Source organism: Sturnus vulgaris, chromosome 2, assembly GCF_052056855.1.
Source record: "Sturnus vulgaris isolate bStuVul1 chromosome 2, bStuVul1.hap1, whole genome shotgun sequence".
Lineage (NCBI taxonomy): Eukaryota > Metazoa > Chordata > Aves > Passeriformes > Sturnidae > Sturnus > Sturnus vulgaris.
The window spans coordinates 4,088,480-4,152,717 of record NC_142244.1 but is presented as its reverse complement, the minus strand read 5'-3'; the positions used below and the strand labels follow the sequence as shown (position 1 = coordinate 4,152,717).

Below are 64,238 nucleotides of genomic sequence, written 5' to 3'. Positions count from 1 at the left end.
GTACACAATATGACAAAAACCAGATGTAGTACAGTAATTCTTTAATTTTTAAAAGCTCAGTAGATTATTATTCCTGTCATATATTGTCCAATTAAAAGGACAGTTGTTTAGGTAATAATTCCAGTGTGGCAATGTGGACACTATCCACCAAGGAGATGCTGCTGCATGAAAAATCTCCATGTGGTGGATAGTACAATGACATTCCCACCTCCTGAGGACATCAGACCCAAACCGAGTGCCAGAAAGAGAGAAGGTGTTAATGGAAAACTTACTTTAGATGTTGAGGCATATGTCTTTGCTGAAGGAGCCATGACGGAACACATTGAAAATGCATCTGTAATTAGAGTCATCCTCAAGTGTGAGATTTTGGAGGGTGATTGCTGATGCCTTTGGGGTTGCTCTAGTGAAATGCACCTTCTTCTGAAATGACCCTATCAGCCTCTGCCCATATGCTGGGCTGTAGGTGGCCATGTTCTGGAAGGAAGTCCCCTTTCTCTTCTGCCAGGTGACTTGCAAAACATCCATCGAGAGCGAGAAGTTGCAATAGATATTTGCCTCTCCCCCAAGGGCTGCTACGATGATGGTATCAGATTGGATGGATTCCTTCAAAGCTAGGAACAAAGCAAACCCCCAGATCAGGACAGGAGGAAAAGCAATTGACTCAGGGAAGGCCATAGAGTCTTGAAACATCCAGTCACATTGTTCCCATCTTTCAGTGCACTGGAGTAAGGAATTCCACCACTAGGCCACAGGGCACACCAGGAGACCTCAGACATGCTGTTGTCACAGGTAGCCATCACATCATTATCCTCTGCTCTACAATTCCATGGAGAGGAAGAAGGCAACATGGGAACGGAGAGCAGGCAGGCTCTTTAGCAAGCACAGCAACCACCCAGCAAAACCAGCTCTCGCTCCCAAGGGTGTCCCTGCTCCCCTCCTGCCAGCACCTGCAGGGCTGTGGGAAGCAGGGCAGCCCAGGGCACCCTGCAGGGGGCAGTGAGAAGGGCTGCAGAGGATATTCCCTGCTCCAGCCTCTCCCCAGAGAAGTGTGCACCACCCAGACATGCACACTGGAAATGCAAACCTGCTCCTTCCCCTGTGTTGAGGGGGTCAGCAATGCCAATAAAGAAAGGGAATATACAGGCAGAGCATACAGCTTGTGAGCAAAGTGCCCTGTGCTTTCTGTGATCAAGCCTTACCCAATTTGGCTGCTGCTCACTCATGCCCAGCTTACCAGCTACTGTCCCAGTCACCAAGTTGTATATTTCAGTCGGCATGGTATCTGTCTCTCTGCTTGCTAGGACAGGTGGTGGTGCTGCAGAGTTAAGCTGGTGTGGGGAAAGGGATGCTCTACTGACCCATCGCTGGTTCCACTCGCTGGCAGCCTCCACAGAGCAGCAGGTGGCAGATTTCAGCCCAGAAGAGCAGCGGGAAAATCACTGTGGGACAACGTGATTGCCCAGGAAGGCTCATCCCTTTCCCCACTTCCCTCAGAGGGCACCCTGGATGCCTAAGAGGACTGTCTTGTTTTAGAGTGCTCTTCGGTGGCCAATCGGCAGCACCATTCCCAATCTTTAACTAGGTACTGCTGTAACAAAGGAAACAAAACAGGAACTTCTTTGTTCTTTCTTTGGTTTTCTTTCTCTCCATCAGCAAAGCATGGTGATGTCCCTTGTTCACCCCATCCTGCCTAGCTTTGCTACAAGCTATCAAAATTATTTACACCTCTCACAGTGTAAATTTGGGATCTTCCTGGTATGTATGGGAGGTGTCTGATGGAGAGGGAAGAAACCAGGGGCCACAGGCCCTGACAGATCCTGCTCCCTTTCTCTCTTGCAGGAAAGCGATGGTGGACAGGGAGGTGCTGCCTGTGGATCATTGCCTTTGAGGCTCGCCAGACATCACCCTGGGTGCCAACACTGGAGTCCTCAGGGAAACCACTTTCCTTCCTGTTATAGTTCAGGTTTGCTAATATAAATATGCTAATTTTCTGTTGTGAGATAGAATTAGGACTAAAATCAAGGCAGGCCTAAAATTTAAAAGGGTAAAAAAGAAAAACTTTATTAACAACACAGAGAAAGAAAAAAAAAAAACAAATTCAGAATAAGATCTTCAGACCACTCCTCCTCTCCTCTCCCAGCCTTCTTAACAACAAAACAAACATACAAAAAAAAATCCACTTCAATCAGTTCCCAGCTTAAATAGTCCTTTTCAGTTCACTTCAGAGAGAGAAGTTTCCTCTTGGCAGGCCATAGGGACTTCACCACAAGAAGGGAAAAAACCAGTTCTCTCGTGGCTTCACTTTTACGATTCACATCCCCCTGGGAAAATTTGCAAAATCGTGAAACTCCTCCCATCTTCACAGCTTTCCCAAAGCTGTGCTTATGGGCCATGGTAAACCCATTTACTTTGAAGAGTGAACTGTTCCAAACAAAAATTCTCTTAATCTCTCTTTCTCTCTGTTCATGCTTCATCTTGAGAAACAGAGATCCCCTTTTCTCCTCCAGACAAAGGATTCTCAACACAGGTGCTTTTGGTCAATAATCTATCAAATGGAACACTCCGACCCCACCCATGTCTTTCTCCATGGTTTATAGGAATTTTCAGTGTGATATCAGTTTATCCCTACAATCTTACAAAAGGATTTTCAACCAACCTTCATAGCATCTCCTCATTCTCCTTCCATCTAAAGAAACTTAGCTCTGGCTTTACTGACCTTAGTGTCTTCTATTCGTTTTCCCCTCTCACTCAGGGGAGGATTGAAGGTTTGCAAGTCTTATCTGAGCATTAAAAGAGTTAAGATCACACACGGGGAATGCTGAAGCTGCAGCCAGGCCATACTGGAGCTGTGCCAGGATCTCAGGAGACTCAGGCCGTGCTGGGAGGGTGGGGATGGGGAATGGCTGGGAACTCAGTCAGCCTCCCTGGGGTTCAGCTGCAGCACCCACTGCCCATGGCCACCCCTCCTTCCTGCCGGGACATGCCAGCTTTCCAGACAGGGGGCCCGGCTGCCTCCCCCCAGGCCGTGTGGGAGGCTGGACAGGCTCAGCCACCCCTCTGGCTCTTCGAGGTGGTGGGGTAAGGCCCCGCCGAGCCGCGGGCCTGTGGGGAAGAAGGGAGGGCCAAGATTTTAGAAATGGGGCTCTTCCCTTCCTGCCCATCAAGGCCCCTGGTTGAAAATGGGGCCCAGCGGCCTCCTGGGCCCACCTCAGCCTGGGCCAGGCAAAGGGGCCAGGCCAGGTTAGTTACCTTGAACGAAGCAGAAATGAAAGAGCTTATTTCCGGGTTACCTCCTTCAAAATGTGTTTTCACAGAGCGAACTAATTTTCTTCAATTGGTTTCTCAGGCTGTCAATAACCAAACCAGCCTCCAGCACCAACTCACAGAGAAAGTTCTCATGGAGAAAAACCTCTGTGAGTCTGCCCTCCCCCAGGGGTAACCAGCACACTTCTTTGGATCTGGCACAGAGGAGTCACAGACAAGAGCAGGAGATGATTCCCCATCAGGAGGGCAGTGTGGAGACACCTGCAGGTGCCAGTGCTTTGCCACAACCCGCAAGTGAACCAGACCCTCCAACTGGATTGTGGAAGGAGTCACTGCAGGGGGCAGGTTTGGCTGAAATCTCCTCACCCCAGATGTGTGATATAATTCCAGCAGGAGAAAGTCAGGGGTGTGACAGTGCTCCCGGGCTCAGAGGTGATGCCTTGTGCCCAAGGGGTTCACGGTAAAACTGCACAGTGCAGCTCCCCCATGGCAAGCCAGGGTCAAGCACCACGGGAGGTTCCAAGTTGTACTTACAGCAGGACACCCATTGCACTCCATACAGGCTTTCTGCAAGAAAGGGAGAAAACTATTTTACAGGAAAATATGAGAAGCAAATACCAATCTGTGTTCATCTCTGCTGTTTATGAATTTGACTCTCCCCTCCATCAGGGGCAGCAGCATCAAATCCTCTAGTTCTCATAAGCTCTATGATTTCTTACAGTTCTATTCCATCTCTTCTCCCCATTTTGTAGATGAAGTCCATAAAAGGTGAGTTGGTCTGCAGAACATCCCTCCTGGCACCTCTGTTAGGGGAAGGGGCTCCATACAGTCTCTCATTCCTAGCTACAGCACCAGCTTGCACTGCAGGAGAAGAGCAGGGCAGTGAAACCAGTGTACACCACTATGTCAGAGCCTTTCCATAGGGTCCCTCAGGGGTTTCCACCTTCTCTCCCCTGATGCCTGGTCCCATCCCAGCCTCCTCTGTCCCAGACTTCTGCTTTGGGCAGAAGGGGTGTCCCTACTGCCAGCAAGGCAGAAGCATTTTGGGTTAGTAGAGGGCACCAGGGGCTGGCTGAGAGATAGTTCCAGAGCAAACTCTACGACATGGAGCAGAAAAAGTAATAACAACTCACTTATGTCTCTTTTGCCAGGGTCAGAATTGCCAACAAAATCCAGCTTTTTAGTAATAAACTCAGAAATCTCAACAAATATCGGAGATTTTGGCAGAAGGAGCTCAAGATGAGAAAGGACAGGAATGGACAAGAGAAGATGCAGCTAATGCTGCTGAGCTCGCACAGAGAGTTTTTCTGGCTTAGAAAGGCCAAAGAGCTTATGGAGGGGAAAATGTTCAATGCACACAGGCAGCTGCATGAGGGCAGCACATCACTGCTCCAAGCAAACAGTGTAGCAAACATTATTCAACCAGCACAAATACCAGCCACTACAATGTGTATCTTGCACCCAAGATACAACAGACTTAGCAGAATGGATCTGCTCTTTTCCATCAATCCCTAGAGCCTGGTTGGAGATGGGAAAGCAGACCCAGATGCACGCATCAGTGGAAGGTTACACATGTAAAGAGTTTTGTGGAGGTACATCTTTAATTTCTTTCCTCTATAAGAGGGGAGATTGGTGCAGTCATCCTAAATAATGACCAGTTCTTCCCTTCTAGATGTTCTTCATTGTCCAGGCAACAAAATGGGCTCAGATATTTTGATTACAGCAAGAACCTTTATCCTCTGAACCTCACTGCATTTTTTACCTGGGCAAGGATCTTACTGGCCAGCTGCATATTGTGGGGCAAAACTTACATACAGACAGAATACCAACATACAAAAATGGCACTAGCATCTCTAGAAGGTCCTGGCAACAGGTCAGATTACAGAAACAGAATCTGTCCGACTTGTTTCCTACATGTCCTTTCCCCAGCTTTTGCTTTTTCTTCTGTGTAGTTCCTGAACTTTGCTCACCAAAAGAAGCTAGCTGGTTTTCTCTTTTCAGTCATTTATCAAAGTTGTTGGACAATGCAGTTTTTGTTTAAGCAGAGCAGTCGAAGGGAACTGTTTGTTCAAGCCAGACCTTAATGCTTTTAAATTTTCAGATAAAACATGTTTGGACTGTGAGTACTGGAGAGGATCACCTTAATTACTTAATTTTTACTTTCTGAAGGGAAAAAAAAGTTACAAATTCTGCCTAATTGCCCTATGTTTAAATTAAAGAGGCAGGTTTATGGGGACTTCTCTCTTTTGGTCTTTAATTTTCTGCTGATACCACAGAGGAGAATTACTAATGAAGAGAAAGACAGTTCAGCAGCAGCTTTACAGCACTTCTGGTGGTTCATGTTTGTTGTTTTCAGTTTTGCCAGAGATCAAGAGGCATCCTACTCTACAGTCACGGCCTGTAGATAAAGGGGTGAGGAGACTTCAAGAGGGGCAGACATCCAACTAGAAAATGCCATGAGAGCAGGGTTTCACCAGAAAGGTTCATTCCCCTCATTTTCTCTTGGTAGCATATGTACTATGGAAGTTCTGGGAATTTTATCAGAAATCAGTTGAGGAGCAAAGTATATCCAGTGCCAGATCCCTCCTGCAGCATCAGCTCCCTGCTGTGCTCAGTCTTTATATTTTCTGGCTGCTTTACCCATAGCCAGCCTCATGTCATATGCTGGCCATCAAGGGATAAAAAGGAGTGCAAACTGCTCCCATTCATTGCTAATTAACTCTGCAGACTTCACAAAACAGAACATTTGCTCATAGTCTTAAGGAGTTCTCTTTCTAAGCACTCCTCAAATTAGTTTTACCGAGTATCTCTGTGGCTTGGTTGTCCAGCTGGCCAAACTCCTCGAATTAATTAGTTGCTGATGACTGCAGAAGTGACAGGCCACAGAGAGGTACGTGCAGATTGCAGGTAACATTCATGTTCCAAAGCTAATTTTGGGACAAGTTTTACTCCTGGAAGCAGCCAAAGCCTAAGCTTGTCTTTTCTAATAAATTGCCAACTTGGGAGTTTTCATGGGACTATTATTTCCCCATATGGCTCCACTTTGAGATCCTTCCTTTGCCTTTCGTCTCTTTGTGTACCTTTTGCTCTGTTCTCTCCTTCCCTCCTTCCTCCCTAGCTCCCACTTCCCAGCTCAGCCCTATGACAGCCCTGGATGGAGAAGAACAAAAGGTGCCCAGCAGATGAGAGGTGATCCAGGTAGGTGCACAGCACCTTCAAAGGTGTGGTAAGACAGAGCAATGTCAGGGAGACAAAACAACCAGGAGAGGCAAAATAGGTGGCTGAGTCAAGTCACAGGAATACAAAGGACAAACTTGTTGTTTGAGGCAGAGATATTGCACTGCATAATATTTCAGCATCAGGTCTGGATCCCATGGACCAGGAAAAGAGCAAAGAAAGAATAAATAAGCTAAGGGGATGAAGTAAGAGAATCAAGTAAGGGTCCTCCAAGCCTTCTTGCTCACCTTTCAGGGAAAACATCTGTCTCACTATTGATGACTGATGTTGTTTCTTGGCAGTTTCTGGCTTCAGTTTTTCCAAGCCTCCCAACCCATGTCTGCCAGATCCACAGCAGAGTGATACAGAATCACAAACTAGAGGAATTAAACCTGCACGATGACCACAAAATCCTTCTGCTGGGCCAGAGCTCACTGGAGCCTTGTACATCACATCCTTTTAGTGTGGGATGTTATTACCTGTGGCCCAGGATGTGACCCCCTTTTGTTTTGCATCCCAGTGAGAAGGTTTCTATCCCAGTAGAGCCTGCAGGGGGCTCAGCACTTTCTCTTAGTGATGCAGCAAAGGTCTTGGTTTCCCTGTGCAGCCTGAGCTGGACTCCAAAGAATGTCTTCCAATTGTCTTGATGTGATTGGAAATTGTTACAATACAGACTTTTTCTGAAAGAAATGTTGAAGTTATATACATAAATATTGAAGTATTGAGTAGAAAACTAACACCTTATTTCTGTTAATAAATCCTAGAAAATAGGCAGCCTACACTTAATATGCTTAAAATCAAACCATTCTAAAGTAGGTATGCAAAGCTTCTCAGAAAACTACACTAGGATATTTCCTTTTTTCCCCTCTTTTTGTATAGGTTCTGGTATTTAGAGAGAAACCTGCAGCAAACAATTATATTTCTTGTTACTCAGATGACGGGCAGCTAAAATCCACCACAATCTCATTTATGAAAATAGCTACATACCTGTAAACAAGGAAAGCTCAAGGCAAATTGATTTATCTAAACTGAAGTGTAAGCATGGATCTTTGTGATGAGACCTGGGCTTTCTGTAATTTACCTAAAGGATAATATAAAATAAAACATTCTGATTTTTTTTTTTTTTACTAAGAAGCATAGGGTTTTTTTTCTGCAAGGTTTTCATTCCATCTTAGCCTTTCATGTACAATTTCAAGTGCTCTTTTACTAGACAAAGCTGCCTTTTCCTTAGGGTGGTTAAGGACCACAGCTTCTGACATGTTAGGGAATTTAAAACTCTGTATTGTGTAGGGGTCTGAGACTGAGAATTCTCTCAGGCTTCCCAGAAATTTCAGGTAGCTTTTCTCAAAGTTGAGCAGACTAGAACAGAGTCCATCCACAACGAACTGGATAAGTATTCAGTGCTCCTTTCACACATAGCTTTAAATGTCCAAAGATGAAAGCAGCAGAGATATGAGAAGGCCCTTTGTATGGCTTCCAAAAACATGAGCAATTTCTGGTGTACTGAGGAAAAAAAAAAATACACTTGATTTGTTATCTGCCTGGCTTGATAGTCTCATTTATAAAGGAGAAAAATGCAATCAATTAGTGCAATTCTCTTGTTTCCAGGGGCTCAGTGCTGAAAACAGAATGAAAAACAATATTTTCTCTCATGTCTGATTTCATAAGAAGATTTACTGCAGTGGTATTTTAGATGAATCATTCCCCCAGGGTCACGCAACAATGAATTGATGAATGATGCTTTCAAAGGTATATCACCAAAACAAAGTTTCTTTTCACTGTACAAATTTAGTTCCATGCCGCTGCCAGCACTGGTTTCAGAAGAAGAATATCTTTCCTGTTCCAGCCAGTGCCTGTAAAATATCTAAGACAAATATTTCAGCTACATTTCAAAGTCATATCTTCAGCCAGAGCTATTGGGGCCAATTTGCTGGCATCTTACTGCTCTCTTAGAACCAGGAACCCAGTATCTAGGCAGAAAAAAATACCAGCACAATACACCTCTGAAATAGCCTGGCATGCCAAAACAGAAGCATGGACCTTTTATACAGCCTGAAGAACCTTCATTTTATCTATCTATGTATCTATCTCAACTATTTAATAGGACACTTCCTACATGAGTTAAAATCTTAACCCAAAACAGCTAAGGTCAGGGTCAAAGGATCCCAAAGCTGAGAGGTGCAGGCTACATTTATAAATGTATAGTCTTTATAGAGAGAAACACATTACCCAGAACCAGTTTTACCTAAGTGAGAGGCGAGCAGGAAGGTGGCATTCCCACTTGCCCTTTTCCCATCAGTTAGGAGAAATGATACCCTACATCAACACCACTTATCTCTAGGCTGGACAAAACGTGTGACACAAAATGGCCAAAGGCAGAGTTGGGTAAGACTGACAATTGTCCAGCCTCAAAACAGGCAAAAACCCTAGGCTTTTCTTTTCTTTTTTTTCTTTTTTTGTTTTTTTTTTGTTGTGGCAGCAGTAGCTCAGAACACTCCTGTAGAATGTATTTTGAAGATATTGTCTGCTTTCATTTACTCACAAAGTTAATCTGCTTCATACCACTTGTATTGGAGCACAAAAATAGAGCAGTCTATTTCACTTAAATATCTACCAGTTTTATTTCTATTTCTCATTTCAAGCTCCACACCAACCTCACCTACCACTTTCACCTACAGCCATGCAGGGCCACAGCAGAAAAAAGGTTCAAAGGGTTCAAACCCACCCATTTATTAAAACAAATACTAGGTATCTGTATAAATCCATTTGAAATATAACCTCCATGGAATTCTTACAAATTATTGACAGAAGTAACTGGACAGACAAGCACGAAGTTATCTCAAAGAAATCTCATAACAGCAGTTAGGATGTTCATCATTCATTGTCAAAACTTCTGATTCCCTCAGTTATGCTTTTGTTTATTCCACAAAAGATGGTTTGTATCTATTTCATATTCTTTTTTCTCCTCATAGCTCTCAGCCAGTTAATTATCCGTAGTCTGTATTCTTGCATTCATTTCATTGCTACATGAAGCCAAACACCACAGCAGTAGTACACAACATTTCATGGCACTGCGTCTTAGATGGCTTTGTATAGCATGAAAGTAAGTACATGTATTGGTTTTAGGTGCTCTGTGACCGGATGTCATGGTCTCATTTAGATATCATGAATGAAAAAAATAAATCTTGTATAGAATTTTACCTGTAAGCCATTGCATCCCTCACCCAGCTGCTGGACCTATTATGGTTGTAATCAGAAACCTCTAAAAGCTTTAAAAATTTCTACATTCAGCTAAAAAGTAAAAGAAGCTACAAACCCGCAGATAAACAGATACTTTAGTGGCTCCAAGCCCTGCTTTCCCACACTCCAGGTGATCAGCTTGTAGAAAACAATAATAGATAATCACTGCCGTTTTCCTGGGTTTGAATAGATTTCTCACTGGCATTGTGCCTTTCTCTTTTCCCTCAGGAGATCCTTCTCTTTACCCATGACCAAACTCCCTGTTTATGCAAGAGATATTTTTTTAATTAAAAAAACCCAAAAAACCAAACAACAAAATCTTAATCTAAACACTATCAAAAACCTCATGTTAGAACTCAAACTGCTCTAAATAGCAAGTGCAGAGCCTTCAGGATGGCAAGGGCTGAGGCCACACAGCCTGCTCAAGAAGGGTGCTAGGGGCTCTCTACCCCATTCCTGCCCTCCACAAACCCAGAGCAAAACCTTCTTCTCCTGTGGCCTTTTCCCTCATCCAGGAAGAAATGACAAAAAGAGGCAATGGTGGAAAAGTTTGGACAAACCATTACCATTACTTCCTCCTTTGACAATTAGGGGGCTACGAGAAAAAACCCCAATTGTAACAGCTGCACCCAATTCCTCTTTCCTCTCACTCACCAGCTGGGCTATTTCTAGGTGCTAGGGGAGCCTAAAAGAAGTATTTTATAGCAAAGACTAGGTTTACTCATTCTCAACTCACTTGCTTTCATTTTGGTTAGCTTGGCTTTTTGACTACAACTTAGTGATTCAGGTGGGATGCCCTTTTGAAATACGTGGACGAGGAAAAACCAGATTATATGTATTTGCTGTGGGAAGCCAGGAGAGGAAGCAGCCTGCACTGGTTGCTTCCCACAAGACCAGCATGAGCCAGGTGGACTCATTTCTCTTTCCCTAAATCTACAAGATTTCATGAGCATATGGTGCAATTCAGGGAGTTACAGGAGATTACAGCTCAGATCTGACCCACTGCTTACAGAACTGTCAGAATAGGGAATACTGAACTGGTGCTTTATTTCCCATATAGAAATAAATAAAGCACCCACTTCCTTAGGCCAGCCAGCCTCCTGCTTCCCACTGCACTCACCTACTGCCACTGCACCAGGACACAAACAAAATGCACTGGACAACCTAACTACCTCTGCAACTGCCCTTTTATTGCCCTGCTTCCTCCTGCGGGTGGGTGGGATGCCAGGAAACACAAGGCAGTTGTGATAGATCAGGAACATTAAGAAAGGGGCTGTGGAAACCCCTGAGAAAGAGGGAAGAAGGAAACACCTCTGTGCTTTTTACATTGCTTTCCAGGAGAGGGTGCTGGAAACTGGACTTGGCACTTCTTCATGGCTCCTGGTTTGAAGTCTGCTGCTCCTGGCACCTGGGTTATAAATCCAGGCTGGCTGCAGTCTTGGCCTGATCTCTTGTCCCCTTTAGGGAATAAGTTCACCACCTGAAGTTCAGAGCAATGTGCTGGGCTGTTCCACAGGTTTTCTGCAGCCCAGCTCCTGGTGGAGGGCTCCTTTGGTCCATCAGCAACATTTTCCAAGCCAGCAGCCCTACAAAATGCTGCTTTGTTTCAGACAATCCCCATCCACTTTTGAGTTTTCAATGTTAAAATATCAAAAAGTAAGAAACAATGTTAAACCCCCTAAAATACAAAGCATGAGTTCCAATAAATGGATCCACACAGCCAGCCTGAGTTTCAAATAAATACTTTACATTTTTTTCTTACAAAACTGAATATTATGGAATATATAAAATAAATAAATAAATATGTATTATAAATTGTCCCTTTTTATATCTATCTTGGAAAAAGTCACAGGAGGTTTCCTCAGAAGCTTGAGGTGCCATTTTAAGAGTTTCTCTCTTGCATATGTGGGTTGGGCAGCTTCTCAGGTGTTCAGTGGTGCATCAAGGCTAGGGGATGCTGCAGGAGCCCACCTGCCTGTAGCTCCGTACTGCCTGCACTTCTTGGCCTTGGTGCAGGCAGGAAGTACCTGGTGGAAGAGAAGTTGTTGTGTTTATTTCTTCAGAATATATCGATGTTTTAAGTGTGAGGGTAAAGATCCTGGATATTTGTATTGCCAAGTGAGACCTTGCATCTCTCTGTGAGGGGAGATTAAAGTTTTCCCCTTGCAATCCCACCAGCAGTCTTCAGCTTGGACCTAGAGGTATAGCACCCATGGAAGTGTATAACACACTTATAGCACACAGCTTGGACCTCTGTTGCATTTCCTCCACTGCTTCTTTTTTTCCAAAATTTTCGCCAAAATCCAGGGTGCACATGCTAGGTTATACTGCAAGGAGGATGAGGAGCCTCCACAAAATTGGGCTGTGATTTTCTGAAACGGCACCATGTCACTCAGTTTGCCCCCACCTCAAGCTTATATCCTGCACTACGATAGCCTTGGTGGACAACCAGCAGTGCCTCAGCCTTGGCACCTGTGGCAAGTGCCTGTGGCACCTTGGGCTTCCATCACAGAAGCATGGTTTTCCTCTAAGACCACATTTTGTTTGAGACCCATCCTCAGAGCTGCTGCCTTCATGAGTTGCACTGGGTGTGCTGAGGTTATTTTAGGAGCTGCAGAAGACTGGTGCAAGGGTCTGGCCACAGCTTACACAACTCTTTTGTGCATAAATAAAGTAGTAGAGTGATGCTTCCACTGCAACATGCCTTGTCATTGGCATAGCGAGTGTTTTCTAGCTGCCAGCGCTCTTGGGCACCTGTAGGTTGGCTGTGCAGAATCAGGTTTCCCCTTCCCAGCTCTCTAGCTGGGGGCTCATTCCTGTGTCCCTCTCCATTCCAGGTTCAGCCTGGCTTGGGCAGTGTGCAGGGAGCTCTGGTGTGGCTGGGAAGAGCCAGGTCAGGGTACTGAGCCCCAACACCTGTGGGGGTGTTTGTTGCAGCATCCTGAGGAAGGGCAGACCTACCCAGCATGGCCAGGTTGTGTTCCTGTCTGGGTCACATAAGTGCCTGAGGCAACGGTGCAGGAGGCAGGTGAGAAGGAGAAGGGAGGTCAGGGGGACCAGGACCCTCACTGCAATGGCAATGGTCAGTGCCATGCTGCTCTCTGGACCTGTGGGGAAAGCAGCAGGAACTCAGTTTGTGCATGAAGTAAAAAAACAACCCGAAACCCACTTCAAGCATCCCTTGGCCATTCCCTGGGGTGAAATGGGGTGGATAGGAGCACTGGGAGTACATTCCAGCATAATGCACACAAGTGGCACTGCCAGCAGACCTGTGCTTGGGGTCTGATGTTAAGGTCAGGCATGCAGAACACAGCCCCTCTGAGCTACCCAATGCTTGGTTTGTCACATTGTGTGACAAGGAACCCTGTCACAAACAGTCCTTCACAGAAACAGGGGCACACCATGGTGGGTAGGGGACCTGAGGAGCAGTAAGACATTACGTGCCATTGGCCAGGACATCTGGATGTTCCACGGCACCTTCTCCATCCCTCCCAAGTCCAGCCCCAGCTGCTCTTTCAGGTGCCTTCTCCACCTACTCCCAACCCTTTGAGGAGTTTTCTGATCTACCCCAGGAAGTGCTTCCCAATTTCTGCCCCGCTCCAGAGCAGGAGCAGAGTTATATACTGACCCTGCTCCAGGCTGTCTGTGGGCAGGACCAGGGTCACATTTAGAGAAGGGTGTTGGATCATGCAGGTGATGGGGTACTCCTGAAGGACTTTGGAGTGTGTGTGGGTAAAATTGCTGATGACAGTCACGGTCTGGTTGCTGAACTTTATGTGGTACTCCCTTGGTTTCTGCTGCAGGATGCTGGGAAGGTGCCAGGTTATTTTTGGAGCTGGTTTCCCTGTTGCTGAGCAGCTCATCCCCACCATTTTCTCAGAGTTCTCAGCTTTGTCTGGACTGGGTATAAGTTTAGTTTCCACTTTGGGGTCCGAGATGGCTGTAAACAACAAAGTGACAAAGTCCATTGGTTTCTGCCTATGTTTGAGCAATGATCATCTGTATTTACAGTTATCTTGAAGGAAAAGCTTGCTATCTAAACTTAACTCCCCCTTCCCAAAGCCTCAGCAGTGACAAATAAACATGAAAATGATCAGACTGCAGTATGGAAGTGAAGAGCCAGAAAAAAAGAAGGACAAGAGGGTAGAAGCATCTGTTTCAGTTCTGTTACTAGCAGCAGCATCCCAACTGAGAAGTCGTGATTATGGCTGAGTTAAAAGCAGAAGGTAGTGAAACTGTGAAGCCATATGCCCTTTTCTCTCGGAAAGAGCTGAACTGCTTAAATGAGTTAGAATTACTTTCCTTTAAAATTACCTGCAGGATTTGCTTTAGTGCTGTTTGAGCTATGTAGAGCTGCAAATCAAAGGACTAAATGCATCTATTTATGCAAGACAATAACAATGAATTTGTATGTGGTTACACGGTGGGATTTCACCTGTGGAGGGTTTGTGCTTGTATAACTTTGTTTCCTGTTGTGAATGGGTTTTGGGTGCAGCATAGCATCCCTCAAAACTATAATGAAAGATCACTTCTGAACACTCTCACTCCAGATTTGCAGACGCTGTCGCATTTAATTTTAGTCTGGAAGAAGGATGATCTACAAGCATCATTCATGCTTACTCACTCACTCACATTAAGCCTACTTGTTGATTCCTATTTATACAAAATGTATTTGTATAGATGAAGGGGAGAAGTTCAGGAAGTTGGTTTCAACCTGGATAGAACTCCAGGTGAGATCTGAACACATAAGGCATGTGCCATGTGAAAAATCACCTGTTTATCCTTTGGTGTAAAATCATACTATAATTAAGGTCAGAAGGGACTTCAGGATATGGTCTAGTTCAAGCCTCTGCTCAGTTTGATAAGGTCAGTTTGCACTGGCCAATACCTATAACGGTGTGTAGTTCCATTTGGGAGTGCAATCCATGGGTTTCTGTGTAGCAGCTCACTAGCCTGACTTCTACTTCAGTGCATGTGCTGATGGAATAGGGGTCTAAAGTACACTCTACTTCCGGGTCTCTGTTTCTGAGAATATTGCTTTTTAAAAGCATTTAAGTGCAGTGGCAATTCTAGTTTCAATCAAGTCTGAGTTACCATGAATGTCCTCTGATTAAAAAAGTATCCACTGCTGTAATTAGTAGAACTCCATATGTATATTACTACTTAGATTACATAGGAAAAATAACAGTGGTAAGTGCAATACTTATGCTGAAATTAATTTTTGTCCCAACACTAGAACATACCACTACCATTTAGCAATCCTACTTTTAAACAAGCAAACAAAACTTCTTTTCATTCTTGTTAGGAAAAACAATGATTTTTCCTTTTGTGAAGTAAACAGAGATTTGCCTGTGAAGTGTAGCAGACACTGCAACAAGGGGAATAAGCGTGTGCCAGATGCATAATGGCACCTATAACCTCCTGGTACAATTCCAGGTGCACCTCAAAAGTTTGTCTGTGATAACTGCCAGAGGGTGGAAACAAGACTTTGCATACCAACAATTTTGCTGCTTTTTGTTTGTTTGATTTTTTTACAAGCCAGACCTCATTTACCTACTATGATTGCATGAGTCTAGAAAAAATAAACTCATATTTATCACTTTTTGCATCAACCATAGACAAAAAGTTAACCCCCACAGAGCTGCTGAAACCTCTGAGAAAAACAAGGAAAATGTGTAGGGGGATTTCAGTTGGAACTTCTCAAAATCTCCCAGGTGTGAAAAGACTAGTGTCACAAACAATTTATGTTTTGATTAATAAATGGCCTCTGAACTTCTTCTTTCACTCATGAGATGCATAAATATAGCATATCCACCCATAGCATTAACTTCAAATATTGGGTTGCAAAGTTAAAAAGCAATCAAAGGGAGAAGTCACAGATGTTACCATAAAGCATGAGAAAAATTTCTCAGTGTCTTGCCAGGATCACATACACCCTGCATGTGCTGTTCTTCTGACTAAGCAGTTCTCTCTCTTCTCACAATGGACCCCAAGGAATGATCCTCTAGGGCTGAGCTGTAGTAGATGCACTGAGAAAACCTGTAAGTGCTTGCTTTTGCAGTGAAGTCCTGCTGCACTGTTTGCTGGTATGTTCTGGCTGTTCATGTTTGATGCATACACTTAACTACTTCTTTTGCCTTTCATCAAAATATTTGTTTCCAGTGAAAAAGTCTTTGCCTGTGATGTGGTGCGCCAGCACTTGTTTTAGTCTGTCTTGTAGATCAGCATTGCGGATGTTCCCAAATTTGAGCTCTGTCAGCATTCCCAAATAAAGGGACCTTCTGTAATGGCTTTCTGTAATTAGAGGGGTACCATCAGGCCATTATATGCTTTTTATGTTTAAAGGCTTAGCAGTGGTGATACAGAGAACGATAAAAGATTGTAGGAATCAAAGTATGCCTCATGATTACAGAAAGTTTTTCCCAACCATATGGGTGTTCACCAGCAGTACTGTACCTTCTTTCCTTGTCTAAGAAACTGCAATGGCATTTTTCCAGCTGGGCTCAAGACTTGCAGGCAAAAGGAGCCATCTACAAAGGCAAAGGGAGGCAATCTCCAAGGACAGCATAGCAAATGTCCAGGGAATTTTGTGACTCAGCAAGACTTGCCCATCCACATGTGGTACATTCCCCTACCTCCATACCTTGCCCTCAGTCCTCAGTCTGGATTTCATTCTTGTCCTCTTTGACAATGAAGACTGGCAAAATATTTCTAAAGTAAAATGAAGGGGGAAAGGCAGCAGACTGTTCAAAAGAGACCCATCCAGCTTACTTGAAACTTTTCTGTTCCAAAATGGGTTTTGCTACAGGGTAGGACATTTCATCTTCTTCCTGGGTTTGCTGTTTTCAGCCAGGCAGGTCTGACATCACTCCAGTCATACCTGTTTTTTTTTTCACACTGTTGTATCCAGTTCTTACCTGGTTTCACTTCCCCTCAACACTCATTCCCCTCATCACATGGCAGTGGTGCCTGTCCTGTCCTAGAAAAGCCAGGCTGTGATCGGGCAATCACCAGCTCATAAACTCCCTGGCAGTCCCCTCTTGAGGGCAAAGACATGGCAGTGTTTCATTTTCAACTGGTGACTCCAATTTGCTCACCTTGCCCTGAACCTCTGAGTCTTGGGAGATTCCTGCTGGCTTCACTCTCCCTCGTGGGGCAGCCTCTGGGCTTGTTCAGACAAGTTGTTCCCATCGTTAGGAGTTGGGGAAGAACGACCAAGACTGTGGCTTTTAAGTAGCATCATATAAATCAGCTTCAATGAAATATCCATATATGAACTGAAACCTTCTGTCAGAGTGCCAGATGTTCATGGTGACCCTCCAGGGCTGATTTGATACAGCACATTACGGGAAGGCCACCACGACCTTGATGAGGCAGCCTCTGGCAGTGGCCTATGAGCCTAGGAGAGAAGTTAAACCCTTCTCAGTTGATTCATTTTCGTCTGAGATGCAGGAAGAGATTCTTGCCTCAGTGTGTGTGGCAGCAGAAAAACATCCCAATTGTTTGGGTTTTTTTTAGAAGGATGGTGAATGATGAACCATAGCCAAATGGCTGGTGAGTTTGGGAAGGAATTCCCCTACTTGGATAGAAAAAAAAAAGAAACCAAAACCAAAACCCAAAAGAAATCTCTTTGTTTAGGTTTACATGATTAAAAAGAATGGGGTACCTCTGCAAGGCACTTCCCTGTTTTTCCTGTAACATATAATCAGTGTTTACCCTCTGAATGATTCAGAACTGGATTTCTTTAGGAACTTTCCTCTTCATGTATGAAATACTGCATGAATTTCTCCTCATTTCTCTTTTCTCCCCTAGTTTTCCCAAAAGAAGGGGAAAAGAACTTTTGTTCCAGACTTGGTTTTCCCTTGCATTTCCCACCACCATCTCCTTTCCCCTATAAGTTTGGAGCTTCCTTTCTCCACCCTGAGAGCTACAGAGACGTGTGTGGACATATGTGTCTTTGTCAGCAGAAGGTGCTAGGGATAAACAAAATACTCTGCAGGGGTCATACCACCAGTGACAGGGCACAAACACTGATACTCTCCACATGGGATATGATCTTTGGCCAGTTTTCCCACAGCAATCTCATTTCCTGAGAAAGCCAGGAGCCAATAGGGTGTCCTCAGAGCATGTTTAATGTCTCAGCTTTCTCAGCTGGACAAAACCCAGCAGCTTTCCTCAAGAGATAAGCAGCTTGTTACTCTTAGTTGAGTTCATATATTTATCTGTATTTCAGGTTGCACATGCTAGTTGATGGTTTCATGTAGAGGTGACAAATATTGCCATCTTGATTTATGATTTGTTTTAACTCTCTTCTTGAAGCTAGTTGATGCTGAACCTGCCCAAAGTATTCATGTGTCAAATCCTCAAATCCCATGAGCTTTACAGTATTTCACCCTTTTTTTTTTTTTCTTTTTTTCTTTCCTGGCATCCTTTTCTTGACCCCAGCCCAACTACTGTTATTTTTAGTTTTGTTTTAGCAATGAGCTTCCAGCTATTCTGGTCACACACGTGCCTCTTTGCCTTTTGAATACTTTGCAATATTTTTGCTATCAAATGAAGAATAAGTTAAAAATTGCCTGATTTCCAGGATTAAGAGGTGAGATCAGCAGTGAAAGGAAGCAGAGGAGCACAGGGTTCATGGCTGTGGCCATGCAGCTGTCAGCACATCACAGGGCCAGGGAAACTTGGAGGAAGTCATGGGTTCTGCATCAGTTTTGAATCTCGCAGTTGCTGACTTGAAAGGGAAGAAAATTAAAGAACTGTTTAACCCTGGTTTCCCATCAGAGGTAAAGCCAGAAAGGGAAAGAGCTGGGGAGAACCATTTTTCCCACGTAAATGTAGCAATGTTAGGGAAGGTTTTTCACAGGAAAGATGACTTGGTCCTCAGGTGAGTGCCCGTACACAATGACAGTGCCTTACCATAAACCTGGAGACACATCCTGCCGGTGACAGTTCCCGAGGGAAAGGTGTTGAAGATGCATTTGTAGCATCCTTCATCGTGGAGGGTGACTCTATGGAGGGAGATGGCCGAGGCTTGTAACTCGCTGTGGGCAAAGCTCACATGGCTGATGTAGGCCTTGGTTATCCTTTGGCCATTCATTGTACTGTAAGTTGCTATGTTGTCTTCAGCCCCATCTGTCTCCTTCTGCCAGGTCACCTGTATCACATCTTCTTTTCTGACTGACCGGCAGGAAAAAGTAACATTTCCTCCTGCTTGGACTGCCTGGACCTTTCTGTTCATCACCTGCACGGAGGCTGGGGGAGAAGCAGGGGCCACACTCAGCATTTCTCACACTCTTCTGCTGCCCGACCCCTGCAAAGCCCTCCCCCTCATTTCCAAGCAGAACAACTCTGGAGGATTTCTCCATTCCTCCATCCAGGGAAAAACTGAAAATGCAGCTTGAAAGAGCTACCCAGAGAGTTTCACTGGAGCTGCCACCTCTCATACCAAGCATCTCACCAGCCTGATCCCTGTGCTGCAGAGAGCACCACTGAGAAAGGCAGCTCTGGTGTTGGGAGCCACTGACTTGTCTGCTAGGACTGCTATTCCATGGGCACCCACTGAGACATTCCCTGCACTTTTAGCCATGCTGTCGACCAAACAGCTGTTGGCCCAATACCACCCCCTTAGCCCTCCTTTGGTATGGGGTGAAGCAAATCAGTAAAACTGCTAAAAAATTATTATGTGTCTCACTATACATCATGCATTCATACTTGTCAGAGACTGGCAAAGATCAGAAAATCAGGAGAAAAAGGCAAGGTAGGGAAGACCTGAGGCAAACTACATCTGTCCCCAGCATCAAAGTCATGCTGCTGAGAAACCCTACTGCTGCAGAAGAGACCCTACTGAAGGCCCACAGGCACAAAACTTTCACAGCATAAATGCTGTGAAATACCATAAATGGTATTAAAAGAATCCAGGGAAAAGAAGAAAACACAATCAGTCTCCTCTTCCAATTCGTAGATATGAAAACATTGTTAAGGGTACAGGCAAGGTGAAGCTGACAGCTCAGCTCCACAGTTCTCTTGGCATAATAGTTTTCAAAGTTCATTTGTGCATGTCAGCATGGGAAGGAAGATATCAGCAGTAACAGCTGCAGCACTGAAAACATAATTCAATTTACAAGAAAGGGAAATATCTTTGCAGAGAAGGGTGAGGCTGTCTGCAGTGCCCAGAGGTACATTAGGCTAACCCACTCTACAGAGTGCTCTGAGATTCTGGCTGTGACCATGGCCAGGTGGATTTCCAAAGACCAAGAAACCAGTTGTCAAACTGTGCCAGTCACTTTGCTTTCCAGACCTTAGGAGTACCATAGGCAGCCTATCAAACATGATCATAGAAACTAGTTTGAAACTAATTCAGCCTTTTCTACGAGAATTTTAAATACAATACCAGTGTAATACATCCATGCTATTGATGGCCAGAGCATATACCTACAAGCACAGTTTAGCTGCTTTATAATTTGCCCATTGCAATAAATTTATACATCTCTCTGGAATTTATAAATGCATTGGTGCTAAACTGAGAAGTGGATGCTGTCAATGTAACCAGCAGTGACATGCCTGAGCCTCAGGTAAGTAGTGCAGTGCCACAAGTGCCGTGTCACCACTGGGCTTGCCCCAGGAGGGTGCAAGGTGGGGACTGCAGCACCCAGCAGCACAGAAGGAGGCTGGCATGGCCACTGAGGTCCCTAATGCTGATGGGATAATGACACAGACACCCAGACAGATAAAGGAGTTACCTGAAGCGGCAATCCAGATGCTGGAGAGGAGCAGGCAAGTGACCATCATCATCAACTTTAGCTGTGTGCTCAGTGAGACGAGCAAGTGATCCACTGAGCGCCACTTCCCCTTTCTTATACACTTATACTCTAACTCTAGGGACATTCCCACCATGCAGCTACAGTAAATAGCACCTCGTAAAAATATCCTGCCTGTATGACACAACTGAATTTTAGGGGATATGACAGCAAATACAGAGCCAGAAACTTAGGTTTTCCCAGTTGTGGCGCTAAGAGACAAAGGTACTGAGATTTGCACTTTGTCCTTAAGGTTGGGTTTTCATAAGCACCTAAATACAAGCACAGATTTCGAAACTGGCTCAGCACCAGTGTCTGTGAGCTGCAGGAGGAAAGGCCACCCTGGCCTCAACCTGAGCTCCAGGAAAGGCCATGCTACAATGAGTGGTGCAAATGTCCCTAACTCAGAGGACACAGTTGGGGGTCTGCACACATCACGTAAGTCAGTGAAAACCCAGGAGCTGCTGATGCTTCTGTAACACAACTCTTTTCCTAGGTTAAGGAGACCAAAACAAGCCAAGAAACAGATTCAGGCCCTAGGTCATGTGTTCCCTCAGGGAAAGAGCAGACCCTTGGCCTCAACTCTCCTCCATTGAGGTTGCCCCCATCTCCACAGGTCCATGATCCTTTCTGAGCCCTGTTCCTTAGGAAGACATGGTTGCACTTACACAAGCACACCCTTCTTCCTCTACCATTACCTTAGATGCCATAAAAATAGGTAACAGAACTTGTCTGAGTCATTGTTTTTGTGCTTTTTTGCTTTGTCATTGTTCTGGCTGTGTTCCCCTTTCTGTGTAGCTTGTGATCACTGCTGAAACCAGCCAAGCCCTCAGCCCACAGGTGGCTCTCCTATGGCACAGTGGGGCAACGAGACTGAGAGACCTCATTTGCTAATCCAATTTCTACTGGTAAATTGCATTTCATGTTTCTGATTTTTGAGGAGGTGGCTTACATTCTTGCAAATTCTTACTACTCCAAATGACTGTAAGAGTAAATAAAACGTTTTCTCTCTGTCGAATGGCTGCACAGATTTGCATCGAATTATGCAAATCAGTTGCAAGACATAAAGTGACACAAAAAAATTCTCAAACATGCTTTCACATTTATGATTCCTTCACTCCTTAGTGACAACTAATCTGAAAACAGAAAAAGCTCAAGTATCAGTATTCCTCTAAAGAAACATTTCGGGTGTGCTTTTGAGTAGGTTCAAGAATTCATTCCCATAAGTCTGAAAAATGCAGTTGCTTCATATTATTGTCTTTTTCTTTTGAGATATCTTATTTTCCTTTCCTTGAGTTATTTGCATAGTTGCACCTTCCTGCAAAATTTCTGGAAAGTCATTCTGGCCTGATGAAAATGTGAGATCACCACTTAGCAATCACAAAAGGAGCTTCACTTGATTTTAAAAAGAATTGCAAGCCCAATTGATATGTAGGAAATATTCTTGTCAGCTTTAACTAGCTTATTTTCTCCTAGAAACACTCTGATCTTCCAGAACTCTTAAAAACTGTGTGCTGCTAGAGGAAACACTTTTCAATGAAGAACAAACTTTCAGTCTTAGCAAAGGACAGAGATGGCTCTGCTGGTGGGAAAAAATTGTTAGCTTTATTTTTTTACAGCATCCCTGGTGAGAAAGAGCTGTGTGTGCTGGTTGTTCTTTCCCAGCTCTGCCTTTCCTCTGATAGCTCCTGGTGCCACAGGGAACGTGAGCCTGCAAGGACCTCTCTAACAGCCTTCATGAGTCGCTCTTTGCATGCACATCCAACTGCTGCAGCATCTCTCTCTGACCACTCCCCTTCCTCCAGGGACCAGACAACATCAGCAGTTGATCAATTGCTTTAAGCACAACATCTTACTCATAATGTGAGATCCATTAACCCAACCGCTTATTTGAAATTTGAAGCTCATTTGAAGCTCAGCTTGCCTGAGCTTCAGTCACACTCCAAAGACAGCAAAAGCTTGGGGATAAATTTGGCAGAAGTAGTTCCACAACTACTGCTTGAAAAGCACAGTGATTTGTATGATTTTCTTCTTTTTTGCTTCACCAGGATGTTCTCTTTAGTTCTGAGTAAATTTTAAAAAGGGACATACAAGAATTGCACAGTCATGAAATGCCAGCATTTCCCCACAGACCAAGTGACTAATGCAGTCAATAATTAATATAGTTGAACTTCCAGAAAACCTTGCTAAAGGAAGTCATGCAGGCACAATTACAGTCTAAAACATTGGTTTGTCAATCACCAGGCTAAACCACTGTTTTTTCAGCCATCCAAGCCCAGGTTAACAACTGGACATCTGCCTACCTTGTCAGAAGGGTTCAGTGCCACCTCTCAAGACATTGCCTGAAAAGAGAACAAAGCAGGTGGAGAGGGTTTCATCCACTTCTGAATTGCAGTGACTTTTTGGAGGTTGGTTCCTCAGCTCTAGCTGTAGGTAGAACTGTTGGGAAGCAGCTTGAATACAATTGAACAAATCTGGAACTTTATAATCTGTTTAAGTAGTGCCCGCATATGGCAAATCACTTTTCATCTCAGTTGAGTTTGGAGAGCTGCAGTACACTGAGGCAAGGACAGCAGCCTTACCAACATCTGCTCCAGCCTCCGGCACTGCATCAGGGCAGGCTGTGACAGCTCAAAGCCAAGGGATGCTGCAGGACCAGGTGGTGCTCATTTGGGCAGGGTTACAGACAAATTGTTGGGTTTGCACGCAGGTTTCAGATCAGAGCACACAAGGGTAAGTTTGGACGCAGACACAGCTGTTTGTCCTTGTCATGTTTGAATTGGAGGTATGTGATCTGTGATCTCTCCCCAAACTGGACTCCCTCTCTCTGCTAACACCCTGCTGTCAGCTGCAACTTACAGCTTCTATTGCTGCAGTCTGGATTGTCTAGCAAAGTGCAAAACAGAATAAAAGTGGAGGGCTGCTCAGTGGAGACCTAGCTCATGGTGCTGTACCTCTATCTACAAAACCACACGTTCCCAGGGGACAGCATGTGTTCTTAGAGTGTCCTGTTAACTGCCTGACACTTCTTACCTCTGAGGTTTGATGAAATGGCTGCAGACACCTCAAGTCTTACAGATTTTTTTTCTATTTTCTGGCAAAGTACTGCAATTACAATGTGTCAACTAAAACTTGCTTCCTCCCCAGCCAACAAGCCCTGCAAATCATATTTGTGGTTCTTGTATTTTTCTTCTTCCTTGTAGCTCAGGAGAAAGAAAAAGGAATAAAAGTATAATAATTTTTTAAAAGGACAAAAAGGAAACAAAGAAACACAAAAAGACTGTGCTGGAAAGCTTCAGTAGCAGAGGCTGTGCTTCATTGTGGTTTGAAGTGTTTGGTTTTCACCATTTAGTTTGTCACAGCATTTCTCAGAAGAGTAAGATGGCCAGGCAAGTGGTTTCCTCTTGCCAAAAGCACTCTAAGTTGCTGTTTCAGACTACAGAACCTACAGTGAGTCCATTCTGCAACACATTAGTCATTTGGTGGAGGTTACCAGCCCGTCCCAGCACCTCAGGAAGCTACACAACACATCCATCTCACCCCTCTTCCTCTCCCACCCCCTCTTGTTAATATTGGCATGCAGTGGAGGCTTTGGGGTGGTTTTTTGGTTTTTTTTAGGTGCGCAACATCAGAGTGCTGCATACACTTACAGTGAGATAACAAACTGCTTTGGTCACTGAGTTTCATCCTGTAAAACAGCCGGTACAGAAAACAATTCAGCCAGCGAGGAAACCACACCAAAACTGGCTACCAAAGGGTGCAGAGATCCAGTGGAAGGATGGGAAACTGCTTACCAAAAATAAGGTAGGTCCAATACCATTTTATATTTAGTTACTAAACAATAGGACTAAGAGAGTGATGCTGAAACAAGTGACACTTGCAAACAGCCAGCCTCAAGGGATCATGCAAGGCTCCATGAGGAGCTTCTTGGTTAGCAAAACATAATTCAGAAAGCAAATTAAGATGAACAATATAGTTCTTGGTATGTCAAAGAGTGTTGCCTCAGGATGATATTCACAGAGGTGACATAGTCTGTAAGGTCCCAGCACAGAGAGACTGCTGAAGGGAGGAAGGGAATCCACCCTGGTGAGGAACAAAAGGAACAGAGAATACCTTTCATCTGCTCCAAGTTTCCAGGCAGGAAAACTACGCTTAGAGAAAATTCACCTTGCTATCTTTTGGTTGGTGTCAGGTCTCATAAAGATAAGCTTTTATATACACTGTATAGACATAGACTAAATTGTACAATGTATTTCAATGCTGTACATGACACGTGTAAGTATCCTATACCTATGTACAACAGTGGTTAGGAATAGATTCTCTCCTAAGGAGCTATTAAGACAGAGGAGGATGCTCAACAGGAACCACCTAGGACAGATGGAAAGTTCCCTTTCTTTTCCCTTGTCTTCTTGATAGGTCAAAGAAATGTCATGCAGCCTCTGAGTACTCTACCCTGATTGCATACTTGGTCTTAAGGAGCTCAGATGAGGCACTTCATTGCCACAATTCAACACTCCTCTTGTTTGCAAAGAAAATGCATCTCTCATGTGTCTTTGCAGGTCTGTGGTCAGATGTATAAGTTGTGACCACATTACCTGGCCTTGAGGAAAAGGGCAGAGATTCCCAAAGCATGAAGCTTTGCTCTCAGAAGCAGTTTGAGCCAAGGCAAACAAAATCCTTGTGAAACCTCACCTGTGGCGGCAAGGAGCAGTGATGAGCTCGTGTGCCTTAAGGGTCTCAGGTCCAGGCTCTCTGCTCCCAGGCTTGCTGAATCCTCCACTGCTTTAAGTGCTTGTCACCCTTACATGTGGGACTTGTGTTGCTTTTGAAATAATTCCTGATTGCTTTTTAGGAGAGGCAATAAGAACAGAATTCTTCATAAGAACCTTGCAAGCAAGGTTTTTGAGAGGCAGATTTTTTCTGCTAGCTTGATGGGGACATGAAACCCATATTCCCTATCAGAGGGGAGGGACCACTGCCATAAAAGACATCACAGGCATGGTGCTGTGCTCCAGTCTGTGCTCATGCAGCTCCACACCCTGTTTTCTTCACTTCCAAAAAACTCCAACAAATCACTGCCAGGAGAGAGCAGGGAGAGCACTGACAGCAACTGCAAATCATCTCACTCCAGCTGCTGTCGATGAGCTGTGCCAGCTTGTGGTGATTTTCGTAGCACATCTCTTCTCAGTCATAGCTGCTCCATTGCTGACAAAGTTGTGTCTTTCAGAAAAATCATCGACTTTCCAGAAGTTCAGAGGGATGGAGAAATGACGAGGGTGGGATTTTTGGTTTGGTTTTGGTTTTTTTTATTCCGGAGAAATAGTCATTCCTATGCAGTGACTCAGCGTCCTTGCAAAACTCTGGTGCTGCAGAGGTCCAGTCCTGGCCCCTGCTGCTCTCCAGGAAGTATGAGAGGCAGAGGCTGAGGGTCATCTAGGAAAGGCTCCTCTGCTCCATAGCACAGGGCCAGCTGAGAGTCAGGCCAAAGGGACAGCTCAGGTTACAACACCAAGTTTATGAGGATCTCACAACAGCAGCCCATCCACATAAAATTCCTAAGGAATGAGACTCATGGATTTACGTCATCCAGCTGTCAGCATCTCTCCTGAGCAACTTTAACTAGATGTGCAAAAAAATCAAAGTTGATGGGCACCTTCAGATGAAGGAGTCTCTATAAGTCTTGGGAAAATTGGCAGCTGGTTAGAAGAAATATCCCAAAATTATCACTCCAGTGAGACAGGCAGGGAAGGTTCATCAGATGAATTAACTCACATGTGGGTGAGGACCAGCAATGTCTGGTGGGGTCCAAGGAAGGAGGCCCCAGAATCAATCACAGGGGTGTCAGAAATTAAAATGTACTGAAGTGGTGAGGCATTGGGCTTTGTTTGCCAAGCAGCCAGCTACAGAGCAAGGATGGTGCTTTTTATTTGGCTGCATATGGGGAGTTTTGAGGGTTTGGCAGTTTTGTGTCAGAGATGGTGAGTTTAGAGAGTCAGGTAAGAATTGAATATTTTTGGAGGAAGGTCCAGCTCTTTCTGGACCAGCAACGTCTTGTTGTAGGACACCAAATTAGAGCCAACAGCTGCAGCAGGTGCCCCCTGAAGCCCTCCCTCCTGGAGGCTGATGGTGTCATGCCCCACAGCAGGTCGGAGGAGCTTCATATTTCTGGAAGCAGGTGAGGCTGGCATCACCCCTTATTCCTCCTCTAGCCCACAGCCCTTACTGAGGTGGCTCTGTGGGTGTCTGTATGGCCTTAGCAGCAGCATCCCACTACCTCTGCCCAGGAAATTCCCCCACCCTTCAGGGACAGAAAGGGGAATCCACTGCCCTGTCTCTTAGCCCTTTGGCAGCTGGGTTGAAGTAAATTCAGGCTGAAGGCAACTTTAGTTTCAGGTGTGCAAAGGAGGCAACACAAACTTGAGCTCTTAACAGCAGCTCCTAGGAGAAAATGTTGCAGACCCTACCGTTTATCTGTAAACTCTGCTGCTTCCTCTGTAACTAATTTATTGACTCTTTCCTTCTTCCTATACATCCCCATTTTTGCCATTTCATCCCTTCTGCTTGGAGTTTTCGCTTTTTGGAGGCATTTCTGTATTTGGTTTGACCACTTCCTGAGCACAGCAGCCCTGTAACATATTCATGCAGCTTCTCTGCAAAGAGATAAGTGAAACTGTGCAAAGAAAGAAAAGGAAATCCTTTGTTCTCATTTTAATGAGTCACATTTGTCCTCTTTCACGACTGCTGGCCAGAACTATTTTCCAGCATTTTTACTAATAAAGGTAAACTATCATTGCCTCAGAAAACCTCAGCCCAATAAGAGCCAGCCCTTCAGAACCCCTCTCCACCCACAGACAAGCTGGGCTTCCTTTCTCTAACTGCTGGGGACCTACTCAAAGAGTCAGTAACATGAATGCATATGCTGAGAAAGGCTTTCAGTTCTCAGATCATACAATGTATATTCCCTGCAGGATTACATGATTGACTAAATAAGAATTTATCTAAGAGTTATGCATCAGTTTACAGATCTAATTTGCTATAGGAACCTATGCTATTTATCTTTTGACAGTCCAGGGGAAGAGCTACCCAAACCCAACAGCCTTTTCATCTGAGGAAGGAACTAAAAAATCCAACTGAAATTTTGGTTTCAGAAACCAACTGAAAATAAACAAGAAAAGGTGGAATAAATATACATCCGGAAACAAAAATACTTATATCAAACTCACAATGTCTGACAGCTACAACAGCCTCCTAATGTGAGTTATGTGTATTTTAAAAACATATACATATTTTATTTTAAATGTAGCTCATAGGACTTCTATTAAATTGCATGAAACGGTCACATTGGCATCTCCAGCTTAGCTAGAGAATTTTATATCCAGTAAAGGCAAAACTCATATATGCAAGTCAAAGAAAACCAGATAGGTAACCTGGAATGAGATTATGAGCATTATAGCTTTATTTTTATACCCAGCTGTAATGAAAGTTATGTAAGTTCTCCCACTAAATATAAAATTGTGAAATTCACTCCTATTTGCAAAACTTTCTGCTACTCTTATAAGGGCACCAGGGACATCTGTAGAAAGAAATTATTCCAGGTGAGTTGCATTACTTAGGTAGCTTATAAAGGGAGATATAAGAGCTCACGTTTAGCAAGGAAAGTGTCAACAGCAAAAAAGAATAATGGCATTACCTGTTTTCCTCAGTCCTGGGAAAGAAAAAAATGCAAATAAGCAATTAGAGACTGATTCATAATGTACCTCCACCCGCATGCTGTGTGCAATCCCTAAATTCATATGACTTGGCAGCTTTACATCCCTTAGCACATTTTAAAAATATGTATAAATCTAGCATATAAATATTAACCCTGTATTACAAAATGTTTGTTAATTACTGGCCTTTTTCAAGCACAAAATCGTAAACTATAAGCAACAGTGCACACCCCCAGAAAGCCTAGCTCTTATTACCAAGAAACTTGCTAACAGCAACCTGAACACAATATAAAGGCTTGCCAAATAATTTCAGTATTTAAGCCAGCAAGTAAAGTCTTCTGCTTGAACCAGGAGGGATTATTTCAACTACTAGAGATCAGATCTGCTAGCCTTGCACTCACCCTCATGTGTCTGCCCTTTCTGTCACACTATCACTACGTTTTTCTTCCTTTTGCTTTTCCCCAAGACATGCTAGATGTCAGATTGATGTAGATCATTTGTGGGAGCATGAGACTGGTTCTTTCTTATCTCTTTCCAATGTTTACTACTAGAGTTATTTAATATGGACAAGCCCAGAAAGGCTGGTTGCTCCTCCAATCCACAACCTTTACCGCTGTTCTCCCAGGGTTCCCAGGGAATAAAGGCTGTACTTCGCAGGAACAGCTACATGCTGTCATACCTACCTACAGCTGCTGCCCTCCATCCCTGGAGCTATGGTTTGTGCATCTCTACCCTCTGGCAGCCCCTGCTTCTGAAACCCTGGGAGCAAGACTGGGTGCCTGCCAGGGGCTGCCTCCCAGGGAGAACAGCTGCAGAGAAGCTGCATAAAGTGCTTGTCCAAACAGCTGGAGAAGACATCTTCCTATGGATTTATGTGTGCCCTTGGCTGGCAGTGGGAGGTGAGGACCATGAAGCCCCAGATCTGCTTGCTCACCCTTATATCCATTCTCTAGGGGGAAAGTGCCTGTCTCCATCCAGAGAAAAAGATACTCCCACAAGCAAAGTAAGTAAACAAGCTGCTTGAGCCCCTTGGGGGTGGTGTGGCATGGCCTGAATGGGGACATGGGGAAGCTCTCTGCATCCCTGCAGGGGCAGCTGGCAGGCACAGCCATGGCAAGGCATTTCACATCCCAGCAGAGGGAAACTTCCCTGCATCCACTGAGGAACGTACCCACCCTCTGATGTCCCACTGTGCTGCATTACTGGGGAGCTCTTTGGTCTATCTTGTTTCCAGAGAAGGCAGCAGGAGTGGGCAGCCATCCCCTGCAGCTTCAGAGCGCCAGGTGCCTCAGCTGCTGCCTTGCAGGTGCCTCCTGCAATGGGAGCCTTGGCCCTTGTATGGCACTGCCAGATCTGCAGGCACAGAGGGGGAACCTCTGCTGTGTCCCTGCCTCTTCCCCTGCAAAAAAGGTGGAGGGCTGCTGAAGCAGTGGGCTGCCAGCATAGCACAGCCTGCATCTGCTCACACACCTGACCCTGTTTCCCTGACACAAGCATTGTGTAGGACTTCCTCTGAACAGTCAGTATGAGGTGTTCTCCTAAGTTTCTTCATATTAAATATTCATATAGGGATGACTATGATAGCCAGGATCACATGCTCATGTGAATCAGGAGGTCTCGGTTTAGATTCAAGCTGTTGCCTTACCCTCTTGTGGGTAAAGCCATTCATGTAGCAAAGGTATGATAGTTTTACCAGTTTCACAAGCTACAACAACCCTCTTGTTAGTCATCTACGTCGGCAATTTCATGGCAGTGTTAAGGCAGTACAATAATGTTTGAAAACACCATAAATTTTCTAAAATGGCAGCTTTAATACAATACTGAGTCTCTCCTGTCATGTTGCAAAACAAGTGGGCTTAAAAAACCCTGTTATCATCAGCAAAAGTGAAATTTCAGCTTTGGAATTTTACAGGAGCAACATGTTCAATCCACCTCATGTTAAGAACCAGCCAGACTGATAAAGACAAGGCTAGGAGAAAGCAGGGTGTAAAATGACAGAGCTCTGCCACTTAGATGTTTATGGGACAGAGAGACAAATTTCCAGAAAAGCTCTAGGCTGCCAAACCTGTGCAGACAGACACCCAGCACACATGGCACATCAGGTAGTGCCTATGTGCCTCAGCACCCAGCCAGCCACCCCAGGCAGAATGAAGGCTGCATGGGTCATAAAGCTAAAACAGTCAGAAAACAAGAACTTTCATTTCTAAGACAGACGTGTAAAACTAATATCAGTTAATGAAATGAAACAAAACCGAAACAAAACCAGAACCCCAAGAAGACTGCACATCTAGGTTTAATTCAGGCCAGTGAGCAGTGATGTGTGACACAAGTGTGTATAGAGACAAGATAAATCTCAAAAAGCCATCAGATTCATTTAGCTCTCAGAGGTTCAACCCTTTCCCCTACTGCTGTCACATGAGTTCATGCCTTTGCACAGCCTATGTTCAGTCTGTAACTGAGTAAATCCTGTGCTGATGAAAATCTCTGTCTAGTGTTGCTACACCAGAGAATGACAATCACATGTGTTTTCTTCCTCTCTCCTCAGCACAGACCTGCAGCCATCTACCAGGTACCATCAAGGTAAAGACTAAAACTGATCTTCCCTCCCCTCCACTCACTGGGCAGCTGAGTCCAAAACATCCACATATTCTGCATGTTCCTGCAGAAGAAAGAAAAGCCCATAATCAGACTATTTGCTCAGGATGCAGAAAAACACCAGTTTAAGCCCACACACAAAATAAATGTATGCACATAAAACTGTAACACTGAGATGCGGCCCCACTCTTGGGCAGCCAGTGGCCAAACAGATTGCAACACACTCATAATTTCTGGGGCTGAGTGTGATGTTGTCTGGCCCAAATCAGACAGTTCAGGAGGCTGAACCTTGAGATGATGTGTCTGTGAATGTCCTCAGCCACTGCACAACTTATGGCTCTGAGGATGCTTCTCTCTCCTCCTTCCCTTCTCTACTCAGCTTTTTGGTAGCCAGCCTCTTGACTACCGGCACGTTTCCCAAAAGAGTTTCAGTTTCAGCACGACATTTTCTAAAAGTAATTTAAATGGACTGTTGCCAGACCAGGTTTAGTAATAAAGAAATCTTCAGTTGAAAAACAAAGGGAGATTTAATACTTTGAGGATTAAAGGGTTTTAGTTAATCTTTGCACTATAAAAAAATAGCAGATGTATCAACAAATGGCTAAGTCTGTTGGAAAAGAATAAGGTTTCCCCTTCCAGTGTCTCACTGCCTCTAGGACGAAGAAAAGCAGGAAAGAAAAAATTCCACAAAACCAAACATGGCCTTTCAGTTTGCACATTTAATTTCTGATAGAACAGAGCAAATGGTTGTATTGCAACACGGGAAAGACTGGTAAGATAAACACACTGCCTGTTCATCTTACCTCCCTGCTTTGGGGTTAGCTTTAGGAGCTCTGGCAACACACCCCAGAGTAATTTAAGAGGTAACTCTATAACTTGGTGCGTGTCCTGCTTCTCTGCCCAAATTTATCATCCTGGAAGGCAGGGGTGGGGGAATGGCCACTTCTCAACCGTTGCACTTCACAGTCTTGTGTGGTTATTTGTCTGTGGTTGTTTGTGTGCATTAACATGCTGAGCTCCGAGAGGCAGGAGCTGAGTACCTGTGGTTTGCTGCCTCTGCTTTGTAAATAGCTCCTTTTAGCAGAGGATAAATGAAGTTTAGCCATTTGTGTCCCTGATGACAAGCAATCACCAAAAGCCCTATGTACTGCAGAACAAAGCGCTGCCATTTAGCAGCGTGAGTTGGTTTGGTTTTGGTTTCTTTTTTTTTTTTATTTTTAGCAAAGATGATATCAATAAAGCAAAAGTTGGTGCCCAGCAGATTAGTGGGTGTTTAGCAGAAAATTTTGTAGAAAGTGGGCAAGATGACAGAAAAGGGTGTGATGAAATGAGTTCATCATTTGTACCTGTGAGTGTGGGATGGACTGTGGGGGAAGAGGAGGGGGTGAAACTGTAATGAGGAACCTGCCAAGTAGCTGTCTGGTTTTGAGAGTTTTTGGTGTCCCAAGGAAAAGCCCCAGAACGTGGTTTGAAAACAGTCCTTGCAGGGCTGTTAGTGCAATAGGAGAGATGCTCCTTTTGAGTGTTAAACTTGGCCTGTGAATAATGGAATTTTTCACACTTGCTCTATTGGCATGTGGGATAAATCACTCCACCTCTGCACTTCAGTCTCCCTACTGATAAGAGGTTGATGAGAACAGCCTTTCAAAACATGATGACTGGAAGGATTCTGGGAAATGTGACTCAGAGCAAGTCTTGGTTAGACCAATGTGTTTGAAGGGACAAGAGATACTCCAGACTTCACTCAGTGGATTGAGAGCCACTCACTCATGAAAATTAAGAGCCTACCTGTCCTCATGTCACAGGTATACTAAGAGTATTTCTCTTAATATGGATGCTGTCTTTCCATCTTTGTAATCATGACTAAGGGAGGAGAGAGCCATGCACCTGATGATAAACAAGTCTACCCTGATTGTTCTGCTCCTTAAAATTTCTGGAACTTCTACATCTCAAAATTTCATAAAATCTCGAATCAAAACTCAGAATTTATTTTCACTGAGGTGTTCTCAAGGTCAGATTTTCCATGCAAAGCAGAATCTAAACAGACAATATGCTTTGCATAAACTTGGAAAATCCAAGGTGAATTCTGCAGGAATTTTGTTCTAACACTGTCCTTTTTCTAGGCTTGAAAAATAATAGCTAACCCTTTGGAGTTTTTAACCCATGAAACAGAGACCTCTATTCCACTTAGAGTGTGGAAGGTAGCTACAAATGTCACCAAGAAACCAGCAACACTCACTCAAAATACTGCCACTACTGCAGACAACAGAGGAAACCACTATAAAGCCAGTGTAACTCACTGGCTTCAGTACCCCGTGCATTCAAATCAAGATCATAAGGCAAACAAATTACTAACTTCTGGCTGCAAGTACTTAATCAGTGCACAGTGGCACAACATTTAATGTGTCATCCTGACAACTATTTAATGCACAATCACCCACAGCCCTTTAGCAAACACCTTCAGGAGGCAAAAGGAGGGACAAGTCTAAACAGAGTTGGGAAGGCATTTGCCCACAGACTCTTACCTCTTCCTTCGCTAATGGCTCTTCGTTCTCTTCCCTCTGTTCTCAAGGACAGCATCAGATGAGGGCTGCTGGGGATGGGATTAGCCCTCCCTTCATCTCTGGAGAGGCCAGGGCCTTTCAGGACTGTGCATCTCCTGGACAGCCACACACACACATGCACTTGGGGTTTTAATCGCCCTACAGTCTCTCTGGCAGCTTGCTGTGACTCCTGTCCTTCCCTTTCTTCACCTGTTTTCTTATGCTTTTTATTCTGCAAGTCACCCTGACCCGCTTCCTTCAGTTCCTTTCCTAAACCCCACATTAAGTCTTGTCCAAATCCCAAATGCTCTGTCCCATGGAACTTTCCCTTCGTGCCCATCAGCTCCCATTCCCTGCTCGGGTGGTGTCACAGGGCTGATCTCTCCCGGGGCATCCCGTGGTGATGCAGGGCTCCATCAGTGCTGCCATGCTCCCTCGTGTGGTGATGAGCTTTTCCAGTAGCAGCAGCGCCAAGGGGGCCGGGAGGGTGTTGGGCTCTCCAGATGTGCAGCCACAGCACGCACAGCTGGGAAATGACTGTGGATTTACCAACCTAACACTGCGTGTATTAATTAGTCAACAGCACTGCATGGGTGTACAGGCTACACCAGATCTGCTCACATCTCCAAACTTCTTCAGGGTATAATCATACTGCTCTTTCTCTCTTCCCTCTTTTTCCCCTCAGGAACAAGTTGCCAAAAAAGATTCAATGAATTCCTGTGAACTGTGGTACTCGACTGTCAGCCACGATGTAAAACACGAAGTCTCTGTCATTGACAGCAATAATGAGACAGAATATGCACTTATCAGCGTGCCCAAGAGGAAGGCAAATGTCACCAGCCCTGAAGAGCATAGTGAATATGATGATGTCGTGGTAACTTAGAAGGCACTCTTTTACCTGAGTGTGTGCAGCCACCATAACTATCTCACCTCTACTGTCGGGTCTTCAAACAAATATCTCTCTCTCGTTACCAAGCTTACAATTAGGCTATGTCACTTACTATGAGACAAACCTGCCCATGAACAGCTGATCAGATAAACATGGACTGGGTACAGGACTTGACAACTAAACCAGGAGGAATCAGTAGCAACTGCCATCATAAGACAATGTTCCTCTATAGCAAATTAGGAGCTACAATTTTTTTTCTGGACTGTAAGAGTACTTCTTTTTTAAAAGGGGCCTTAAAGAACTACTGACATAAATCTCAAAAATGTAATAATAGCAGGGTATTTCTGTTTGTTTGGGGAATGTTTCATGTTTTAAATGAAAGCATAAACCTTGTGTTAGATGCACTTAATCTTGTGAAAAATTTCTCTGACATGCTTGATTTGTACCATTATACAATGTAAAATTTTTATAAAGAACTCATTTCTCAAATTTCCCCCTCCCCCGTCTAATGTAGTACTACTAATTGTGAAGTCTTAAAGCTGGAATTAAATAAAAAGCTCCAAACCAATAAACTGCATGCAAAACAAATATTATGCCCATGAGAAAACGCTCAATACTGATGCTGCCCAGGTGGTAACTACCTCTCAGCAGCAGAAGTCCAGGTGCTGTTCCCATGACACAATGCTTCCACAGCTGACTCCTCCTGGGGTCTCCAGTTTGGCTTTCTGCAATGCTAGAATATCACCTCCTCAGAGCCCAGCACCCGTTTGCAAGCAGAATTTCTGGACATGTGCAAGGGGCTGAAACTGCTTACCAGAGCACATTAGGTGATTAAGTGCCTGTGCTCTTGCTTAAGCATGTCATTTTGCTCCTTCCATTTTTGTAACAAAACAGTATAGAAGAAAACGTTGAACAGCTTTTCTGATATTAAGTCTTCTCTAGTATGTGACTGCTGGCTGCAGCCCTGGCTTTGTGGTGCAGTGTCTTTGTGACTCCCACCTGGCATTTCCATGCTGGGGATAGTCCCATGGAGCAGTGGATGGACACACTGCCAGCATGTGCAGGTATCACTGTTGTGCCAGGCAGCTGAGTCTGCTCAAAACTCCTACTGGCTGCTGTGGCTACACAGATGACACCTGCCAAAGGATTTTGAAGGGTTGATTGTACACTCCACAAGCTGCTTTTTAACAATGTTTCAGTTGTCTCAGTCATTAAAGTATTATCCTCATTCCTTCTATTAAAAATTAATATTGATCATTCACACAAAATATCTAATATGATGTAATAATGTGTTTTCACACTGTGGTGTCCCTAATTGATTGGGCCATAATAAACTCCCTTTTAAATTTTATTTTACATGATCAATTTACCTCACAGATATGTAACTAGAAACCACTCTTTTTGACACTTCTTTCAATGAGAGCTCAAAACCCGAGTGGATGCAGTCTGTAAAGGCAGATATTTTCTGCTGAATATCACATCTTACTACAGCTGCACCTCTTTCTTTCCTGTGAGGTTCTGGGGTAAAGGTATGGATGTAGAAGAAGATAACTGGGAAAAAAAAAATTCTTGACTCCTTTCTCAACTCTTAATGCCCATATGGATATCACCATAAAGAAGTCTAACAATTCTTTTTCAGTTCCTAGAATCGAGATAAAGAAGTGTTCAGGGAAAGGATCAGGTGTCTTGGTGAGAGCAATAATATTGAGCAGGATCTCAACAGCAATTTATTTCTTTGCTGCTGGTACTTTCATAACCAGCTGCTTTTGGGACAAGCCATGCAAGCCATGAAGTTTATCCTTCCCCAGCATAAGAATCAAAAGGAATCTCTCTTCTAGCTGTATGCTGCATAGGCTATTTCAGAAAGAGAAATTATTGTTCTTACAGTAAATGCTACAAACAAAGAGGGAATCAGAATAAGTCACAAATATGAGAGTAATTCAAACTACTAATTTGGTCCAGAATGTTCCCCAAGCTCAGTTTAAACACATGCAACAACAACAGCTATGGGTTTGAGTGTACAGCTCTCTCAGACATGCTTCATATAGCTCAGCATTTAGAATTCCAATGGCTATTTTTCAACTCACACAGCTGAAAGACTAGAGCTGCTAAAGAATGAAAACAGTCACTTTAAGAATAAAAATAAATAATTTAATGCACAATAGCATTGTTAGATTATACCTTAAAAAAACTAGTAATATTAGAAAAACAATTTTCCATGACGTATTTCTTATAATACAAAACGCTTCTTAAAATAAAAGTGTCTATCCAAGAGTACGAACATTTATAAGGTTATAAATAAATGACAAGATATACTTCACTCACATGGTAGTGAATATATTCCATTCTGCATAAAGTTAATGCTCAATTTTGGTGTATAGCCAGTTATTTATTGTCTGTAACTTTAATGCCACACTGGTCTATGCCATTTGCTTCAGCACCTTCCTCTCAGCCCTGGCTCATCTCACCTGGTCTGTCATCAACAAGAACAACTATTTACTGCCTTATTAAGGCAAATACCTTACATCTGGTTTTTATCCCCAGTGCTGGGCAGGAACTATAATTAAGGGTATAGACTAGTCTTCAGATTTACAAAAACAGGTCAAGTATCTGTCTATTCACCAATAGCAGCAGCTAACTCTGCTAACTGTAAAAGTGCTAATTCTGCTAATTTGACTCTTTAAAGATTCCTGTGACATTCAGGTTCATTAGTGAGCAAGACATATCTCCTCATGCTGCTGCTTTCTTCTTTTGTATTCCACATTGAAGAAGAGAAAAGTAGAGCAAAGAGCACCTTATCCAAGGAGACTGTAGGAAGAATAAGGAAATTATGAGAGTTAAAGCATTCTTAAGAAGCTAGTGCAAAGGCCTTGCATGTAATTAAAGAATATGTATATATATATACACACATATATATATATTTAGGTTTTCAGGCTGTTTTACAAGGAAAGAGCGACAAGGAAATGTGGCATATGAATTTTGGAGGGAAAAAAATAACAGATATGAGTTTGAGTGGAAGTGTTGAGGATGAAGCTGTACAGGTAATTTCGCATAAGCCAAGAGAAAAAGAAAGGAGCCATGTGCAAGACTGCTTTTAAAGCTCTTGCAGAGGATTCAGATTTAATCATAATGCAAGACAAAGCAGAACTTTCAAAGTCAACAGAGCATGCATCAAATACATGATTTTCTCAAAGGTGAAATGGATTATTGAGACATAGAAGAAGGAGGTAGTGGTGTTACAGCAACACAACACTGTCATACCACATTTTCCATTTACAATATTGCATCACAGGCAGTATTTATAACACAACAATTTTAGAAGTGTTTCTACCTAATAAATAGTTCCCTGCCCTGGGATTAGTTATAGATAGGGAATCCCATCTCTTCTAGGTGGTGATGAAGATGAGGAATCTTTCCATAATTTCTCTGAAAGTTAAAAGAGTACAATATTAATATTAAAATAAACTTTAAATCTTTATTTCAATGTACTCTTTCCTGTCTCCTTTCATACTAGTTTTTCTAAGAATCCTGTTAATATATAAGGAATAAAATGCATCTAAAAATTGAAACTCATGACTTGCTGATCTCTTGTCCCTTGGTAAGAGTCCCAAGAAAAACCAATACGAGTCAACTGCAAACCTTACTTACCTACACTGCAACGCTGAATTGTTAGCCTAGGACTATTCTAAAAGCACATAGGTGTGACTCAGTAAATCGGGACTGGGGGGAGGCAGCTCCATGCATTGTTTTCAGTATAACTTCAAACCTCATGGAACTTTTATATGGGCATTTCTATCAGGACAAATAAAAATGCATTGGAATTACTATCTAGTCACTGATAACCTTTGGAATCACTGCATAGAAAACACCTGGAAGAATGAACATTTAAAGGTATTTCTATGCATAATAAATTTTCCAAAAAACTACAGAAAGACAAATCAGGGGTCTTTTTTGTCTCTTGGATTAAAATTTGTTTTGTTAGCATTCAAAACCAAGTGTACAATAAGGAGAAATATTTTAAATTATTTGTGTCCCCATTATGGTGCACACATGTATGAGGAGAATTTTTTGTATAGTTAAAATGCAGTATTAGATCAGAAAAGTTTGGTCACTATACCCTTTCTCATCAGAGGACCAAACAGTGAGTCCCAGGTTTTATGTTAAGCATAACAAACCTTTCTGAATGCTATTTTAAAATGTTCTTAATACTGCTATGCAAATCATATATACTAATGAATCTCAATATCTTTATATATTTCCCTCCTTTCCCATAAATGCTTCTCCTCTTTGTAAAGAAACAGTTTCTCTAATGTAAAGCACTTACATGTGAGAGAAGTCGGGTCGAGTTTTAATCTGACACATTCAGATGTCCCAGGACTAAGAGTATCTTCATCATAAATATTTTGACGTAATATGTTCCTTATAAAATCTGGATTCATGCTGTTTTCCATAAATCCCTCTGTTGATGGTGGTACAGAAAACACTAGCTGATAAATTACAGTGGAGCTTTCATTACTGAAAAGCAAAGTCAAGGATTAATGTCTTCAAGTTTCAACAGGATCTTTTTTTTTCTTTGAGAAGACTGGTTTTTCTTATCAATGTTGGAATGGATTAACAAAACCCCCACATTTTTCCAAGAGAAGTGTTATGAAAGAAAACTGCCAAAGATGCTAGTTTCCACCTCCCCCTCCCTTCTCAGAACAGTTCTTGAAACTGGGACATACTTGATACCAGCCAGAGACATGTTTTCAAATGCCTGAGGGGCAATTGGACACGTGTTCTGATGGGATGTGGTTTTCAGCACTGGTGCTTCGCAAGAAGCTACTGATAAGAGGTGTTGCAACATCCTGTGCATATTTTATCTAGGAACCTGTAGGAAGGCTTGTTTTCCTGCTAGCAGTACCTGGGACCACCCAGCTGGGCTCTTGACTCAGCTCTGGACTGGATTACACCAACCAGTGAACTGGAGACTTCATTTTTTGTGGTCTACCAAAACTGAATACGATTCAACAGCTACCTTTTGTACTTAGAAAATTCAAAACGTTTTCAAGAAACACTTGAATGGGGGAAAATGAAAGAAAGAGAGGGAGATAGCAAGAGAGAGACATCAAAAAGGCAGAGAGAGAGAAAGGGAGAGAGTTATTAGCTAATCAACATATGTGCAGTACTACAGCTTTGTACTTGATGGTCTAAGTGATAATTAGTGCCCATAAGGCTCAGGAGCTGCAGTTCACTGTTGAGCAAAGCTGGCATGCCCAAGGCTGGCAGGGCAAGGGAGCAAAGTGCCCTCATGACTGCCCCTTGCCACATTCCAACTTGGCTATTCCTCTGTCCTTGCTATCTCAAAGGACCTGGGACTTTACAAAACTACTTCCCTTGATTTTCTGCTGTCTTTCTAATTTCTTTTGTAAGAGGTCTTTTTCACAAGTCCTTGGGGAAGCTCTCTGTCCTCCCTTGACTCTGCTATTTCTCCATGACAGGAGACATGTATATTCCTCTTGCCTTTACCTCTTTTGGGAATAAAATGATTCTCTCCTCCCCATGAAACCTGCTTTATTTATTTAAGATTATTTAAAATACGTCAATCTTAAGTGTTTCCAGCAATCAATTTTCCTTTTTATAAATATCCTTGAATATGTTTATTAAGGGCTGCAATTGGAACCAAAGGTAACAGAGATGATACTTCACGGCAACAATATGTTGCTGTCATTATATAATTTTAGCAGCATTTAACATTTACACAAGAGGATCCTTTGACCAGTTTTCACTGCCTATACACCTAATTTTCCCCAAGCAACCTATTTTTCACAGATCTAAATATTGTACAATATTTACATAAGGTCATATATGTCTCATCAAAAGCCTGTAATTTTCAGATAGTTTTGGTGATAGGAATTGCTTACCTGAAAGAAATCACCTGAGCTGACCTAAAGTAACGTCCTAAAGCTGGAGATGAACTGTAGACCTCTGTGAGCTGAGAGAGAGAGAAAAAAATTTACTTTTCTTCTATTCAATCTCTTTTTTTCCCCCCTCACAAAAAAACCCAATAACAAAAAAACCCACAGCAAATCATTCCTACAAAGTACTTTAAGGAGCATAAAAACAGGTGCTGAAGGTCAAATAACAGCAAATATCTACCCTGGAAAAGGTAGAGAGTGATTTAAAATTGAGAGACAAGTTAATTGTGCATTTGAGTGATTGCTATACAACCTTAACACAATGGAGGCACTCAGGGTGAACTAAAAGTATGTGCTCATGTTGTCATGTGTGACTGATTTTGTTAGTTCGGGGATTTAATTAGTACCAAAAGGCTCTTCTAACTCTTATTTCATGGAGGAGAGGGTCTCTGTCCTGAGATGCCTTTCCACCATGTCCAAATGATCACTGCCATGTATGCTGAGCTTATTTCAGCTGTAACTCAGAGTTGTGCTGGCTCGGCAGAAATCACTGCTATAAACCCAGGCTGTAATCACACAGCACACGGGATGTTCAGCCCATAGTATGCTTAGATGACTCTCACAGGCCTCTCCTAAATTATTCAATGATTCTATGAAAATGTTGACGACTGTGTTTTAACAAATGGTCAAATTTAAGGGAAAAAAAAAATTTTGTGCTTAAAAGCAGACAATTCTTTTTTTTCCTAGATCGCGACTTTAAAAAGTACAACACATTTTATTTGTGGACTTGCAAATGACTGAGTTGCTATGCAGAGAAATAGAAATTTCTTAAAAGGCAAAACACTGAAACTGTGTTCTAAGCAGAATCAACTTTGCCAAGAATGACATAAATACTTACCCAGTTAGTAATGCTCTCCGAGGGGAAGTGTGGGAGACCACACATTAACTCCAATGTTCCTGAAAAATTGTGAAAATTTCCACTGCTTAGTAGTTCATCAGGATCCCAGTAGTCATCCTCATCTATGTAAATATCTAACAATCAAAAGGAGACAGAAAGGGGAGAAAAAAGTTTCAGTTAGCTGAAGTATTGAAAAAAAAATCCTCTTGGCTTTCTCCAGGATGGCTTTTTCACAAATTTCCTAGGTAAGGACTGACTGGGAACGACAGAAAGGAAGTGCAAATCACCTGAAAAAAGTGACAGCACATGGAAGTCAATCCCCACCTCCATTAGCAAAAGTCATCTGTTCTGGGAGCCTGACAGGCAGTGACACCACAGCACCTAAGTCATCCATGGCACTTGTTCCAACATTACAAACATAATTTCCATCCTCATGTCCAAATCTCTTCTTGAGATATTTTCTCACTTAGCTACAAACTTGAATTGCCACCTGATCAGGATACAAGTTACTTGCTGCCTGTTAAGATCAAAGCATTCACAACAACTTCTGAACTACACCACCACCCTCTGGAGTCAGTATCCCAGCTCCTTCAGAAGTTTACTGAAGGAGATAAAAGGACGTTATTGCTGCATTTGTGTTTTTGTATTAGTGTAACCAAGAGTGAGATACTTACTAGAATAAAGAACTAGGCTGATGAGAATGACCAGGAAGATCACTAGAAATATTGTAGTTATAACCATCCATAGTCTACACTTCCAGAAAACGACATTCCTGCATGATTTCCAGGGATTTCTCTCCTCCTATAAAAGAGAAGGGCATATTGAATAATCATATAAGGCAGGAAAAAAACATGGAAGCACGTCTCTACTGTTCCATTTAGAAACAAAACCCACATAGATGGGAGAGCCTCTTTGGCAAGCAGTGCCCTACATCCCTGGTTCCCAGCCTTGACTACTGCTGCAAGAGAAAATGCAGATCTAGAGAAGGCAAAGGGCATTCACTTGAGAAGAAACATTCTCCTTTGTGCAGAATGTCCAACTTCTGAATGGCCTGTAAAGCTAAAGTATTGCAGAGGTCATTTCTTGGCTCCATGGTTTTTTAAATTATATTAATTAAATTTGCATATTCCACAAGCGCTCCTTTTAATGTTTGTCATCTCTCCCAGTTAAAAAGGTGTCTCTGGAGGTATTTCCAAATCATTCACCTTTGCAGAATTGATGATGTCAACCTGCATAGCTTCTGGGTGCCAGCACACAAAGCAAAGGTAATTGCTGTTTAATAGATACTATTGCATTAGACCCTCCATAAAATAATTGAGACTTTTATAGCTGACTTACTTTTTCTTTAGAAGATTGGAAACTTGAAGGCTATTGAGTGTATTTAACAGAGAGTTTAATGCAAACCTCACCTGTTCTATGAGGCCAAAAGAAAACTTCATTCAAAGCAATTGTGCATGTATATACATTCATGTGGGAGAGAAAGAACAATACCTTGCCCATTATTTAATTTTTAATAAGACAGAAATTAGTCTTTTAATGAGTTAATCCAGCAGAATGAATATTAAAAAGAAAAAAATAAAGAACAAGCTTAAGTGACAGCAAAACAGATAACTTAATTTGTTTTGTTCCACAGCCAGAAGAATCAGAAAACTGAAGCAAGGGCTTGAATCCATAAACAGACCATGCTGTCCTTTTAATTACTCCTCTCCATCCACCATAAAGGTAGTAGAAAATTCCACGTCCTTTGTGACAACAGTACCAGATAAGGAAAAGCACATGCTGTAGGTTGTCTGGACCACACACGTGCAGATTGGCATGAACCAGCTTCTGCTGGAGGCACTAATCCAAGTTTCCTTCCTTTACTTTTACTTTTTCTTCTTTCTAAGAACACAGAATAACAGGGAGGCTTTCACTGCATTTAACTGAATCAGGCAGCTGGCTAAAAGCTTTTGTGTGGGTGGTAGGGGAACAGGGAGAGAAAACAGACACACGGAGAAAGCTCTTACAAGAGAGATTCCTCCAGGAGCAGAGGCAGAAAAAGGGAAACACTGTAGACACCTCTGCACACAGAACTTTGCTTTGCTGGAGAATGAAAGGCAAACACCGAGAATGGTTTTGTTTACAGCAGCTTTCGGCTGTGATCACATTTGCTTTCTAAAAATTGATTTAAAAAATATTTTAGAAGTATGAATTTCAATTTAATACTCGACACTAGCACATCACTCTGTATTTTAAAAATTTTTAAAAGCCAGTAACTTCCTGCCTAGAGTGCAACTATGAAATCATCCATAGCCTCACCAGCTGAGACAGGCAGCCGGGAGGCCCAAGTTTTGATTGAGCCGCATGCTTAGACTGTCACAAAACGCAATTCTTTATCACACAAGAAAATGTTTAGCTCCACAACCAGTCCCACACCTTCTGAACTTTGCCCCTAGGCCAGGGGAAGCAACAGCAGCCGAGAAAGTCTCTCCCTGGTGGGCAGGGCAGCTGTGATTAGATTAACCTGCCGCCTGAGCAGAGAGCAGAGCTTGGCAACTTCCCAGCAGTCCTATAGGATGGGCAGCCAGGTGCTAGGATCAGCATAGAGAAGGTTCAAATGGAAACTCAGCTCTGGAAAGGATAAACCCGAGGGTGAAGTTTCTCGAGATAGTCAAGCAGATTTAGCCGACCCCTGCCTCTCCTGCTCCTCTTCGCACCTCCTGGAACGAGCGTGACCTGCAGTGAGCTGATTCACCTCGCCAGACCACGGGAGAAGTCGCTGACCCCCGACCGGACAGAACAAAGGGGGGTTTTGCCTCTCCAGCAGAGTGGATCTGCACTAATATTCCTGCAGGAAGCCGTGCAATCCACCGTACAGCACTCACGTGTGAATGTGTCATTGCTGTGAGTTAATCTGTTCTGTAGATTTAAACTAGGGACTAGGAGCTACCTCCCTTAGGATTCACGTGCTGATCTTAACTGAGGTTCTGGAGCATTCTATTAATACAAATTCATAATGGCTAGCAACTGAAAGTTACTCAGAGATAAAGAGAATCCAGCGTGCCTTGTTCGAGGACATCTTATTTTTTTTGGCAGCACTGTTTACTGGTTAACATCTACTGAAGGAAAGCCTGGTTTTAAAACTTATTTCAACTTTTCTCTTTTTTAGTTTTCAGCCCAATCCAACTGATAGCACACGAAAAGAGAAAGCAAAACTCAGAAAACCGATTACACTTTCATTTCCTAAATGATCCCACTCCCATATTAGAACACTTCATTGATAAAAAAGGAAAGAAATACATTTAACTGGTTTTTAGCCACTTCACCTCAAACAACGAATTAAATCACCCCTACAAAATTTTCCTTCAAGTGTCATTTCTCTGGATGAGTAGTATTCCCCCCCACCGGAAGGATTAAATGAGCAAGTGAAATTCCTACCATTCTCGTTTGATCATTTAGAGGCTGCTGGTGATCAGTCGTGCTTTCCTCCACATTACTTCCCGGTAATTCAATAGCCTCCTGCTGCTGATCAGAGTTCATTGCTTCTGTCTCTGAAGGAGGGTCTCTGTGAGAACTTCTGTCTCTGAAGTGAGAACAGAGCCAACTCATTTCCTTCTTGTTTCAGCCGCGGTTATGGTCCGTGATAGCTCTGATAGCTGGAAACAGGGAGAGGGAAGATAGTTGTTACAGGAGGACTCTCAAAATACTGTTAAATTAGGGGAATTCCTTGGAAGAACGAATAAGGTCGGCCGTCCTTGCTGCAGAGGAAGGGAAGGCGGAGGCAGTATCGATTTGTGGAGCCGTGAGAACTCTGGCTCTCGGCTGTGCAATACTCGGTTTTCCAGTTTGCCTACCTTCCTGTACCAGCCCTCGACAAGCAAGTGACTAAACCTTTAGCAATGCTGTCATTTGCTGGGATGATTTTGAAAGGAATCAGAGTGCTTTCAGCCAAAACAATAAAATGTTATTGCTCTTATCCATGCAGCTAAACAGATGTGGTGCTGAACAGCACAAAGAGAGTAAAAGTTCATAGAGCATGTTGTTTGCTTAGGCTGGCACTCTGTCAACTCCCATCATGAATACTAATGACCTTTGTGCTGTAAGTTGTTCTCCCTCCAACTATTATACTGCCTAAAATCATATCTGGTCTTAAAGAACCATTTATGTCCTTTAACATACTACCCAACACAAACTTGAGAAGCTGCTTTCAGGTAAAAAAACCCCAAAGGGCATAGCTAAAGAGAAGAGAAAGATGGCCTTCAATTTCAACCTGTGCTCTACAGGACATGCTTTTATGAAACAACCGTAGTGATTTTGTCTGCACTAGCTTCCCACACGAGCTCTCGTGTGCACTTGGATTCACTCACAACAGTTTACTGTAGCCAGGGGCTGACTGACTCCAGCCTCCTCAAAATCCTTGATCTTACCTCTTATTTCTCCTGTTCACACTCCATCCTCATGTTTCTCCTTCTTCCCCACTGAGCATCTCTCTCCCTTCAGAATTTAAAGGTTTGGGCAAACAGCCTTGTTCACTCTTTAGTCCCAGCACAGGGAGTATCATGCATTAAGAACCAAGCACAGCCTCTTTCCTCAACCCCTTTTCCTGCTGCCTGGCTATCCACTCACAGCACCACTCCTTTTTCCTGTCCACAGCTCAGGGTTCTCTCCTCTTGCCCACCACTTCAATTTTCTCTCTGTGCGACTCACCTTGGTTCTGCCACCAAGATGTCACATCACACCCATCCAGGCAAAGGCACTCCATGAAAGTGAGCACATCTTAGGTTAATCCCACAAATAAAAATAAATACAAATTGTATATCCCATACCTTTTGGTTCTGAGAATCCTTAAAGCTCTGGAGGACTGAAGGTGAAGCTGAGCGGTCATCAAGGCCAGAACATGTATCTGAGTCCACAAAATCTTACCTGGGACATCTTACACTTGAAAAGCCTTTATCTGGTTCTCACTACTCCTGCTGGATATCAGGTTCATCTATTTAATTTCCACTCACAGTAGACCTTCCTACTGGATTGTCTGAAACCAAAACTATTTCTCCAAGACAGAGTTAATGATTAGACAGATCTCACCATGCAAAGGCCAAAATCCTTATTTTATTTTATATTTTTGTGAAGAAGCTCCTTAAAGTCTTTCTTTCATCTAGAGGATCTAACTTCCACACTTGGTGCATTTCTTGCATGTGAAATACTGACCTTTCTGACATGTTGCTGAGAAACTCTCAGAGAAAATGGGAAGTCAAGAAGAGCTGAACTTTCTAGGCTAGGATTTTATCTAAAACAGAACTGCAGAAGAGCTGTTGTCTTCCCTAGGCATGATATTTCTGGTTTCAGCAAAAGGAAAAGAAACTTGTGAACTTAAATGTGCACTTTAACAGGGGCACATTAGGCTCAGTTTAACAAAACCAGCAAAGTCCAAGGCACCAATGTAGTTCTGATTGCACCTGGGATTTAGTTTCAGAGACACATCCAAACAAATTAAACATAGCCCCTTGTACTTTTAGCAGGTGTTTATAAAAAAGGAAGATGGGAGTAATTGAGTAAGGAACTAAAGAAACAAATCTCCTAACATTCAGACTTTGAATATAGTTTGACATGTGCCAGGGCAAGACGCCCAACAGCAGGAAGGAAGGAAAAGCAGTAGCAATGTTAGAAGTGGAATCTCACTGCATGCAGATTACAGTGCTGGTTCTTTTCAACATTTCCCCCACAAGCTGCCAAGGTGAGTCTAGCATTAAACAAAGATCACATACTTCCCTACTGCAGAGTGAGCTGTGCAGACAGCAATAAAAGGTGTTCAAACTGCCAGCTTAATTTTTAAAATATATATATTGAAGGTGAAAGCTAAACACTTCCAAATAGTGAGCACAACTTAAAGGCCATCTAAATGGTCTTAGGGCCATCTAGACAATTCTTTTATTAAGCTAAGTACTGGTATTCTGAAGTCCCATAAGCACCTTTGGAAGCCTTAAATTGGCTTAAATTGAGTGATAAGCTCATCAAGGGATTAAAATGATAAAACCTAATTTACTACCAGGGTTAAAGGAATGTTGCTGTCATTTCTTCTTTTACTTTTTTTGATCCTAAGGATGCATCCAACCACATAAATCCATTTTCCTTCTATGTCCATTCCAATTTAGTGTGGCCTTGTGGGCACAGCCCAGAAAGATACATAAAAAAAAATTTCCCTGAGCCTCAAACTCTGCTTACTGCAGAACAAGGACAGCAGGAGAAACAATCCTAACCTACTAGGAACATGTTAAAAATTTACAATGCATGGCAGAGACAGAACAATAACCTATACATACAGAGCACACTATAACATAGTGCAAACATTAAACCCTACGGTTAGTTCAAATTCTAAAGAGAATTTAAGACAGTATTATAGTTTCTTTTTGTTTAAAGAATTGCAACTCATTAATTCCTTCTTTTTATTTAGACATCATCCCAAAGAACCTAAATTATGCTCTTCCACTTCTTTAATGAAGATTTCTTGCATCCTAACATTTTTGAGCGATATATCTGGTATTTTTAAGAAAACACAGTAGAGACCCCAAAAGTTACAGTCCAGGAAGTAAAAGTCATGCAGTTGCACATAAGTAGAAATAATTAATCTCAGCTTTGTATGCAACACACTATTCATGTTTTTGAGAACTATGAAATAATTATTTATGTTGAGAATCCTTTAACACCCCTAAAGGGTTGAATATATATGGCATGTGGCCATTTTTATCCAGATATGCCTATGTGGAAACAAAAATAGATAACAAGGGACAAGGAAGGAGAGGAGAAGGGTTACGAATGAGATATGGATAGAATTTTGTTACAGGTTCTGATCCCTTTTTTTTGTTTCTAAGGCAGTGCTGTTTCTGCTGCAAATAGGCATAAAGAAGATGAATCCATAAAGAATCTGAAGTTCCTCTGAGGCTGAACAGTTATTACTAGGTGAACCACAAATGACAATTTCTTCATTTAAAAAGTGTATTCTTTTGCAAAGGAGCAGTCAATGGCATTTCCATGTGGTACCATCAAACTGGCTGCAGTGGGAAGCAGCTTTCACACCGAGGTGATGTGTGCATTTTCTCCTTGGCTCATCAGTTTGTGTTCTGACGGATCCAGTCATACAGGGCTGTCACCTTGGTGTACACACCAGGACGGTTGCGCCGAGCACAGCCCTCACCCCAGCTCACAATGCCAGCGAGGTACCATCTACTGCCCCTCCCTGTGCAGGCCAGGGGACCTCCAGAGTCTCCCTGAAAGGAAGGAAGTCCAGCCATTAGTGCACACACACACAGCACTGGCACAAAAATTAGGTTATTTAAGAACAGTAAATATCTGCCCCTCTTTTCCTCAAATTAAAACCTAATACTAATTAAAACTTACTTCTGGATATAATGTACAGAGCCAGTTGTCATATTTACTCAATTATTTTAACTTATGGGAGTAACATGCTTATCAATATAAAGCCGATGACAAGAAGCATTTTATAAAATTACTCCTTGATAATGTCCCATTACAGGATTCATAGCATAACTCACCACAGCCCAAACAGGGAGAGAAGAAGACAGGGATCGAAAATGGGAATTCTACTACAATTTGAACCTAAATGGTTCACAGGTTGAAGGCAGATCTCTTATACTGTGTGTTAAATAGGAAAGATATCACACACCACAAATCAAAAAAAGGCCAACAAACCAAAGCAAACAAACCAGGCATAATTAAGTATTATCAGCACATTTAGAATCAAGATTGAGTCTACAGCTGACTACTTTGTAGAGGCAGAAGAAGGAACAAAGACTAAGGAATGTGCAAATAAGAACTGACTTAAATGGAACATGCAGGTTTGCACAGAAATGTAGCAAAATAAAAGTTCCCATTCAATTCAGTTCACAGGATCAAAATGCATTTGAGCTCATCAATGCTTTTTTACCTTTCATTGCTTTAACCTTGTGTGTCTTCTGTGAACTGGACTGTTCACAGAACTCTGGGCAGCTACAGTACAGCTCCTCTCTGCAGCTGTTCCTAATGCACCCAAGGCACTCAACAGCCTCCAAACTGACCCTGGGGTTTGTTTGAGCCCCCAGTTGGAGCCAAAACATGTAAGAGGTCAGGAGAAAGCCACATACTGAGAAAAGAGTAATAACAGAAAGCCTTCATCACCCAACCAAACAAAATTATCTATTATGGTGGTACAAAATTATCTAGAGATAAGAGAAGGAGCCAGAGCTTTTCCCCTCTCTCAGGCTGCTGTCATACTGGAAATGTTGATAATTCAAGAGTGTGATGTCAAAGTGACTTGAGAAAAGAGACTGAGTAGTCCAGCCAATTACTCAGCCAGTTCTGAAAAATCAAAGGGGATATATGAAGGGGAGGATGGATGCTAAGCAGAGGAACCAAGATCAAAGAACATCCTAGAGTGATAAGAAAACAGTCTGAAAGGGTAACTTTTTTATTTCTTGGCATCAAATCCTCTAAAGATGAAAGATATTTGGATGCTTCACATAACTTGTGCAACACATGCACAGCTTACATGTCCAGGAAGAGGAGTAACCAAACAGGACACTCACAAGTCTGAAAGCATGGTAAAGGGGGTTTAGGGTGCTGGGGGTGTTTCCTTTACTCCCAGTGTCATTCCTCTCTAGCACTGTACAGGAAACACATACTATATATCACATGATATATATACTAGTGACAGAAAGACAAAGAAAAAAAAAACAAACAAAAAACAAAAAACCACACCACAAAAAAAAAGAGCAAAGATGCTACCCAGACTAAGAACTTAAAGACCCAGAGGGCCAACATGCTAGAACAGTTTGCAGACAAACTCTACATAATGTTAATAAAAATAATAATTAATCTAATTAGACCTTAGACACTGCAAGAAAATTCTATAAATAGTTTATTGTATTAACGAAGTTTGACCCATCATGAACTACAATCTTGCAAAAGTTATCCTATTGCATTAAAATAATAAAATTTATATATTACACAAAAATTGTACCAAATTGCCTCAGTCTAATAATCAGTTACATATTTCTATCCCCTTTACATGGTAACTGGCATAAAAAACACGTTTGTAAAGTTGATATTATAAAGTTGGAACATCAATAAAGTACACAACTAGTGTACTAGGAGAAAAAAGGCAGAGTCAGGATAGGCGAAGTATGAACAAAAAGTAATTTCTGATTGCGTGTGCAAACAAGCTGGGTTTTATAACTTACACTACTGTGATGTAGCCACAACTTGTAATTATACACATGAATGAATGTTTGAAATTAAAAAGCATCATTGCAGCTGCAGTTCCCAAAGCTAGCTTAGCTTTTCCTTTCATAATTCTTTGCAACTGTAACAATACATTACTCATCATAATTTTACAGTATTTTAGCAATTCCATACCCAGATATTAAAAAATATAGAAATTAATACAAATAGCATAATTCACAGATGGACCTTTTATCACAGATGATTTCTTTTATCCTTATATCTTTATATTTTTGTTTTCTTGTATGAAATATAACTGCTGAAGATGAAAGAGAATTCTTTTTGACACATTGCAAAATGGTAGTTCCCAAGAGAGTCAAAGATTATCTATGATAAATTTTCTTACCTATTTTGGTGGGCTTTTAGTTGCCATGTTAAATTAACCAGAAACTCACACTCAAGACATCTCAATTTAAAAAAAACCCCAAAACCAACCAACAAATAAAAAACCCCATCACACAAACAACCTAAAACTCTAGAGAGTTTTCCACTGAGAGCAAACATTCCTTTGCAGTTTTCCTATCAGTTCCAGATTACCTGGCATGCATCAACACCACCATTAAGATTCCCAGCACACAGCATGCGTGCAGTAATGAGATCATCATAGAGCTTGCTGCAAACACTTTGGTTAATCATTCTCACTCGAGCTTCTTGCAGTGTTTTGGCAAGGTGACCTAGAAAAAAAAATGCAAATGGTATTGCAGAGGTTAAGGTGGCAAAAATTTCTTATGGAGATATCAATTATCAAAACAAAAGAAGTGCTTCAAACTCAAAATCTACCCAGCCAATGACAGCAGAGTAATTCCCTTCCCTTCAAGTGGTGCCTGCCCTAGTTTTTGAAAGTTCTTGTCCATACTACCCTATAACCATAGAGGTTCCAATGCACCACCTTTCCATTTCCCTAGATTTTATCCTCATGACCTTATTCTGCCAGGGAGTGGTAAAAATGCCATGCAAATTGTAAGATAAGGCTGCACACAGGGTGACTCAATTTGAATGCCATTTCAAATTGTGCCTGAAGCTTTTTGTCATTATTTACACCATGGTTGTGCTCCAAACAACATCCAAGTCCTACAAAATGCAATTTCTATATTTTTTTCCATCCACTCAATTATAGGGAAGAAACTGAGGAACAAAGTTGAGCATAGAAAACCAAAAAAAAAAAAAAAAAAAAACCACCAAAAAAAAAAAACCCAAAAAAACTTGAAGAACAGTCTCTAATAAATTATGCCAAGAACTTAATTCTGTGTTACAGTATTGACATAAGGTGCCCTTGTGAGCTAAATATCCTGACACCTCTGATGTGCTGAGATGCTGCCCAAGCCCAGTTTTCAAGGTGTGTTTAATGCTGAGACAGGGCAAGGATCCTACATCCTCCCCTGCCATCCCTCTCTAACTCAGTGTGCTTTTTTCCTCTCTCCCCACTGGCTGCTCCAAGCTACACAGAGGCAGAACTCCTCATGAGGCATGCTTTAAACAGCCTTTGGTTAAGACAGAGAAAATGAAAGTTCCTCCATATTTTTTTTTGCAATTATAGCTGCCTATGGCTCTATATTGTCAATCAGAAACAAATCCTTTCTCTGCAATAGTTGCAAGTTACTGATCTCTTTACCTGCAAGGTTCCATTCACCAGATAAAATGAGTTGTGAGCATGAAAATGGGCACATTTTTGTACATCTATAATAATTTGCTTTTCAATGATCTGTGATACCTTAGTATGCATTTTGTGACTTATCACCTGCCACCCAAGCAACCATTCAGAATTCACAGACTGTAGCTAAGGAGATTTTTCTGGCTTTTTATAGACACACTAAGTAAGCTACATGGAGTATTTTTTGCTTACAAGTAAAAATGGTCCATTGTTAGAGTTTAAAATTAAGCCAAACTTGCAAAAAGTATATCCAGGAAATGAACATACTATTTTCTTTTATGGCTCCCCAGCCAGTTACATAGCAGACAGTTCCATAAAGAAATACTCTAGAGCTGCTGGGTAAACAAATGGGCTGTACCAGCTCACTGAAGAGTACAGGTGTCTCCATTTCCAACAGGGCAATGTCATAGTCTGAGATAGATTGGTCATACTGTGGGTGGACAATAATCCTTATGATTGATCTCATAGCTACACGATTGCTCCTTTCATGAATAGTATGTGAGCCCATATATGCTCTCCATCCCATTGGAACGGAGTATCTGGAAAGAAAATGGTTTTAGAACATCCCATAGGAAAGCAATGCAGTGTTAGTTCACTCCATTTTAACTACTTTTCAGTATTTGAGGACATTCATCAAAACCAAAGTGCATGGAGTAGAATATGACTTCAGAAGATAGATGCACTCTAGTCTCTGCTAAAACATTAAGCAATGTTTTTACTTGCTATTATGAAAATAATTAATTTCCTGGAGCTGTAAGACCAACTTCTTGCCATGCATCATGCTTTGGAACTCATAAAAGCATATTATTAAACTCTATCTCCTCCTTACCACATGTAGGAGGCATGCATTTTCAATTTACACTACCTAAACTGAACATCAATGAGGTTTTCACTCATTGATCAATAAACAGGACATGTCTTGGGATAAAAGGTCATAGTTGTGTTCAGAAAACCTCTGCCTTTTAAAAGAAGGAAAAAAAATAGATCAGAACAGTCCTATCATGCAGGATTCGCTGTCAATGGAAGCAAAAGAATAACTTCAAAACATTTTGAAGCCAGCAGACAACACCAAGAGTTTATGTAGTGAGGTAATGTCATCAAGTTATAACCTGGATCAACTTATCTAATCTACATAAATACTCTAGAACAGTATAATTTCTTCATACCTCACAGAATCAGAATCCAGGAAGCAATGGGCAGCAGACACCAGCCACCTGTTGGAAATCACAGCTGCTCCACACACGTGGCCCTGTGCCCCCATCTGTAAACTCGCTTGCCAAGGCCACTTCTCAGATCTCGTATCTTCACCTCCAACAATTCTGGTTTTCTTAAGCTGCCGTCTTCCACAAGCTAACAGAAATCACTTAATTAATTAATTAGTAAAAAGCCTACCAGTTAATTCACTTTGGCATGCTTGACACAAAATTTATTCTTAGACCTTACTGTGCAATTGGTAAAAAGATGAGTACTTGCCCATCTTCACTCAATGGGCAGGTCAGATATAAGCAGTCATTGTCTATCATCCTGTGTAGCTTTCTAAAGAGTTGATTAACTCCAAAAGAGATTAAGCACAATTTAAAAGTTCATTTGAATAATTTTTGTCTCTTTTCCGTCCTTACAAACACAACTCCTTGACTGCATTTCATTCAGCTCAAAAAAGCAGCAAGACCTGCCACCTTATCCTTATAGTGCATTGTTTGAAATAAGCCATCATAGACAGAATGGATGAGTTGATTTAAAAGAAACAGTGCAAAATTCAAGACAGACATTTGCACACAGTGTTACCAGGAAATTAACTTTTTAAAAGTAATATTTGATTTAGCCAATTCTTAATCCAATAATGCTTAATAGTAACACAAATTGCTGATGTAGTTTTCCAAGTAACTAACAAATTTTAAAATAAATGTTACCACACCACAGTTCATTTCATCAGATCCGTCTGTACAGTCTCTTTTCCCATCACACTCAGGATTTGGTTTCAGCAAGCATTTTCCATTGAGGCATTTGTATGCATAAGGGGAGCAACTTTTGTAGGCTGGAATGAGAGAGGGAGGATAGTGTCATGTGTTTGGAGTCATGCTTTCAAATTATTAACGAAATCTTGTACATCCAGCAAGTTGTTCAAAGCTACACATTCTAGCCTGCTTTAAGTATTAGTCTATACTGTTGTAAACTGGTCCCTGTATGGAGAGGGGACAGGGGAATGATCCACTCTCATTTATGATGACACTAATTTCAGTCTCCACTGTCCCTGAGGAAAAAGACCTTCCAACTGTCCACACTCTCTCATTTTACATAACTCTAACCTGAGTAAGTGTGACTTCTCAGATCTGTTCTTTTGCTTTCACCAGCGCTATTGGAATTACAAATCATAAATCTTCACAGCATCTTTTCATTTTCAAGTGAAATTGAGAAAACTGTGGAAGAGCTTTATAACTCCCTCCAATAAATTTCTGACTAAGGACTATCACTGTATACTATATGAGAGTCCTGATAGATCTGAGCAATTGGCTTCCATTACTATTATTCTTACTACCAGTTTTTTTACAAGGACCTCTAAATAGTGCATTTTTCGACAAAGATTTACTCCTGGCTACTCCAAGATTGAAAGCAAGACAAAAATTATACAAGGAAAATGCAGCAAGTCACTAGGGAGCCATTGGTAGTACCAGCAATGTCCACAAATGTTGTGGATCTACAATAAAAAGACCATCAATGTGGCAAAAGTCCCCAGCCTACTATGTCTCTCTTCCTTAAATTATGTCGTACTGATCTGGCAGCATTTGGGGGAAAAATGCTCTTCCAATAGGATCACCAGCAAAACGTGGTTTGGTTTTCTCACTAAAATCCCTGTTATCTTGAATTTTTCTTCATTAATTGTCTAAACCCTCCCAAAACCTAGTTTTACTCTGCATGATTTATGCTCACTATTATGGAACTTTTACTTTGTGCCATGAAAAAAATAAATCAAGAAACAACACATTTAACCATTAAAATATGCATATTCCTGCTTCTGCTTTTCACTGTCTTTTGGAAAATAGATAAAAATACATACTTACAGCAGTTTTTTTCATCACTGTCCTGCCCGCAGCTGTCATCATCTTTACAAGACTTAGACTGAGGCTTACACTTCCCATCACCACAGTTCAATTGTTCTGGATTACAACCTGAAGAAAAAAGGTCTGTAAATTTCTAATACAAACTGCAGACCAAGAGCCACACGCTACACTCCCTACCAGAGGTCACCTGGATGTTTCTGTGCCATTTCTGTCACTTATCTACCTTGGTTTTGGTAGCATCCAGTGACAGAGGGACTTGTGCTGTAGTCTCTGACCTTGGATTACCCTCTGGTCACTGTTTCTGGCATCTTTTGAATGTTCCCTATCTTCTTTGACATGCAGTGCCTGATTTGGTACAGTACTCTAGCAGAAGCCTTCCCACTGATGATTGGGAAGGTACTTGCAACAAAGACAACCAACCAACAAAACACCAAATACAAACATAACTCACAGAGTATTTTGTGACTTTGACTCACAAGTCAGCTTTTGAGCAGCAATCATTCCCTCAGCCATTTCTTAGCAAAAGAAAAAACTTAGGCAATCCACATGTGTGTTTAATTATCTGCATTCAGATCTTCACAGAATCACAGAATATTCTGATTTGGAAGGGACCCACAAGGATCAGCTTCACAGTTCAGCTCCTGGCCCTGCACAGCACCACCCCAAGAGTCAAATCCTGTGCCTGAGAAATTGTCCAAACATATCCTGAGCTCCAGCAACCTTGGGGCTGTGACCACTTCCCTGGGGAGGCTGTTCTAGTGACCAATCACAGTCTGGCTAAAGAACCTTTTCCTAATATCCAACCTAATCTTCCCCTGACACAACTTCAGACCATTCCCTCAGGAGTGTCACTGGTCACCAGAGAGCAGGGATCAGTGTCTGCCCCTCCTCTTTCCCTCACGAGGAAGTTGTGCCTGCAATGAATTCTCCCCTCAGTCTCTTCTCTTCCAGGCTGAACTGACCAAGTGACCTCAGCCCCTCCTCAGCTTCCCCTAGAGGCCCTTCATCATCTTTGTTACCCCCCTGTGGACACTCTTTAATAGATTAATATTTTTTGTATTGTGGCACCCAGAACTTCCCCCAGCACTGGAGGTGAGGCTGCCCCAGTAGAGCAGAGCAGGACAATCCCCTCCCTTGCCTGGCTGGTGATGCTGTCCCTCATGTCCCCCAGGACATGGATGCCCCTCCTGGCTGCCAGGGCACTGCTGAATCATATTCTTGTCTTTATTTTTCTCCATATATATTCTACAGCTTCTCAGGACCACTTAAAAATACACCCCTTTTAAATACATCCAATTTCTATTGTGTATCATTTTTCCTATCTCATAAGCATCTACTCTAATCTGTAATTTAGATCATGAACAAAAATTATGAGACATTCCATAACAATATCAGCAGAATGACATTAAAAATATCCTTCCTCTTTGGTAATGAGCCTTGACCAATCGTTCTGTGGGAACAGTTTCCCCTTTTTTTTTTCCTCCCCACATATTCTTTACTTACTGATAAGCCTGTCACACAAGACAGTGTCAAAGTACAATTTATCTATTTATCCTCTCAGAACAGGGAACTGAAAACAAAATTTTAGATCTCCACACTGGTTTTAATATTCTTTTCACTATTTGAAAATAGCTTACTTTGGCTACTTCTTATGCATTTTTTTTTCCTTGGGAAGGTTAACTTATAAAGATTGGTGTAAAATTCTCTCTTGATTTTTCTGTTCTCCCACTCTTTAAAGAGACACATTACACAGCCTCTTTTCCACACTTTTACATCTTCACCCACATGCTTCATGTGATCTTAAAGATAGGCTGAAATTATCTCTAAAATACTGCTGGCAATCTCTCAACTTAGTGGAAGAAACTCTTCACAGAAAACAACAAACAAGGAATAATTGCTCTACCCCAATCCAATTCATCACTACCATCTAGGCAGCCTTTCCATCATTCAAACTGATTTCTTGAAGGAATGCACATTCTGTCTGCATATCTAAGGACAAGCTAGAGAAATAAGAAATCAATGACAGTAGAAATATTAATACAGTCTAAATGTAGTAATGCAGGACTCTACCAAGAATAAATGTTAAAATGACTAGTAAAAATTAAAGTTTCTGTAATTTGTAAAATGAATTGAATATTTAAAAAGAAATAATATCTTACTTGGTACAATCTGTCAAAGCTTTTTATCAAACAGTCTGAATTAAATGAGTCACATAAATAGACTTAGCAAATTAAATTCACATTAGTTGCCTCTACTCTAAGAGCTGAATGTCATTCACCACAGATACATAATTACTGATAGGAAGCATTTCATTAATTTGTAAAGGGAATGTATTTAATACAGGAGCATCTAAGGAGAAGGAAAATGAAATCAAAACTAAGCATTCTCTTTAGTATTACAAATACATATTTCCTGATATTAAATTTTTGTAGAAATTAATCTCTGTGTTACTACACTCAATGTCTGATGTGAATAAGTGCTTTATCGAACACTTCCCAAAACTTGCAGTCTCGTTATGGAACAGCCCTTCACCAAGAATTTATTTCACATTCATGTAAACTAACTACTAGTATAGATGGTAAATGGTTTCTTTCCAATACTTAAAAAATGTTTGTTCTCTTTCACTCTTTCAGATGTGCAAGAAAAAAGTCTCTGAAAGACTAAACAGCTCAAACCACTCCTCTTTCTGCCCAAGTGAAGTCAAATGAAACTTGCTCCCATTTAGCACCATAGGCAAATTAAGAGCTACATCACATTGAAGGACCAAATCCATTTGTTCCACAGCTGTCTAATCAGTTCCAGTCTGGAGTAAATTAGTTCTCTTCGCTGCCTTGCATGTGATGTTAGTGGGAGGAAAGCACACGCTACCTAGCCAGCAGAAGTGTCTCCATTTTCTTGTCACCTCTCCCTGAAGTTATCCAGCTGAAGCTGACATTTGCTTTCCAGGTCAGCTCAGAGCAGTGCCTGTGATTTATAATAACTGTGCTGTGATAGGCACTCAACAATGGGAATAAACTAACCTCAGGTGGGTGACTGCAGGTACTGAAGATGCAGGAAAACATTAATTTATTTTTTTCCTTCTCCTGTTACTGTTGCTACAAGTAAGGCTGATATAGACCAGTGCTCTCAATCCATGCTGATATCTCAGAGAGCCTTCCCCAAACTACTGCATCAACTTGATACTGACACATCAAGCTATTCCACTCCTCCTGATGAGTCTGTATAGAGTCTCCTGATTGTGACTAAGAATTGATTAAATAACTTTGAGCCATCTGTTTCCTGGCTCAGTGCTAGAAGCACAGCACACAGATACACACAATAAAGACTGGGGAGTTTCTCTGTTTAAAAAGGTGTTCTTAGGCTTAGACTCTTAACCATTTTTGAGGCAGTAACCAGAGTAACCACAGAATTAAGAATAGTTGGTAACTTTTTCTAGTGGAAAGAGACCCACATTGGTGGAAGACGAAATCCCTGAAAATTTGTGAGTCTTCTAGAATGACCAACCACAAAATGCACCACTTATTTAGAGTGAAAGGAAACAAAAATCTTCACCAGAAACCTTAATACTTAAATTCATCCGTGTCAACAATGAACAGAACTACATTCTGACAGGCAAGCTGAGGATTTGAAAAGGCTGCTCAAAATCAACTGATTGCTTGAAATTACAGAGAACTCTAGCTACCTAGATGTTGATTGGGTAAAAAACCTCCACGAATTTAAAAAATCCAAAATTGCATATTTTCTAAGAAATGTCACAAGTAAATATGTGTATCTCCTGAAAATGCCTGTTTCACCACCTGGAAGCCCCCAAAATCTAACATTGATCCAGAAGTGCATAGAATGGGGAGTTAGGAAAGGTCCATAAAAAAAACTCCAGATACATTTCTGCAACATCTTCTGTGGGTCCTCTTTGACTGCCAGTAAAACTTAAATAGTTTGTCTAAACCTGTGAACTGATCTAGACCACCTTGAGCTGTGATTATAAAGAAGATTAAGTATTCATGGTTAACTTTTAGAGGCTCTCTGCCATTTTATTCTCATGTTGCAGCTTGGCTATTTTAAGGTGTCAGCAAAGTGCCATATAAGTAGATCTAAAGAAATGGAGAAATTTAACTTTTACTCCGTATTTTACAGAAAAGTTGATAAAAGTTAGAAAAAAGTACTAGCTTCTAAATGCATCTTATATCTAAACTTGTACCTCTATTTGGTCAACTAAAGAGATGACATTTTACACATTTGTCTCCTGCAATAAAGTTAAGAAAATAGACAGGTTGAGTTGTATACAAACCCTGTCAAGCAGTGTTTCTCAAAGGTTTCTCCTTAAAAATCAAAATGTATGCTTAATAACTTACGGTCTGTGTGACTGAAAGCTTTGTATTCAATATAAAACCCTCTGCGGGTGACCAGCTCATCAGAATGGAAGTTGATTGCAACAGAATAGCCATATTCTCTGTTTCTGTTGTTTTCTGAAAGAGCTTTACAGTATCTAGCAAGGCAAAAGTGAGAAATATTAATTTCTAACCAAACTGACCACTACCATCCAACTATGTCTCCTTTTACTGAGTGGTAGTGATGTCAAAAAGCTTTAAGACAATGCAATGAGGATCAGCTGTATTTTGAACTGTATTAAGAACTGCCCAACAGAAGTTTTAAAAAGCCTATTTACAAATTTCCCCCACTCCATAACTTTTTTGGGATTAGTGGACTTGGAAACAAAATGCAGCAAGATGATTAATCAACCTTATAAACACAAACTGCTTCAAGTATGCTTGATTTCAGATTGTTCGTTTAGGTTTGCAAACCCAAAAGTTCCACACCCAGGAAGGGATTAAATCATTCAGCCAAATCCAACAGCTGTTGCTTTTTTCAGTATTCTCCTTCCAAGAGACAAATTTCTCTGAATAGCATTATTTTTACAATTACAATCACTGAAGAGCAAGTGGTAAAGCAAATGAAACTTCTGATTACACAAACTCTTCACCCACATCGAGACCACAGCCAGGAATTTATAGCTCAGCTGCATAAAATCCTGTAGTTTTCTACATTATTGCTCTAAGGGGACCAAAAGAAAAAGTAAGTACCTGTAAGAAACAAACAGATGCCTAAATGTGCAAAACTTCAAAGTACAAAACAATATGCCAGAAAACAATGTATTTACTCACCTAACTCCATCAATTTCTAACCAGTCTTTATCACATTTACTGGACCCTGGAGACTTCTCTTGAATTTGTATTACAAGGATTTTTATTGAGAGTTTGTAGCCAGGCAATGGTGCCTAAAAATCAAAAGATAAAAACCTCTGACACAAAAAGAAAACAGCCTTTGCTTCCAAAATGTTCTACCTATCATGGGATTGAAAGTACTGCGTTTTTATTTTTGAAATTAGCACCTTTGAAGAACCAAAAAACTTTGCTAATTTAAACACCTATAGAAGTCTTTTTAGACCCAACTTTGGCTAGGCTATGCCTGATGAAGGAGTTTTAACCTTTCTGCAGCCAGCATAATGCACTATATCTGAGGTTGATGCGAGGTTTGTGATGCCATGTGTTCCTGTCCTGCACAGAGGTGAGAGTTTTGTGCTACAAGCTGCTAATAATACTGTGAAAGGTAGAGACTTATCAAGCCATGTACATGAAAAGTCTCCTTTACCAGGGAAACTAAAAACATAGTTAAATGCTGAATGGGACAATAGATCAACATGTTAGGTGGCTGGTAGAAATCATGAGCAGATTTTAAGTCTTGCTAAAGGACTTGCTAGAAATTCAGAGGTGAATTTCCAAGCCAGAGAAGGTCCTGGCTCTGCAGAATTCAGGGAAATACAGTGTGGTATCCATCATGTGAGGCATGATTTAAATGACCATTTTCCTTTTTGACACAGAAGAAAAGCTCTGATTATTGCTAATTTTCTCTAGCTGCTGGGAGTTGTCATCCTACAAATTAATTTGTTTGTGTCACAAATAATGCTCAAACTTCTGGAAGTTGCCAATATTTCCCTCCCATAGCTGGCATCTGTATATAGGACAGGAAAGAAGTGCATGCCTGAGAAGAAATCAGGTTCAGTGGTCTCACTAGGTTTTTCTCTCTGCCTCACCCATATCAAAAGCCATTTCTCCCAATTTTGTGTCCACATAAGATAAAGAAAAGTCATCAGTACTCAGAAAAGTGCCCAGCACTTACCTTGATGATCCAGGTGCAGTCAATGTTTGGTGGGTAGTAACTTGGGTAATAAGGGGAACTCAGTGTCCCATTCCAGGAAATATAATGACCACCACATACTAGGAGAGAAATACATCAGCAAGGAACACAATTATCCCAGCTGGACCAAAATGCAGAGTCTACTTCACTTGCTAGGACCCTTCTCTAGGTACAGAATCAGAAGAATACATTGTGACAGTATTAAACTCACATTTTTCCTGTATTAACTGAAAATCACTTAACTTCCACCTCCACATAACACTGAATTTCTCTTATTTTTTATCAAATTACAACTAAGTGTAAGTAAAAAACCCTCTGATTGAGGTTTTTCTTTTTTTAAAAAAGCATTATTTCATGGTAAGTGAAAGAAGCAACTAGATGTGGATGCAACAAACTTCGCCCTTCTTATTTACTTCTGACTCTTCTGTAGGTATTTTCAAAATTAAAAAGCAATCAGCACAGTGTAGTGAAAACTGATTAATTTCATTTAAACAAGGAAGTTAGTGTATCAGTTCTCAGTTTGAAAATTCATGCCATAATTGAACAATTCCTTTGAGGTTTTATTTTCTACCAAGGACTCTCCTAGATATCCAGTCCTTAGTGCTTTTGGTTCCCTTTAGGTAACATTGTGAATGCAAATATGAACATAACAGAAAATAAGATAATTTTGAAATTAAAAAAAATCTTGTGGCAAAACCTGGGCTAAATATAATTTGAAATACCTATCCTCAGAACAATAATGCCATTTTGATTAGTAATGTGCAGGGGATAAGTATTTAGATAAGCAGCATGCAGCCAGATAAGCTGAAATGAGGCAGCTTTGGAGGAGTTTATCCTCTGTGACTTGCTCCACATGTTAAAAAAGAGTCACTTGCTTCATTGTCAAAACTCTTTCACTTATACCTTACCAAATAACTGTGGCTAAACTTGACCCTGTGAAGCCCCTTTATCTCTTCTAAAATCAGCACTACAGTTTAGCATTCCTCAAAATACTTCACCACACAGCACTCATGTAAAATCACGTAGTACCCCATAGGTTTGGAATGTGCTTAGGTCTGGAGCATACTTTTCTTGTTCAGTTAACTACACTGAAGAATGCTTTCAGAAAAAGAACGAAGATAAATTAGAAATGTTTGCTCTTGTTTTCCATTTTCTTTAAACTCACAATCTGTGGATACATTGCCAAAACTGCCAAAGTAGCTGCTCTGTCACTGGGGCTGTCTAGCTTTGCCTGGACAGGGAGTGCCTGTAGCTGTGGAGCTGCTGCTCCTACTCAGCTGCCACTACTCAGTGTTACCCATGCAAGGACTGGCAAGTAAGGCTCGAGTAGTTATCAGGAAGACAAAATCTCCCAGACCAAGGGATGTTCTCTCTTCTTTGTTCAATTCTCAGTCTTTTGTAAAGTGGTTCAGAATAATATGATAATGATAATTCCCTGCTTTATATGTCAACATTCCCTCCCCCAGATATGTTCAAGGCAGTATCAACTTTTTCGAGGCAAAAGCAGTAATAAGTGTGCTTCCATCAGTTGTTTGCTTCTATTAACTACGTACTGATTTTAGGAACGGCTTGGAAGTGAGCTTTTAAAGCGTTGCTTTCTCCTCTTCGGTCCAGTGAGAAGGTAAGCAGCATTACATTACTTGATGATGTTAAACGCACCACAGAAGGAGTCCAGGCCCCAGGCCCACACCATCTGGAAGGTTACAAAAAAAAAAAAAAAAAAAAGAGTATTAAAAAAAAGTAATCCCAAAGCATCTCCCACATTCCTGTCATCTTTGCTGGGAAACTGGGCTGAAGTAACACTGAGCTCAGCATCTGTGTTTCAGAAGTGGTTCCTTGGCTGCCACTCCCCTTTTGTTCTTCCACCCAGCTGATAGTACAGAGGATGCTAGGGCTTCCCAGCACTGAGGCTTAGTTAACATCATTGTTTTCTTGCTTAACAAGTGTCCTGGAGTGTTCATACCTATAGAAACATCGAAAGGCAAGGCCAGATTGTGTAACTTCAGCAGTGGTGGTGGCATTGAGAAGCAGAGGTTAGGAATGAAAAGGCAACAAGTGCCAGTGCAGCAGTGTTGAGCAGCATCTGTGCAACAGATAAACCCAAAACATTTCCAATCTATCCACATCCAGCCTGGTTTTGCGTCACAAAATTGTGACACACAATTCACACAAATTGTGAAGCCCCATACTTGGCAACTATTACTTCCTACTGTTCTTTTACTTGTTGATGTGAGATGCTATTTCTTGCATCTGTAAATTCACTCTTATGCTTATTCCATTTTGCAAACCACATCATATTTTTGTCTTTTTTCATTTATTTATAACTTGATGATTCTTGTGGGTCACTTCCAGTTCAGAATATTCTGTGATATCTGTGAACCCACGCATTAAAAATTTCTAACAAGTTTCTCTTTTTCAATACACAGCAAATGAAAGCAATTAAGATTAGACCTCACAGTAACAGAGTCCATCTGTTACTGTCCATTTCCATCACAGCTCTGCATCAAATTCTTTGATGTCACTGAGATCCAAATTGCCAGCACTAAAATCAAAATTTTTAACCTTAAATTGAAAGTAGTTGTTTTCTGCTTGAGCAGCCTATTCCTTTGACACACTTGAAGTGAGGCTCTAGTGAACGAATCTCTGCTTTGCCTCTCTTGCAGACATTATTAAATCCTTTTTATCATAATGGCTGACAAAACATGTATAAAATAACAATTTAAACCCTCTCCACAGTGCCACGTGGAAATATTTCAACATCTTCATCAACCCAGAGTGGTCCACATGAGATGCTTGCTCTCACAGCACAGATCACCATCTCATGTTGAATGTGCTTTAGGATTTGTCACTGAACAGATGTATTACTGCAGTTTACAGAAACTGGTGAGAATCAGTTCAGTCACCATGTGTGACCCTAGACCTAAACATCAGGGAGTGATGGCTCCTATAGTTATTGGCTGTCATGGATATTGGATATCCTGTTATTATTAGTTCTACTGTATGTGCCTTAAGTATGTCACTAGGCTGCTTT

General features: G+C 41.8%; 5 protein-coding genes across 7 annotated transcripts; 1 reads left to right on the top strand and 4 right to left on the bottom strand.

Annotated features, from left to right (window-relative positions):
• Positions 1-273: 273 nt before the first annotated feature.
• Positions 274-1,277, bottom strand: LOC148224606 (OX-2 membrane glycoprotein-like). The gene is made up of 2 exons (XM_088160684.1): positions 1,235-1,277; positions 274-611 (listed from the first exon to the last, which is right to left on the bottom strand). The coding sequence occupies exons 1-2, from the start codon at positions 1,275-1,277 to the stop codon at positions 274-276; spliced, it is 381 nt and encodes a 126-aa protein (XP_088016810.1).
• A 7,733-nt stretch (positions 1,278-9,010) lies between these two features.
• On the bottom strand, positions 9,011-19,121 carry LOC106856574 (nectin-1-like). 2 transcript variants are annotated; one of them, XM_088160653.1, is made up of 4 exons: positions 18,640-19,121; positions 13,349-13,660; positions 12,682-12,827; positions 9,011-11,747 (listed from the first exon to the last, which is right to left on the bottom strand). In XM_088160653.1, exons 1-4 carry the CDS (start codon positions 19,004-19,006, stop codon positions 11,643-11,645), a joined length of 930 nt encoding a protein of 309 aa, XP_088016779.1. In that variant the 5' UTR covers positions 19,007-19,121; the 3' UTR covers positions 9,011-11,642. The 2 variants fall into 2 exon arrangements, with proteins under 2 accessions (XP_088016779.1, XP_014737506.2); XM_014882020.2 differs by lacking the exon at positions 9,011-11,747 and having other exon boundaries at positions 11,776-12,827.
• A 4,836-nt stretch (positions 19,122-23,957) lies between these two features.
• On the top strand, positions 23,958-34,827 carry LOC148224605 (uncharacterized). The gene is made up of 4 exons (XM_088156980.1): positions 23,958-24,323; positions 29,182-29,231; positions 30,774-30,808; positions 34,052-34,827. Exons 1-4 carry the CDS (start codon positions 24,298-24,300, stop codon positions 34,247-34,249), a joined length of 309 nt encoding a protein of 102 aa, XP_088013106.1. The 5' UTR covers positions 23,958-24,297; the 3' UTR covers positions 34,250-34,827.
• A 1,358-nt stretch (positions 34,828-36,185) lies between these two features.
• Positions 36,186-44,873, bottom strand: C2H3orf52 (chromosome 2 C3orf52 homolog). 2 transcript variants are annotated; one of them, XR_015799617.1, is made up of 7 exons: positions 44,468-44,866; positions 41,725-41,851; positions 41,051-41,184; positions 40,159-40,229; positions 38,580-38,770; positions 37,587-37,681; positions 36,186-37,063 (listed from the first exon to the last, which is right to left on the bottom strand). XR_015799617.1 is itself a non-coding variant. In XM_014882108.2 (6 exons), coding segments are annotated over exons 1-6 (696 nt in total). In that variant the 5' UTR covers positions 44,639-44,873; the 3' UTR covers positions 36,186-37,679. The 2 variants fall into 2 exon arrangements, 1 of the variants encoding a protein (XP_014737594.1); XM_014882108.2 differs by having other exon boundaries at positions 36,186-37,681; positions 44,468-44,873.
• Positions 44,874-46,252: 1,379 nt separating this feature from the next.
• On the bottom strand, positions 46,253-55,525 carry LOC106856622 (suppressor of tumorigenicity 14 protein homolog). The gene is made up of 7 exons (XM_088160683.1): positions 55,489-55,525; positions 55,013-55,120; positions 53,869-53,988; positions 53,120-53,303; positions 52,320-52,492; positions 50,840-50,976; positions 46,253-48,294 (listed from the first exon to the last, which is right to left on the bottom strand). Exons 1-7 carry the CDS (start codon positions 55,523-55,525, stop codon positions 48,136-48,138), a joined length of 918 nt encoding a protein of 305 aa, XP_088016809.1. The 3' UTR covers positions 46,253-48,135.
• Between the last annotated feature and the right edge of the window lie 8,713 nt (positions 55,526-64,238).

What these genes read in the sequence shown, in the direction of transcription:
- LOC106856622 (XM_088160683.1), bottom strand. Translation starts at nt 55,525, where the DNA reads ATGGCTGAGGGAATGATTGCTGCTCAAAAGCTGACTT. An exon ending in TGCTGCTCAAAAGCTGACTT is followed by an intron (nt 55,121 to 55,488) that starts GTGAGTCAAAGT and finishes TTTTTTCTTCAG; the next exon opens with GTTGTAATCCAGAACAATTG. An exon ending in GTGGTGTTGATGCATGCCAG is followed by an intron (nt 48,295 to 50,839) that starts GTAATCTGGAAC and finishes CCTTCCTTTCAG; the next exon opens with GGAGACTCTGGAGGTCCCCT.
- LOC148224605 (XM_088156980.1), top strand. Translation starts at nt 24,298, where the DNA reads ATGGGAAACTGCTTACCAAAAATAAG. An exon ending in AACTGCTTACCAAAAATAAG is followed by an intron (nt 24,324 to 29,181) that starts GTAGGTCCAATA and finishes TCCATTCTCTAG; the next exon opens with GGGGAAAGTGCCTGTCTCCA. An exon ending in ATCTACCAGGTACCATCAAG is followed by an intron (nt 30,809 to 34,051) that starts GTAAAGACTAAA and finishes TTTTCCCCTCAG; the next exon opens with GAACAAGTTGCCAAAAAAGA.
- LOC106856574 (XM_014882020.2), bottom strand. Translation starts at nt 19,006, where the DNA reads ATGCTGAGTGTGGCCCCTGCTTCTCCCCCAGCCTCCGTGCAGGTGATG. An exon ending in GATGTGTCTCCAGGTTTATG is followed by an intron (nt 13,661 to 18,639) that starts GTAAGGCACTGT and finishes TGTTGTTTACAG; the next exon opens with CCATCTCGGACCCCAAAGTG. An exon ending in CACAGACAGCCTGGAGCAGG is followed by an intron (nt 12,828 to 13,348) that starts GTCAGTATATAA and finishes CTTTCCCCACAG; the next exon opens with GTCCAGAGAGCAGCATGGCA.
- C2H3orf52 (XM_014882108.2), bottom strand. Translation starts at nt 44,638, where the DNA reads ATGAGTTGGCTCTGTTCTCACTTCAGAGACAGAAGTTCTCACAGAGAC. An exon ending in TAAATGATCAAACGAGAATG is followed by an intron (nt 41,852 to 44,467) that starts GTAGGAATTTCA and finishes TCTCTTTTATAG; the next exon opens with GAGGAGAGAAATCCCTGGAA. An exon ending in CGGAGAGCATTACTAACTGG is followed by an intron (nt 40,230 to 41,050) that starts GTAAGTATTTAT and finishes TCTCTCTCTCAG; the next exon opens with CTCACAGAGGTCTACAGTTC.
- LOC148224606 (XM_088160684.1), bottom strand. Translation starts at nt 1,277, where the DNA reads ATGCCGACTGAAATATACAACTTGGTGACTGGGACAGTAGCTG. An exon ending in GGTGACTGGGACAGTAGCTG is followed by an intron (nt 612 to 1,234) that starts GTAAGCTGGGCA and finishes CTTTGTTCCTAG; the next exon opens with CTTTGAAGGAATCCATCCAA.